The sequence below is a fragment of the Nelumbo nucifera genome, chromosome 8 (genome assembly GCF_055504915.1).
Source record: "Nelumbo nucifera cultivar China Antique chromosome 8, China Antique-T2T, whole genome shotgun sequence".
NCBI lineage: Eukaryota > Viridiplantae > Streptophyta > Magnoliopsida > Proteales > Nelumbonaceae > Nelumbo > Nelumbo nucifera.
The window spans coordinates 19013670-19074617 of NC_142656.1; the positions used below are offsets into that span (position 1 = coordinate 19013670).

Below are 60948 nucleotides of genomic sequence, written 5' to 3' on the forward strand. Positions count from 1 at the left end.
TTTTAGTAAAACATTAATTTGAGATAATTAAAGTAACATTAATTTTAATTTTTCAGATCTCATTATCTTTCCCATATCATAATCAAATCCAAAATAATAAAACCTCCAAAGGGGCCAAGGGGTCATTTAATAACAGCTAAAATCAGCTTCAGCAATTAAGGAGCAAGCCCAAAGCTACTTAAAATCTTATTCATAAAAGACAAAACAATAGTTTTCAGCTCAACCACTTAAACTGTTATCAAACATCCCCTAAAACTTCCCTTGTGGGATGAGTTCATATGATGTATAACGATTTTCCCACCATTGGCAATGGTTGAAAATCGTTTACACATGAAATTAAATGTCGCTCAAATATTTTGAAAAACCCAATCAAACCCTTTTATCGCCCCTTAAAATGCAAGAAAAGAATATCTAATAACCAATAAATATTGCGTCACGTGTTTCTTTATGTATTCGATATATGACTACTATACACCAAGTATATGTTTCTACGGAATTTTTATATATATTTTTTTTATTTTTATTTTATATCTTCTTAATTATGATATAAGAATTGATACATTTGACCTAAAAGATTGAATTATTGACTTATCACCAAGAAAATAATTTCATTTTTGAGTTGATTTTAAATTTTATATTATTTATCACACCTATTTTTTTAATATGATTAATATAAAATATTAGATAAATTCTTAAATGTTTTTTATAAATTTTTTATCAGTAAATGATTTTTACAAAATTTCTATGTTATTACGTAATATAATATTTTTGTTTTTTATCTTTATTTTATTGTTATTTAATGTTGATATTAAGAATTGACACATTTAATTCAAAAAGGTTGAATTATTGACCCTCCACCATGAAAATAAGTTTTATTTTTTGATTGGTTTTACTTCTATTTTAAAAATTTTTTATTTAATTACAATTTTTTTTGGAAAGATCAAGGAAAATTTTATTAAAGAGAAAAAAAAAAAGAAAGAAAGGAATGTACAAAAATAAGGATAACAAAGACAAACTTCAAACAAATCGCCCCTCATCCGGCATTTCTTACATTCCACACCCGAGCCAACAACTAACTAAATTAAGAACTTACTCCTTCCTCCTCTCCCTTTACCCCTCACTAACTTCTTACCCCTCAAATCTGCTTTTTACTGAGGCATCCGCAAAATAATTTATCAGTCTTCGTAGTTTTCTGCTTTCAGGTAATCCTCCAAAAGTGCAAATACAAAGATTTTCCCACTTAGAGATGTTTAGGCTATATTTAGTTTAAAGGACAATGTAGGAAAAGGACAATGTGGGGAAAGGTTTCCCTACCTTTCCCTTGCTTTCCCTACATTTTCACTACATTATCTGCTCTATTTTCCGTAGACTCTGGAGCACAACTTCCTGTTACCCAGACGAAGCTTCCTTCTCCGAAGTCTCAAAGGAACTTTCCTTCTTTTTTTACTACCAATCGATAGTGGAGCTATAGCTTCTGATTCGCCCTCTTCCAATAGAGGCAAGGACATCGACCCTCGCTCTCCCATGAGCTGCTCTTTACCAGTTCCATTGAGAACCAAACCCATAGATCAGATTTTTTTTTACACAACGTTTTTACACCTGCTCTCTTGGCCGCTCTTTTAGTTAATTTTAAGGTTCCTGATGTAGGTGTATTTGACAGGTCTTGGATCACAGCACATGGCATCGGCTAGATGGAATCTTGGCCGTACATATCTAACTGCCTCTAACCACTCCAAGGCAAGTTCAGCTATAAAAGGATAGTTATTTCAAGGTAATGACACTTATCTCTTGCATTCAGAATGCTGAGAGAGCTTTCCTTAGTTATTAAAGATTAAGCTCTAAGCCATCATCTTAAGCTTGATCAAATCCCTCTTTTGGCATTTGGCTAACTTGACCGGTGGAGTCTTTGCCCCTGGGATAACACCCGAGGCCTCTAACATGTATTCTTCTCCTGTTCGCAGGTCGAATCCATAGCATAGGACACCAACAAAATGCCCTTGTTGCCCTCGTCCCCATCTTTGGCAACAGTTCCTTACGTTCCTAGACCGTACATCAAAATTGGAAACAAACTCTTGTTGTAGTCTGTTCGCTTCTCTTGAAACCCCCCATCACCTTCCATTGATATATGACCCGCAGAGACCTCCCTCTGATTAATCTTTCCTCTTGCACTCTCCACCTACAGGCTTGTAGTGAGTTCGGCTTCAGTCAGGGCAGAGCCCATTCGAGCAGCCTTGTATTGAGAATATCTCCATACTTGTATGCTTTATTTCATGAGGAGATATTCTCAATACAAGGTTATGAAAGGCTGTTAGAATGGTGTGGGCATAGATTTGCTCTAATAGAAGCTGATCTCGCTTGTAATTGCTTGAGCCACAAGCAACTCGGGTCTCCCTCTAATTCAAATTTTGAATTTGACAAAAAAGCCTCACCACCCAAAACTTGGCCTGTGTCGGTCCCGCCTCCTCCCTCACCTCTCCCGATGTCAGGAGAAGCAGATCGTCTTCCTCCGCTGCCCGTTGGAGAAGACGACCTTTTGGGAACCTCACCGATTGCAACTTGCGGTTGGCGGGACCTTCTTGGTGTTAAATTTTTTAATAATCAATGTATTATTTATATTATATTTTTATAATTTTGTTATATTATTTATTTTTTAATAAAATATATATATATGATGAAAATAGTTGAAAGGATATTTGTTTTTCTTTATTTAAATTGTTATATTTTATTCTTCTTTTAATAATTTATCCCGGCCTTTCAATAGTACATACTCATGGCCTAGTAGATAAATATGGACAAGGTGTAAGAAAAATTGAGAATAAGAATTGGTAGGGGTGCACCGGGCCCGTGCAGTAGTGCAACGCATGGGCGATGCATGAAGGCCCAGTAGCAAGCTACTGAGATGGGCCTTCCCCCAAGAAAAATTAACTTAATATCATGTGGGCCAATGGCCTACGTATCAGATATTAAACTGATAAGAACAGATACTACACTTGATCTTAGCCAAAAGGCCGAGAAAGGTATGCTTTGTTTAGCCTCTCAATTTGGCTTTTATAGTTCATCTCTCCTTATCACCTTTTATCTTCCTATCCCATGTGGGATTAAATGATGAGTTTGTGTCTATTTTCAAGCCAACATTCTACACTTGATCTTTCTCTTCCCTCCTAATTTCTTCTCTAAGCCAACATTCTCTCTCAGCTACTTGAATGAATGATATGGCCGGTCTAAGCTAGACCTGATCATCCATCAACAAACAGGTCTAAGTTAGACATGATCATCCATTCAAGAGGAAAAAATAACTTCTTTCTCTGATCTTCCCAGGAGGCCAGAGCCTCTTCCCCTTTGTCGCAAGTTACATTCAATTCTTCCCCCTAACAAACCTAGTTAACCGAAGAAAGAGAAGAAACAACAATGGTTTTTATACAATAGCAAGGAAATAATAGGCTGTGGTGAGATACATTTCTATTGATTATTGACTCCTGTCATTCTACCAAATATGCTAGGGAGGGAGTCATTATTAGGTTGAAGGTGTCAGGGGCGCAAGTCAGACCAGGTTAGATTGGGTTGAGGTCAACCATAATCCTATCTGAGTTATTGAACCTCCAACTATAACTCTGCGTTTAGGTTGGTCTGGGACTGATCCAACTTCTCTACTTCCTTTTGTTAAATGTACTTGTTTCCTTGACCCTAAGGATTCACGTTAATTCATGTTAGCACTATTACTTGGAATAGAACGAGTTAAGATCTTCTGCCAATAAAACATGTTCCAACCTTCTACCAACTTGATCTAACACCGCATATCTGTTCACTATGAGACTGCGACCCACCATAAAAGTGGAACTCACCATGTATAAGATATGCAGTGTGAGATTAGCTTGGTAGAGGGTTAGAATGTGTTTTGTTGGCAGGTGATCTTGACTCCAACAAAACATAGTTATCATGTTTTAGGAAAAAAATATCCTTTGAACTTAAAAGATTTGACATGCAATATACTATCAATATATTGGGGGAGCTAGGAATTTTCATTTTTTTTTTTTGTTTGGGGGTAGGGGTGGTAACGAGCTGAGCTTTTCACGAACTGCTCGAGCTCGGCTCGTGAAAAGCTTGGCTCGGCTCGATTTCAGCCGAGCTGAGCTCGAGCCTATTAGAGCTCGGCTCATAAGGCTCGCGAGCCGGCTCGAATATATATATATATATATATATATATAAAATAAAATTATAGAAAATAATATATATAATAAAAATATTATAATTCTTAATTTTTTAAATATAAAATTTAAAAAAAATTATATATGATTTTTATTTCTATAAAATATTTTTTCTAAATATTTTTATAATAAAATATTTTTATAAAATATAAAACAAGCCGAGTTGAGCCAAGCTCGAGCTTATGAACTTTTGACTCGAGCCGAGCTTGAGCTCAAGGTTCTGGCTCGAACCGAGCTTGAGCCTTGTAGAATAGTCTCAAGCCGAGCTCGAGACTGGTACTATTCGACTCGACTCGGCTCGGCTTGAATCCATAATATTTTTATAATAAAATATTTTTATAAAATATAAAACGAGCCAAGCTGAGCCAAGCTCGAGCTTATGAACTTTTGACTCGAACCGAACTTGAGCTCAAGGTTCTGGCTCGAACCGAGCTTGAGCCTTGTAGAATAGTCTCAAGCCGAACTCGAGACTGATACTATTCGACTCGACTCGGCTCGGCTTGAATCCACCCCTATTTTTTTTGGGGGGGGGGGGGAAGGAATTATTTAGGCTCCATTTGGAAGAAGTAGAGCACAAAATCTTATATTTTGTATTATTTTGTATAAATTTATACTGTATATATTTGTATTTATACTCTTTCAAAACTAAACCTTACGTTTTTTGACTTATGGTAATGAGAAAAGTATATTAAGTCAATTACATTAGTAATTCACAGCATAAACAACAAAAATATTATTACAAAATGTCAGAAATGCATAAATGATATGAAGTGTAAAACAGGCCAGACTGGTATGGCCCGGCACAGGGAAAATTCCATTACAACCACCACATAAAAAAATTCGTGTTGGCCCACATGCTAGTTTGGCCTGGCATGGGCCCATGGGCTACAGTCCCAAGCTTGTGCAAGCGGCAAGCGCCCCCCCTCCCCCCTCCCCCCTCCCTGCACTTTCGGGCTGCGCTAGCACGGCTCGCTACAGTGCAGGTGGCAAGATAAAAAGCATGGCACAATTCACATTATACCTATATTGGCATCCCTCAAATGACCAAATCCCACAAGTATTACTTAATCCTCAATGTAATTGACTTAGTTTTCCCATAATCTTTTGTCTTGATAAACACAAAAAAATGAAATAAGGATTAAAGAAAGTAGGGTTCAGAGACAAATAGGGTGGGAGGGTTTGGATTTATTATGACTTTTTTATGAAAGAAATGGACTGGATTTGATCCAACCGGATCCACAATGTGAGTCTATTATAAATGGGTCAGGTCCAATCCAATCTAATGAATATTTTGAACCAATTTGGACCGGTTTAATTCAATGTCTGGACCATTCAATCTGTTCAAATTCATTTTGATTTATATTAGTTTCAACCCAAATCTGGTCCATTGACACATATATTCTTATCTTATATCAATCCAATCTGATAAATATTTTAGTCCGATTGGTCCAATCTAATATGTCTTGTTGGTCCATCCAATCCGTCCAAATTCATTTTGAACTAAATGGGGTCCAATCTAAAATCAGTTTATTGACACCCTTACCTGTAGATACATACATATAAGTATACATACATAAATACTTATAGAAAAAGAATATATAAATATGCATTTATAGATGTATAATTTCATGTACATAAATGAATGGACATATACATAAATACTTATATAAATACATATTTATATAATATTTATACTGAAATTAATTGTTCTTACTTTCCAAAAGTCAAGTTCTTGCAGCCTTAGAATTAGAAGGTAAAGCAATAGACGAATGATCTTTTGTCTTAGTGTGAATTGTTCCACAAGACACCCTGAATTAGAGTATTGGTAATACTATTGCAAGTCAATTGATCAAATTTGATACTTGCAGAAAAGAAAGCTCTTGTTTCATAGAAAATAGTTTAAACAAAAGTTCATTCTCACTGGGTTATAGGCTTGTTATGTATGGCCAACCGACGTCTACTCATCATGGGCCTACAACTAATTATCAACAAAATGAAAGAAATTTGAGAGAATGACCGATCAGCTCAGGGTCAGAGTTTGTAGGTTGGGTGGATGCCAGCTTGGAATTAATGCCAATTTACAGGCAAATATTGATGTGTAGAGTGGGGGTTTTTGACTTTTTGAATGTTTATAACTCTGCAGTGGAAATCAGAAATCTGCATTGGGCCTGTCTGTACTTCTCCGAAAAAATTTTGATGAGAGGTATTCATAGGGAGTGAGCCAGGCCCCTATAGTAGTGCAACGCATGGGCGATGCTTGAAGTCCCAGTAACAAGCTACTAAAGTGGGCCTTCCCCCAAGAAAAATTAATTTAATATCATGTGGGCCAATGGCCCAAGTATCAGATATTAAACTGACAAGAACAGATACTACACTTGATCTTAGCCAAAAGGCCGAAAAAGGTATGCTTTGCTCAGAGTTCTGATTTCATTCTTATAGTTCAACTCTCCCTGCCCCTTCTCTCCTCCTTTCCCATGTGGGGCTAAGATTATGTTTGTTTTGAAAGAAAAGGTAAGGAAAGAAAAAGAAAAGAGACGTCAAAAGAAGTTCTTGCTTTGTATTTGCTCCAGTTTCTTTTGTCCCATGGCTGAAGAATGAATTGTATTATGAGATGAGATGTCTATATTTTAAAAGTTTTGAGTGGTTAGTATGTGGTCAAGCAAGTGCAACTGTTTTCTCTACAGGCATCCTTAGATAGGTGAACTTGTTCAATATTAGAATGGCAGTGTACCTCTTAATATGTGAAATGAATATTTGATCTGAAATAGCAAGTGTTAGAAAATAAGTAACTATTTAGGGATCTCTTAACAGCTTAAGCTATTAGGTTCAATGGTTGCATGGTTCCTTGAGGTGATATCAATAGGGGTGAACATTGTTTGGTTAAACTGAAAAACTAATTAAACCAAAAATTTTGGTTTTTAGGTTTGAAAGTGCAGTTAATCGATTTTATTTATTTATATAATAAAATATTAATATATTAATAGATTTCTGTTTTGATATATAAATGTATACTAGTAAACGTGTATGTGCATTTGCGCATGGCAGTATCTCTAAGACAAAACTATTTATAATTTATGGTCATTTTTATAATTTATTTATTTAAAAATTAATTAAGGTATTAAGTAAACAATTCCTAAACAATTATAATTCATGGTTCCAACACCCTGACAGTTTTTGAACGGTTATAATTAGGTAGTTTCTGAAGTGAGAGTAAAGAACATATATGTCCTCTTTATACCCGTTGACTGGAATTGGCACAATATCGTGAAGTGGCCGGCCTTGCTCAATTTGGGTCAGACCTTGATGCTGCGACTCAGGCATTACCCAATAGAGGTGCAAGGCTTACAGAAGTACCGAAACAACCACTATATGCACCACTTCCAATTGAAAAACAAATTCTAGTCATTTATGCAGCTGTCAAGGGATTCTGTGATCGAAATGCCACTAGACAGAATTTCTCAATATGAGAGAGCCATTCCAAGTAGTATAAAACCAGAATTACTACAATCCCTTTTAGAAAAAGGTGGGTTAACTAACGAAAGAGGCTGACTTTTCTCAATGGCAAAAAGTCCTCGGTGCAGTATTTATTCCTCTTTCTTGAACGTTATGAAAAGGCCTCTGGGCAAGCCATAAACAGAGGTAAGAGCTCCTTCTTTGGTCCCAAGAATCTCTCTCCGAATCGTAATAACATGATCACCACGATTTCTGGCATACCCAGGAAGCAATTCCCTTGCTAATATCTGGGTATTCCTCTTTAAAAAGGAAGACTCAAAAAGGTCTACTTTGCTGAATTGACAGAACAAATTCGTTACAAGGTTGGAAATCTCACCTTCTCTTTTGTCTAGAGGCGGAAAATTGATCCTTATGAAGCATGTTTTGGCATCCATGCCTATTTATGAAGACCATTGAAAACTTATTCATGGATTTTTGGTGGGGTTTGGAAGACGGAAGGAAAAAGTGCCACTGGCTTTCGTTTGATAGAATTCGCCAGTCGTAGTATATATGTGTATGTATGTGTATTAACCGAATAAATCAATTGCTCACCCATATCAAAGCATGATTGACCAAATGGCCTGTCTCTCTCTAGTCTCTTTAGCTAGGTATTGCAACGAGTGCAACCAAGATCTTGATGCTGCATTTCTACCAAGCGAAATGGTAAGTTCTACTAAATTCATATCATCATTTTCTTATGAACATCATTCTTTTCCCCGATGAGAAAAGCTGAGAAGAATATTGAGGTGAAGTCGTTGTATCAAGAGCCCCTTCTCATAGTTGGCTACTAAGATGATCTCTGATTTTCCCATTCTACTCTAATATAACTTGTACATGATTTTCCCAGTGCTGAGCTTCACAGTAAAAAAACTTCAGTCCTTCCTATTCTCATTATCATCATCATCATCATCATCATCCAAGCCTTATCCCAACTAAATGGGAGCAAAAGGCTTCCATATGCTTCATTCTGGCTCTCCAAAATTAGTGTCATTACCATGGTTTTAAAAAACGACTCGGAAACGAAATCATTTTGGCCACCATTTTCCGGGTTGACGGTCCGACTGTTTAATTCGAATGAATGGCCCATTCTAACAAATAAATTAAAAAATAATTAAAAATAAAAAACAGCCAAAAACTGTTGAATGGATAAACAGTTCGACCGCCCGAATCAATGGATCAATGATTTTTCAATGGCCAGTAATCAGGCTTGGGGTAAAACGGAACCGATTGCCTGAACAATTCCCCGGCCGAACGATCCAACCCTCTGGGTCAACGGCAATTGGAAAACCATGGTCATTACTCTTGTAGTTCCCTCTGTTTAGCCAGAAAATAGTCTTTTCTTGATGAATGGTCCAAGAAAGTTTTGTTTTGATATTTTTGCCTCAAACCTGTTCAGTGTTGTCTATCTTTCGTTCAACGAATTAGCAGTACTATGCAAGCACATAATTCAGACCGATACTCTGGATGATAAATTGATAATCCTATTGCGTTTTTTTTTTTCATTTTTTATTCCCTTCTATCAAGAATATTTTCATCAATTTTTCCAATCTCATATCCATGTGCAATTGTTCATTGCGCCAGTCAAATTTGGGTCTACTTACACTATAAAGTTTTCTATCTGTTTCAGCACTACCCCAAATAATAGTTTTCTTGATGTTTTTATCAATACTTTATACAAGTAATCAAATGCAAAATGTCCAAAATTGGATATGTCCATATATTAAATTAAATAATCCATCGTGTGTTTATATCAAATTAAGTTGGGGTGAGCAAAAAAAACCGAAAAAATCGAATCAACTGAAAAAAATGACCGAAACTGAACCCAAAAATCGGTGTGGTTTCGGTTAATCAATATAGAAAACCGGTGGTTAATTGAACCGACCAGTATATATATTTCTATATATTTTATATATATTTATGTATATTATATATTTTTTATTTATTATAAATTAATAAATATGCATTATATATATATATATTTATTTATAATATGTGATATATTATTTATTAATTAAAATATAATATTTTATATATTTTTTGAATTTTTTTTATTATATATTTATATATTTTTATAATACATATTATAAAAATTAAAAACCAATAAATCAATAACCGAACCGATCAACCGATTAATTAATTAATTTCGATTACCAGTTTTCCAAAGCTGATTCAGGCCAATCCCAGACCAACCTGAACCCAGAGTTATAGAATTATAGTTGGAGGTTCAATAACTCAGATAGGGTTAGGGTTGACCTAAATCCAATCTAACCTGGATTGACTTCCACCCTTTCACCTTCAACCTAATAATGCCTCCCTCCCTAGCATATTTGGTAGAATGACAGGAGTCAATAATCAATAGAAATGATATCTCACCACAGCCTCCTTGCTATTGTATAAAAACCATTATTGTTTCTTGACTCTTTCTTCGGTTAACTAGGTTTGTTAGGGGGAAGAATTGAATGTAATTTACGACAAAGGGGAAGAGGCTCTGGCCTCCTTGGGAAGATCAGAGAAAGAAGTTATTTTTTCCTCTTGAATGGATGATCATGTCTAACTTAGACCTGTTTGTTGATGGATGATCAGGTCTAACTTAGACCGCCCATATCATTCATTCAAGTAGCTGAAAGAGAATGTTGGCTTAGAGAAGAAATTAGGAGGGAAGAGAAGTGTAGAATGTTGGCTGGAAAATAGACACAAACTCATCATTTAATCCCACATGGGATAGGAAGATAAAAGGTGGTAAGGAGAGCTGAACCATAAAAGCAAAATTGAGAGGCTAAACAAAGCATACCTTTCTCGGCCTTTTGGCTCAGATCAAGTGTAGTATCTGTTCTTATCAGTTTAATATCTGATACGTGGGCCATCGGCCCACATGATATTAAATTATTTTTTCTTGGGGGAAGGCCCATCTCAGTAGCTTGCTACTGGGGCCTTCATGCATCGCCCATGCGTTGCACTACTGTACGGGCCCGGCGCACCCCTACCAATTCTTATTCGCAAATTTTCTTACTCCTTGTCCATATTTATCTACTGGTCCGTGAGTATCTTCTATTGAGCGGCTCAGTACTAAGTATCTCGAACAGTAAGGTCTGGGCTGGAGTTAGATAACGGGTTTTCGGATTTTTGGATCTGATCTGATTTAAAAAAATTAATAAATTATTAAAAGAAGAATAAAATATAACAATTTAAATAAAGAAAACAATAATTAAAAGAATTTTTCCAATTATTTTCATTATATATACATGTTTTTATTAAAAATAAATAATATAATAAATTTATAAAAGTATAATATAAATAACATATTTATAAATAAATAAATAACAGAGATTTTCTCAGATTGGATAGAGAAGACGATTCGATCTAATTATCCTATTATCCGATTCAAAAATTCAAAATGAGACTATCCAAATCTGAAAATATAAGATTGGGCTTTGAATCGGATCATTTGCACCCCTAGCACAAGTATGTTCTATTATATGGAGGGCTAGAAACCTTGTAAACTTTCAATATATGGTTAATTGAGCTCCCTAATTGGGTTCTTCGTTGTATTAATTATGGGTTGCAAACAATCTGTTATCTCCTATAAATGGCTATACATTTTGGATTCTATTAAAAACAGTTTCAAAATTTTCTTTTCAATAATATTAGTTAATTTTTTAGTACTTCTAGAGAGGAATCTAGGGCATATCGTCTAGTTGCTCAGAAAGCAAATTCATTCTTGATTGAGTCAATATGAATAGATATAATCCCATTAGATTGGTCGATGAATGTTGTCTCTTTTGATGTTTAATGAAATGTTTTATTTGCTAATTAAATAATGTTGTCACTTGTCTCATTCATAAAATTAGGACCCACCATTGCATAGTGCTAAGCTCTATTAGTCTAAGCCTACCAAGAATATGTAAGATGGAGATGGTCAGAATATTCAGTTAGAGACTTTCTTGGTTTTTATCCCACATTGGTAAAGTATAAGAAGGAAGAAGGGAGAAAGAGATGAATATATGGAAATAAAGAAAAAAAATAGAAACATATTTACTTGAACGGGGTCGATGGGTGATCAAAAAGTCCCATGGCCAAGGTTGGCAACCTCCATTGCACTAGGGAGGGGTGCCTGTACCTAACATCTTCCCAAATGGGAGAGTGTACGTCATAATTTGTGATAGTGGGTGGGGGTACGTGTTCGTGCGGCCCCTGCCAATTATGTAATGATCAAGGCTTCTTTCCTAAACCTCAAAATAAGCACTTTTGATGCACAGCTAAATCTTAGTTATTTACTTATCCAGATGTGATGTATTGTTTTAGCACATTCAATTAGAACATAAAATTTAATGAAGATCCTTCACAAACCAAATCATAACTTGCTTACAATTGATTATCATATGCTGATTCCTAAAGTGTGAAATATCAACAACTGAAATCAGAATTGTTAACTGATTATTTATGGTACTAATCACTGTAAGAGGAAAGGAAGGTTCTGATGATATATCCTTCTTACTCAAGTGCAGACTGTGTAGTAGCCCCACTTGATGAAAGGAGTCAGTGATCAACAGAAATGGTTACCTCACCACAGCCTATTATTTCCTTGCTATTGGTAGAAATGCTATGTTGTAGAAACCATTTCTTCTTACTCTTCTTCATTTAACTAGTTTGCTTTGTTAGGGGGGAAGAATTGAATGATTATAACTTGTGACAAAGGGGAAGAGGATCCTGGCCTCCAGGGAAGATCAGATAAAGAACTTATTTTTCCTCTTGAATGAAATTGTCCAATAAATAATTACAAAATAATCTTTCTTACAAACAAAAGTATTAATATAAGGTATACAAACTAAAATTAAAGACAGAAAGAAAAGAAATAGATTATAACATCACATGATCACAGCCATGGCTGAAGTATCATCTGTTTGTTGATGGATGATCAGGTCTAACCAGACCAGCCATATCCTTCATTCATGTAATTGAGGGAGAATATTGTTTTAGAGAAGAAATAAGAAGGAAAAAGAAAGATACAATTATTTGTCATGAATTTTGAAAAAAAAAAATGATGCATACTCATTTCAAAATTTGAAAATAGAGAACAATTAATCATTTAGGCTCAGTTTAAGAAGAGCACAAATACAAATATGTACGTTATAAATATATACAAAATAATATAAAATACAAGGTTTTACATTTTACACATTTGTATTAATACTCCTTCCAAATTGAGCTTTAGTCATGAGAGAGGAAGAGAAAGATGGTAAGGAGAGCTGAATTATAAAATACAAATTGAGAGGCAAAACAAAGCATACCTTGGTCGGCCTTTTGGCTAAGATCAAGTGTAGTATTTGTTTTTATCAGTTCAATATCTGATACGTGGGCCATCAGCCCACATGATATTAAATTAATTTTTCTTGGGAGAAGACCCTTGCAGAAATCGAGTTCTAAATCTGGAAAAAAAAATACACAAAAAAGAGGTCATGTTTTGTATTTGCTCCAGTTTCTTTTGTCCCATGGGTGGAGAAAATGGATTGCATTATGAGATGCCTTTGTTTTAAAAATTTTGATTGTTTATGTGATCAAACAAGTGCAATTTGCAGGCATATCGTTGATTGATCAACTTGATTGTTTAGTATTAGAATGGCACTCCACCACTTGATATATGAAAAGAATGCTTCATCTCATTGTTCTATTGAATCTCTCTCTCTCTCTCAAGGTTCTTTAGCTAAATTCTCATTCCCATTCCTGTATGAACCAAACAGACTATAGGAATGGACTATTCCAATTCCAGCTATGAAGCAAATGGACCCTTATTTTTATTCTCCAATTCCAAGTTATTTCAACTGACAAAGCTTATCTGTTGCATGTGTGTTCAAGATTCATGGTATTTTTTGTTCATCAGTTTGTTGTATTAAATCATCCGATGCAAAGCTTATTACTTGGATAGAGATTGATCAGAACTAGGACTGAAACTAAGATGCATAATAAGGACTATGTGATACATTTGGGGTTGCCACATAAACTGCTACCCGTGATGTTGATCTATTATCTTTACCCTTTCCTTTAGTTCTAAAATAAATCCATTAGAAACAAACAACTTGTGTGACTGTCACTTTCCAGCTCTAAACTACATATCCATGTGGCACTTAACAAAGATTGCATTCTTTTTTTCACAATAGCACTCTTGAATTTATTCCTCTCTCTCTCTCTCTTTCTGTGTGTGTGTAATAGATCTGAGTTCTATACAGATGTGTAACGGAATGAGATGATTATAGATCATTGTCTAAAACCCACGATCAAAATCTTTTGAAAATAATTCTCACTTAGCAGTATCAAGTACCTCACAGAAAAAATATAAGGTGCAATGTTGTCTTCTCTTTCCGGAACACTACAGGAATGAGAATGGCATCTGCAGAAAAAAATATAAGGCTATGATCGTTGAAGACCTGCAAAGCATAAGAGGTAAAGTGTTGCGTTCAGAGTATTCTGTTTAAGATCTTTGAAGTTTTTACAGTTCTCTTAATGAACTGCAGATTTTATGAAATGGTCTTCGTTTATGAACAATTTCATCTAAATTTATTTTAGAAGTTGGTTTGTTGGGGCCATCTCAGGAAAGAGAAAGGCCCTCCAAAAATAGGCATATGTCGCTTTGAGCGGCGAGTACACGGTATTCTTTAGTAAAAGGCGAAAGAATAGTACGCTCTGTGCTCACCGCGCGGCGGAGTGGGTTAATTTAGCAGATGAAAGTATCTGATATAGGAGCCTGGGTGAGTGGTCTTTTCCTCTTCTAACCATGTGGGACGTTATAACCATCTGGGTGGGTGGTATGGTTCACAGTTCACACTTTTGAAGCAATTTTGTGACTTTCTTATTTGTTTGTTACCATATGAAACCAGAGTGGAGACAAATTTAGTCCGACTGGTTGTTTGAGAAATCCCCACCCCCACGCTTCTCTAAGCTATTTTTCTATTTCAATATTTCTTTGATTTAGGCTTTGTCTGGCGTGGTGGTCGTTTCCTTGATGCTGGAAGAGCAATTCGGCAATGGTCGATCGTTGATTTCAATTGCATCTCATTTCTCAGCCTGGTCAAATGGTCAAGTTGTTAGAGTGTCACGGGGATAATCGATGGGGCCCCGTGCGGCGTTCGATGGGATCGAGAAAGCCTACAAATACAAGCAACAGCACACAAAAGGAAACAAGAATGCACACAAATTAGACAAAAGGCAACTTGTATTGCATTAATCAGTGGTAAGCACAAGCACACAATACAGTGTCGAGGGGATCTCGTGCTTAACCTTTACACGCTTATGAGCTCACTCGACTACCTACCTCCCCTCAAAGAGTACGTTAAGCTTTTGGGGGAGTGACAGATTGATACATCAAAATACTGAATATTCATACTACTATTTACATAATTACCATTGGCATACCCCCTTTTACAAAAAGAGTAAAAAGACCCAACCCAAGACACTTAGATGGCGTGCTGATGGCGCTGATGGTGGCTGATCTGTCACAGTCTCTCCCACTCAATTAAATCTTCGTCCTCGAAGATTCTTCCTCAGGTACTCGTCCAGCTTCACTGCGAACGGAATGAGGTCTTTTGCATGCTCACAAGCCCGGGGTGTACTCTTCGAAAGAACCTAAGACAATGGGTATGAAGTTTTACTAAGGCCAGGTCACCTACTTGGAAGTTCTTGGGTCGTCTACCCAAATCGGCCCATTTCTTCATTCTTGTGGAGGCTTTCTCTAGTGAGGCTCGTGTGATGTCAAGGCATTCTTTCCATTCCCTAGTGAAAGTGAAGGCTTGAGGGCTTCTCCCTTGATGGTTGTTGACGATGCTGTGCGGACATCTTGGTAGTTGGCCGGTGATGACTTCAAAAGGACTCTGATTGGTGGAGGAGCTCTTCTGTGTGTTGACGAAGAACTGTGCAATGTCCAGCAATCGAATCCAATTCTTCTGTGTAGCTGATACAAAATGGCGGAGGTACTCTTCAAGGAGGGAGTTCATTCTCTCTGTCTGCCCATCAGACTCTGGATGGCTGCTGCTGGAGAAGTTCAAGTTCGAACCAAAAAGCTTGAATAGCTCTATCCAGAAAGCACTAGTGAATCTGGGATCCTGATCACTAACAATGTTCTGTGGGACTCCCCAATATTTCACCACGTGCTTGAAGAAAAGGTATGTCGTGTCTTCAGCTGAAAGGTGCTTTGGTACTGGGATGAAAGTGGCATACTTGGAAAATCTATCAAAAACAACAATAATGGATGCATAGTCTCCCACCTTAGGAAGACCGCTAATGAAGTCCATGGAAACACTCTCCCAAGGTTGTGAGGGCATTGGAAGAGGTTGTAGGAGTCCAAGAGGCTTGTCACGCTCAGGCTTGTCTTGCTGGCAAATCAGGCATGCCCTTGTGTATTCTCGAACATCTTGCTCCATATGAGGCCAACAGTAGGCATGTTGTAGAAGTGCCAAGGTACGCTGCCACCCAGGGTGTCCTGCCCATAAGCTGTCGTGACATTCACGTAGGAGAGCCTTCCTCAAGTCTTCAACTCTCGATACAAATATCTGCCTTCCCTTTGTCAAAAGAAGGCCTTCTTCAACCCAAAATCGCCTAGTCTTCCCTTCACGAGTAGCTATTAATAAGCTCTGAGCAATGGGGTCATTTTGGAGTCCTTCCTTAATGCGCTCAATGAGGTCCAGTCTGATCTGGCTTTTAGAGGGACCTTCACCTGTGGATAATGCTGCAAGCTCGGCCTTCCTGCTAAGTGCATCAGCAACCCTGTTTCATCGGCCCTAGCTTGTATTCTAAAGTAATGTCAAACTCCGCTAAGAAATCTTGCCATCGAGCTTGCTTAGGGCTCAGCTTCTTTTGTGACTGAAAATAACTAGTAACTATGTTGTCAGTCTTGACCACGAACTTGGAGTCAAGCAGGTAGTGTCGCCATGTGCGAAGGCAGTGGACGATGGCTGTCATCTCCTTCTCTTGCACAGTGTACCTCCTCTCTGTATCATTCAATTTGTGGCTCTCATAGGTGATGGGATGTCCTTCTTGCATCAAGACCCCACCAATGGCAAAGTCAGAAGCATCTGTGTGTAGCTCATACGGCTTGCTTGGGTCAGGCAAGTCAATGACAGGTTCTGCTAAGACAGCTCTCTTCAAATCATCAAAAGCTGTTTGGCAACATTCACTCCAGGTCCACATGCTAGTCTTCTTCAGTAAGTTGGTGAGGGTAGTGGCTCGTGCTGAGAATCCAGAGATGAATCTTCGGTAGTAATTCACAAGGCCAAGGAAAGAGCGAAGCTCGGTGACCCTGGTGGGAGGTGCCCAATCTTGAATGGCCCTGACTTTAGCTGGATCCATGCTGATTGTGCCTGCTCGAATTATGTGGCCAAGGAAGGCCACATCTTCTGTGGCGAAAGAGCATTTCTCCTTCTTAACAAACAAGTCGTTGTCTCGCAAGACCTGAAAAACAGTACGGAGGTGGTCAACATGTTCCTCCAAGGTTCTATTATAAATTACAATATCATCAATATACACAACAACAAATTGGTCCAGGTAGGGATGAAATATTCTATTCATCAATGTACAAAAGGTGGCTGGAGCATTAGTGAGCCCAAAGGGCATGACAAGAAAATCAAAGGACTCATATCGGGTAACACAAACTGTTTTGTGTTCATCCCCTTCAGCTATACGCACTTGATAGTACCCCGACCTCAGGTCTAGCTTGGTGAAGTACTTGGCCCTGCAGAGCTGGTCAAAGAGGTCGGCCACCAAAGGTATGGGATATTTGTTCTTGATGGTGAGCTTGTTGAGAGCTCGGTAGTCAATATAAAGCCGAAGAGATCCATCATGCTTCTTCTGAAACAGGACTGGTGCTCCAAAAGGGGCCTTAGAAGGTTGAATCAACCCAGCATCCAACAACTCATTCAATTGCTTTCATAGCTCGGCCAGTTCGGGAGGAGACATTCTGTATGGCGAGCGTGCTGGAGGTTTGGTTCCAGGCTCCAATTCAATCTTGTGATCAACTTCTCTCCTTGAGGGAAGCTTCTTCGACAATGTAGGAGGCATGACATCCTGGAATTCTTTTAGTGCCATTGTAATTGCTGGCGGGATATGCCCGGTTGGTGGGTCAAGCAGGTCGGAGTCCACCAATGTGGCTAGGTAAGTGGTCTCTCCTTTCTTTACTCCATCCTTGAGTTGCAATGCTGAAAGCATCTTGGGGGTGGACTTGGTCTCTGGAACAACTGGAACCATGTAAGGAGCCTGATCTTCGAATCACTCTGAGTTGAGGAAGGGCATGGGCACTGCCTTTACTTGAGTTAAGAAGTCCATGCCAAGAACAACCTGAAAATCATCCATGGGCACGACTGAGAGGTCTATCATCCCTTCCCAGTCACCAAGTTGCAAGACCACCCCATGAGCTACACCTCGTATGGGTTTGGCATTAGAGTTCACAACCTTCAACCATCCGACTTCCTTGGTAGGTACAAGTTCTACTCGGGATGCCTCCTCCATAGAGATAAAGTTGTGTGTAGCACCTGTATCCACCATGGCTCTTGTGGGCTTACCATTCAAGCGAATGTCTACATACATCAGTCCCTTCGGCTTGAACTTCGGTGCTTCATGCGGGCTCGCCTTCTTCTTCATTGCATTGAGTCTTCGTAGAGCCCCCATTCTTGTCTCCTCTGGTTCCTTCTCCTCTTCGCTGTGCTCATCATCACTAAGCTTTGCAAGCAAGGCATTGAGCTTCCCCCGACTAGGACAATCCTTGGTCCAATGTTCTTCCTCACAGAAGAAGCATGGTGCTGGAGGTGTTCTCTTCACAAACCGACCGCCCCTGTATCCAGAGTCCCCTTCAGGTCTCCTGTAGAACTTAAAAGTGTTGGGTTTACTTGGCCCGGAGTCTCCCTTGGGCCCATAGTAAGGTTTCCTATCACCTTCTATCTTCCCTAGGCCCTGATATGAATTGGGTTTGGGGCCGTCTTTGATTGGTCGCCTGTTGTCTACCTGTTGTTCAACAACGGCCATGGTTGTGGCGAGGTCCTTCACACCTCGTCTCTGGAGTTCAAGCTCGGCTCATTGTTGTAGGCCGTCCATAAAGTTGAAGAGCAAGTCCTTGTCTGACATGTCCGTGATCTCGAGCGATAGTGTGGAGAACTCATTCACGTACTCATGCAATGAGCCCGTGTGCTTTAGGTTCTTGAGCTTCCGACGGGTTTGGTACTCCACGTTCTCTGGATAGAACTGGCGTTTTATCTCGCTCTTGAACACGGACCAGGTATCAATGGAGCATAATCCTCGCTCTGCATTGGCACATCTCCTACGCCACCATAACATAGCAACATCAATAAGATACATAACAACAATACACACCTTGGCCGCCTCCTCAACGAGTTCGGCGGCGGTGAAATATTGTTCCATTTGCCACAGGAAGTTGTCGAGTTCCCGGGCATCGCGGGTCCCTGCATATGAGGTAGGCTTGCGGACTTTGATCTTTGGAGGGGCTGGAGCAGCAGGTGCACTGGCTGTACTGGCCATTAGCCTCTTCAGAAGGGTCACCTCACCCTTCAAGTCGTCGAGTTGGATCTGTAGGCCCTTCACCAGGTCTTCTAGTGGGTTGTCTGGCCTGTTGGAGCTGTCATCGGACTGGTCCTCCAATCTTTCCATAACCACTGCTACGGTCTCAAGGTTGAGTTGAAGCTCGTCCACATGGTCACGAGTTTCACCAACCACTACTTCACAGCGCATGATGCGCTTGTCCATGGTCGCAAGTTTGTCAACTGACTTGCCATGCTTGCTAGGCTTTAAGCTGACGCCTTTGTCTTTGGGAGAGCTACCTATAGGCTCGTCCTCATCATAGACCCGTGAGATCCCTTCCTGGATCTCCTCTCGCATATCACGCTTCTTCATCGGGCTGGTGTTGTTGCGGGGCACAACCAGGACTCGTTGGGCTTGACAGTCGCTAGTGTCAACGAGGCTCTGATACCAACTGTCACGGGGATAATCGATGGGGCCCCGTGCGGCGCTTGATGGGATCGAGAAAGCCTACAAATGCAAGCAACAACACACAAAAGGAAACAAGAATGCACACAAATTAGACAAAAGGCAACTTGTATTGCATTAATCAGTGGTAAGCACAAACACACAATACAGTGTCGAGGGGATCTCGTGCTTAACCTTTACACGCTTATGAGCTCACTCGACTACCTACCTCCCCTCAAAGAGTCCGTTAAGCTTTTGGGGGAGTGACAGATTGATACATCAAAATACTAAATATTCATACTACTATTTACATAATTGCCATTGGCATATCCCCCTTTACAAAAATAGTACAAGGACCCAACCCAAGACACTTAGATGGCATGCTGATGGTGTGCTGATGGTGGCATTTAGATGGCATGCTGATAGCGTGCTGATGGTGGCTGATCCGTCACAAGAGGGCAATGGGCTGAGTTTTATATGCACAAGAACCAAATGAAGAAGGGGAAGGCTGCAAGAGGTGCTGCTTAAGATTTTCAGAACAGAATTTTGTATCCCAAGGTTGAACTGTAGATCAGCTTCAATAGGTTTTTACTTCATCCAATTATTTCTCTTTTTCTCTAAGGCTGCATTTGGCATTACTTATTTTAAGGATTTATCTCTTTTTTTTCCAATTAAAATGTCCCATGAACATTGAATTTTTAACTATAAAAAGAAGATAAATCCTTAAATTAAGGAATGCCAAATGCAGCCTAAACTCACTTTCCATCCATTCTTAAATGAAATTTCTAACACAAAACAGAAAAAAAAAATGAAAAGCTTTCAAACATAAACACCAGAAATCTTCCAAAACCGAACCATAAAGCAATATATTGTTCAGAAACACAGAACTGAACCATAAACCCTCAGGCCATTCTTAACCAAAGGAGACATTCTGGAAATATTGCAACTCATTCTAATTGGTGTATAGATTGCATTTATCTCTTTCACCACACCCTTCAATTTCAATTGTCATCACATCAAATTAACAAATTTTCAATTGTTAATTGAATCAAACAAAATTTGAGGAATTGGAGACTTGGGTAGGGGCCGCGCGAACGCGTACCCCCCACTACCACAAATTATGACGTACATTCTCCCACTTGGGGAGATGTTAGGCGGGCACCCCTCCTAAGTGCAATGGAGGTCGCCAACCTAGGCCATGGGCCTTCTTGATCACCCATTGACCCCGCCCAGGTAAGTATGCTTCCCTCTTCTTCTTTAACCCTATTTAAACACCTCCATCTCTCTTATTCCTTCTCATACTTAGCCGATGTGGGACGAGAAGCAACAACTGGTCAAACTAATTGCTTTATATCTAACCCACTCTAATATTCCAATACTCTAATTCTCCTGTGACAAACCTTTTCTTTGGGTCTTTAAGGTCCAAGTGGCCATATTTGTGGTCCAAGGTCCCTTAATTTACCATGTGTTATATGGTCATAGGCCACATAAGATAAGTGCCACCTATGACATGATTTAGACAAAAACTCGCATGTTCAAAACCAAAAAGTTATAAACATAGCAGAAATGCATATTTTAATGATTTATATATAATATATTACAATCAATCTTAATACGAATCTAATTAGGACAATGTAGATATCATATAATAACTTTACTAATAACATAACAACCGATGTATATCTAATTAACCTGAAGATATATTAGACCCATGAAAATATACAAGATCCATAAATTAAAGAGGTTTTTACTGTTCAGTTCACCTTCAGAAATCCTAACTCCACCATACAATTGGGGGTAGGTGCCAGCTCAGAATTAATGTCAATTCACGGGTGGGTATGGGTTGTTATAGGTGGAGATATTTATATTTTTGAATTGTTATAGGTCTGCAATTTAATTCAGAATTCTGAGGTGGAGTGCAGTTTACTAATCCCTAAACTAAAATATCTGAGACACAAATCAAAAAAGCAACTATTGTATTTCTTTATAAAAAAAAGCAATTATTGTATTTTAATTACTTAATCAATTTTTCTACATCTGTTCTTTTTTTTTTTTGTAAGATGCCAAAATATTAATTCAATGGGTTTGTCTTCTTAATAGTTACTAATGTAATAAATCCAACTTTGTAAATAATAATTTGCATTTCTGCAAATAATGAGTATGTTGTTATTTACCTATTTATTATAAATTAATTTGTGAACTATATATTATTAAAGAAACATCAGATCCATCAGAATTTCTAAGATATGTACATATCATATGCATTTCAAAAATTCTAATTAGTAAAAGAATTATTTTATTCTAATTTATTAATAAATTAAAAATAACCATTTTTTACATTAGTAGTTGATGGATAAAGGGATTTGACAAACCATCCATAAATTCATCTTATAGTTCTTCATACCCATCAAAACCATTTAAAGTAGTTTTTTTTTTTTGTGATTTTTGGTCTTTATTACTATTAAAAGTACAGAAGTGTGGAACTTTAATGGTTGTATTAGCTTTGAATGGAGCATCTAGTTTTCTTTTCGATGATGTTAAAAATTAGTTCAAATTTGAGTAGATTCATTTAGGAAAGAAACCTAAATAACAAGAATTTTCTCTCTACGCCTGCATCCAATAAATCTTATGAAGGGATTTTCAGATTAAGAAACGTTAAAAAGAATAATAAATTTTAAGTAATCAGTAAAAGGCCCCATTACAAGGTGGGTGTGTACTGTATAGCGCTGATTCAAACCAGAAGCATCAACCTACCAACAAATGGGCCATCCCTGTTCATGATATCTAGTGGCCCACCAACTAAAACAATATTGAGAACTAAGAATTGGTAAGGGTGCGCCAGGCCCGTGAAATAGTGCAACGCATGGGCGACGCTTGAAGGCCCCAATAGCAAGCTATTGTGGTGGGCCTTCCCCCAAGAAAAATTAATTTAATATCATGTGGGCCGATGGCCCACGTATCAGATATTAAACTGATAAGAACAGATACTACACTTGATCTTAGCCAAAAGGCCGAGAAAGGTATAATTTGTTAAGCCTCTCAAATTCGATTTTATAGTTTAGCTATCCTTTGCACCTCTTTACTCCTATCCGATGTGGGACTAAAAGGCCAGCTTTCAGAAACTGCAAGAATAATGAGCCCTAGGTTCTGTGCTCTAGCAACAATCTCTCTCTCTCTTCTATTTTGTATCTTCTAGTTCTACTAATAATGCATACTGATCTTATTCTTATGAATATAATTTGTTTGGTTGATGAGAAAATCAGGATTCAGCCAGAGTGATACTGGGAAGATAAAACCTTTGTATCAATAGGTCCTCCCCTTAGGTTGGTTGCTAAGGTGATCCTTGATTTTGTGATTTTCCCCTGCTACTCTATACTACCTGTAGACGTTTTGCCACTATGGTTCTGCCTAACAGAATTAGAAATGAAGCAGCGTAGAATAGAAAACTACTATGCAGAGTGGTTCATCCAAGTAGCAACCAACCAATGGGACAATACTAGAGAATGATAAATTGATCTATTATCTTTACCCTTCCTTTCTTTCAGTTCTAAGATAAATCCATTAGAAACCAATATCTTGTGTGGCTATCACTAGTTACTAGTTCTAATTTCAAATGCCTATGTCTCAGAGTAGTCTGTTTAAGATTTTTCTTTTCCCTTTGTGTGCATTTGAACCAGCCATCTCTTTATGAACTGCCGATATCTTATCAAATGGTTTTTTTTTCCTAAACAATCTCTTCATCTGAATTCTAAACATGACTACCGGTTGATGCCAAGGATGGGCTGAGGGCAATAATGTAATTATGCTTCATTTAGCCGAGGGCTGGTGGGTCTGAGAGTTGATGTGTCCAAAGGCTGCATGGTCTGACCTGAGGATCAAAGAGAACGTCAGAGGCCCCGGGTGTTATCCTAGGGGTGGAGACTCCAACGGTCAAGTTAGTAAGGGCATAACAAGGGGTCGGACGAGGCTTAAGTAGAAATAGCTCAGACAAGGCCACCAGGGAGCTAGAGAGATTAGAGCAATAAATGCCAAGATGAATTACCTCATAGTAACACTCCTTATTTATATTTGAGCTCGCCAAGAGTTAGTTGGAATGCCAAGATGAATTACCTCATAGTAACACCACTTATTTATACTTGAGCTCGCCAAGAGTTAGTTGGCAACGGACGGCTAGGATGTGATTTGGCCCGTGCCACGTGATGCGATCCTGAGCCTGCCATGTCCACCTACATCACTACCCAACCAGATTGGATTTAGGACCATCAATTCCTTCATCTAGAGCAACGCTAATTGGAGAGGTCTTTGGTTTTATGTTCAGACGCATATAGAAGATTGGTTATCCTCTAGCCTAGAGAATGGTGAGTTATTTGAATTTAAACAAAAATTATGGCTGTGTTTGGAATCGGTGTAAATCAAGAATGGTGTAAAATTTTACACCGGTTTGATTTTGTCCGCATTTGGAAGGAGAATGTAATCATGGTCAATGTAAAACTCCGTTCCGGTTCAATTTTGTGTATGCTTTATGTCGATAATTGATGTAAAACCTATCAAATGTAAAGTTTTACATCGATTGTCGATGTAAATACTACATCAATTTTATGATGTAAAACTTTACACTCTTCATCCATCACATTTATCAAAAAGCAATGGTCACTTTCACAGTTCAATGTAAAATGTCATATCATTGGTGTATTTATACATCGATGACGTTCTACACTGATTCCAAACGCAGCCTATGTAACAACGTGCTGGTGCGTGCTCAGATTTGGTGAAGGGTTCAATTGTTCAGGTGGATGTGGTTCCTTTCAAGCAGTGGTACCTCTAGCACTGTGCTCACGACGAGAAATAAGGAGAGGAAGGTGAAGCTACTATTGAGGAGCCAAACAAAAGAAGCCATTTTCTGAGGAACTTGAGGAGCATCAACAAGTTGGCAAAGCTTGATCCTCACCTGGAAGTGCAGTTCAGCAATGGCCATTCGTTGATTGCAATTGCATCTCAGCCTGGTCAAATGGTCAAAGCTGAAGGAGATCAATGAACTGGAGTTTTATATGCACAAGATCTGGAGGAAGAAGGAGAAAGCTGCTGCTTAAGATTTTCAGATCAGAATTTTGTATCCCAAGATTGAACTATTGATCAGATTAAGTGGGGTTTTAGTTCATCCGACCATTTCCCTTTTCCTCTAAACTCACTACCTATCTTTGCTCGAAAGAAATTTTGAACACAAAATAGAAAACAGAGAGCTTTCAAACATAAACACCCGAAATCTGAACCATAAAACAATGAAAGAATCCAAAATTTTAATTATATATTTTACGGCTAGGATAATGGAAGGCCATCTCAATCAAATGAGACAGTCTGAAATACCCCAGTTAATTAGTCATGGCACATTTAACCAATGAGTGCAGATTGCAAAGATCTTCGACCTCCATCACATTGCCATGTACTTATTATCCATTCCATTGTGAGAGAAATAGGTCATGTAATAAAAAAAAACAATTATTTGGAATAGAACAAAAGCATTCATACCAACGAAATAAATCTGCAAACCAAGTAGTTAGAAAACAATCAAATTAGTATATCATCAAATGTTACTTGAATTAAAACAAAATTTGAAGAATGAAGAACTAGGTAGGGGCCGCACGAACGCATACCCCGGCAGGGTACCCTCCCTTAGTGCAATGGAGATCATCAAGACGCCAACCTAGGCAAATCAACTACTGTGGTGGTGGTTGTTGTTGAGTTACTTAACTACTTGGTTGAGAGAGTAAGATGAGAGTAATGGAGAAGAGGCGGCGCAGTTTTAGGGGTGCAGAAGAAACCCATCAAACAGAACAAGGGAAGAATTCCGAAGAAGGTGGTAGACTGTCTCAACTCTGTTGATCACCTCTTCTCCACCGTCCAGTTCTCCTGCACTACAGATAAGACATAACCAGCTCTTCTAATTCAAAGCCTCTTATTGTAGTCTGAAATGGGTGACTAGAGCAGCTTCAACAACCAAAGTGAACAAGAAAAACAATCAAACAAAAAAAAATGGTGGGGGAACTGGAAAGAATCACCTATTGAAGGTTCCCGTGCTCAACCTGGTAGTTTTGAGTCCGGAGATAGTTTGAGATGTTGAAGCACATGGTACACAACAACTATGGTCCTTCTTCCTTGCTCGAGGATGATGTCCAGAATATCAAATGTTCTACCACATTATCTTAGGTTTTTAACTAGAATGAGATAATACAGTAATGGGCATGGCAAATTTGAACAGCAAATAGTACAATTGAGGAGCCAAAGTAAATCAACTATTTCCTGAACTTGGGAAGCATCAAGGTCACAAGGTTGATCCCTACCTTGAAGAGCAGTTCAGTAATGGCCATTCAGAGTTCAAGGAGCTGGAGTTTTATGTGAACAAATATCTAAAGGAAGATGGGCATGTCTGCAGGAGGTACTGCTTGAGATTTTCATAGCAGTAATTTCTATTTTTGTTACGACCCATTTGTCCCATGTTAGTATGGGATGCTGATGTGAGGTATCCCACATCGGTAGTATGGGATGCTGTTGTGGGGTATATATATGTTTGGGTTCCCTCCCTCTAACAGCTAGCTTTTAGGGGTAAGTTCTCCTAGGGCACATAATAAATGGTATCAGAGCCTATACTATGAGGTTGTGTGGTTTTGTGGGCGTTTATTCAATAAACGCTGCCACATAGGCACCACCTCAGCAGTTCACCTTAGATGTTTTTTCACTGTTATGCTGATGTGGAGCCTAGTGGTGCCTACTTACCATAAACGGTTGTAATTATTACCTTTCTCGGTTTTGCAAGTAAATAAAGTACAACCAATGAATGAAAAAACGTAAACAGAATCAAACACGTACTATGCCTCCCAGTTGCAATCGTGCGGCGCAGGTGGTGACATCGATACTGTAGTGTTCAGTCGGGACTAGGTAGACTAGTGTAAACCCATCTACATGGGTTGGGTTGGGTTGGGTTGGGTGTGGGTTGAGTACCAACTCACTCATATTGACCCCCTAACCCATTTGCCACCCATGTCTATGGGTCAAAGTGGGTCACAACCCACTCTGACCCTGACCCACCTATTTGACCCTCTAATTTAAAATAGTTTTATTTTTATTCTCTATTTTAATTGCATAAAAACATAGAATAAACGAATATAAAAAGTTTCAATTTTTCGAATAAAAAATAAAAACACAGAAAATGGTAAATAATATAAATTTCATGTAAAACACCTGAAATTGCAAAAAAAAATACAGGAAATTATTAAAAAAATCAGAAAATATAAAAATTTGCAAAAAATTACAGAAAAATGCAAATACACACATATATATTCCAACTAAAAGGATATGAAAAAAGATAAAATTTTCAAATATAAAATACATAAAAACATAGAAAAATGATAAACATCAGAAATTGCAAAAAACAAATACAAGTAAATTGGAAAAGACAAAGTACTCAGAAAAATATAAAATTTGGATAAAAACAGAAACCGAAAAATAAATAAAATGATAGAATATTCAAAAATCTATATATTATAGAAAAAAAAAGTAAAAGAAATGCAAAAAACAAGAAAATGATAAATTTTTCAAAAAAAATATTTTGTAAAACAATGACAATATCAGGCTAAAACACAGTGTATTACTCCAAAAAGCTGGGCTCCATGATTCGAATCTTTAATCTGGAGATCTGAGTGAGGATGAGAGAGTGGCAGTGTGTTTGCTAATTCAAATCGGAGATTTGAGTGGAAAGAGAGGGTGGTGGTGGTGTGGCGACCAATTTCAACATATGAGATAGAGATAGGGGTGGTGCCTGGTGCGACGTCTACCTTCCATAGATCTGAGAGGTTGGTGTAACAACCATCTTCAAGATCTGAGAGAGAGCGATGGTGTGACGTCCACCTTTCATAGATCTGAGAAATCGGTGTAGCAATCGGCTTCAATCAAAGATCTAGGCAAATAGATATGAGAAATCGATGTGGCAATTGGCTTTAATCGAAGATCTGGACGAGAGAAGTAGAGAAGGGTGACCGGTGACATGAGAGAGAGAGTGCGGTGGTTGGCTTCACACATAGATCTAGGCGAGAGAGAGGCAGGGGCCAAGGAGGGGTGACCAGCGACATGAGAGAGGAAGAGGGGGGTGACCAACGGCGGCGACATGAAAGAGAGAGGGAGGGGGAGGGTTTTAAGAGAATAAATCCAACCCAAAGAGAGGGTCAATGGGTAACCCTTTACCCAATCAACCCTAACCCTTTTTTCTTGACCCTTATGGGTCATTTGACCCATCTTGACCCACTATTCAAATGGGTGGGTTATCAAGTGGGTCGGTTGGGTGGATCAAGTGGGTTAGGGTCAAAATTGCCGGCCCAAGTGCATGGATTTCAAGCCCAGGGTGAGGGTTGAAATGTGTCCAACGCTAGGTTTAAGGCTCCTTAGGCCTTGTTTTTCTCAAAAATGGTGATACATCAGTGTGCCATGTGTGAAATCTATTTTCTAAAGAAACGCTCATAGTTTAGAGGGTGTGTGGTTCCATGGGCATTTATTTAGTAAACGTTGCCACATAGGTGCCACTTAAGCAGTTCCCCTCTCATGTTCTTCCATACGCATCAATAATGGCAAAAGTGGACTTCGGTTTTTGTGCACACCTACCGTTTGGGGAAGTTATTTTTTAAAGCTTCCACAAACAGTTAGGCATTTTTTCACTGTTACACTGATATGGTGCCTAGTGGCACCTAATTGTCATAAACAGTTGTAATTATTACCATTTTCAGTTTTGCAAGCAAATAAAGTACAAACATTAAATGAAAAAACCTAAACGAAACCAATTACATACTTAGTTTGGGCATTTTCCCGAAAAAAACGATTTTCTGGATCATGTCTTAGAATATTTTATGACAAAATGGCATATCAATGCAGCATGCTTGAAAAACAACACTGGTCATGGTTTTTAAATCCGACTCTAAGACCAAACCGGTCGGGGGTTCAGTTATTGGGTCGAATGGTTTGACCGTTCAAACCAAACAATTGGCCCGCTCTAACAAAAAAACAAAAAAAAAATATCGATTAAAACTGTTCGAATTGTTAACCGCCCGGATCAACGATTTGCTGACTAAAATCGACGGCTCTTATGGAAAATCTGGTTTTGAGGAAAACCAGAACCAGTCACCAGTTTTCCGGTCCGGTCCGATTTTGAAAACCATGACACTGGTTCTTAACATTACCTTAAAGAAGGTCCTAAGCCCAGTTGCCCATCCAAAGTGATCAATGCTACTCTTTGCAATCAATATGCATATTTCAGGTAAGCTGAAAGCACCCGAAATTTAATACTTCCTATGAGAATGCCTTCACCTCCAAACGTTTTTATGTCATAATAACAGAAAATCACATAGCCAATTCAAGGTTAAATACTAGATATAACATGAAATGAACCTATTAAAATGACGAGAGTAATTAAAAAGGCCAACAGAAGCGAAAATACCAAGATATTTTGATTTTTCCATCTAATTCTGAGGGGTTAGAACTGTGGAGCAATTTCTCTACTTCCATCACAAATGGGATTGGCTTTCTCTACCTTTTCAATACGAGTCTTCTCTTTCTTTCAACTAATTGGATAGATGACATGGCCCAAGTAGTGCACTAGAGATTTCTCTGATGCTATACTCTCTTCTTAAGATTGGGTTTCAGAGAATTACAATGGAAGATTTTTTTTTTTTATCTTTCCTTAAAGCTTCTTCTTTTTAGTGCAAGTTATGTGTCACTTAAATTCTAATAATACTTTCCAAAGTCAAAAATTTTAAATGGAGAACACAGCTTGTGAATAGGTTGCTAAGAAGTCTCTGTTGTTTAGTTGGTTTCCACTAATATTTTTCAGGGACAATTATAACTAATATTGTCGGATCCAAGCAGAACATAAAATGAAAAAGCTGAATCAACAGTTTAGGCTGTATTTGGCATTCCTTATTTTAAAATGCCAATTTTTAACAGTAAAAAGAGGAGATGTCCTAATCCTTAAAATAAGGAATGAATTTTTAACTATGAAAAGGAGATGACCTAGTCCTTACAATAAAGAATGCTAAATGCAACCTTATTGAGTCGTAGTACCATTCGCTCAAATGCAGTCAGACGTAATACCATTCGTTAAATATGGTATATATTTGTATTTATATTTTTAGAGTATAAATGTAAATATGTACAGTATAAATTCATACAAGATTAATATAAAATACAAAGTTATAAAGTTTTACGGTCTACATATTCTTTCCAAACTGAGCCTAAGGTTGTATTTGATTGCAATGCGAATTTATTTGTACTGATGCAAATGATTTTGATATAAATTATGATTTATTTTTATTTAAAAATTATCCTATTTTGTTTGATTGCAGTAGAAATGAAGTAAAATAAGACCTGAAGCAGAATAAAGTAAACCTCGTACTAATGCAAATAAAATTGCACCACAACCAAGCATAGCTTAAAGAAATAAAAAGTTTATTAATCAGCTTTGTTTGGACCTTCTTAGAAAAGAGAAAAGCCCACCAAAAATAGGCGTATGTCGCTTTGAGCGACGAGCACACAGTATTCTTTAGTAAAAAGTGAAAGAATAGTTTGCTCTGTGCTGCGTGGCTGTGTGAATTGAGAATTAAGCCAAAAGCATATGATATAGGGACATTGCTGAGTGTTCTCTCTTACCCGATATGGGATATGATGGTGTGTGGACCTGTTCATGGGTCGGGCCAGGTCAGGATTTCACTCTTCGTTAACATAATTTTCAGGCCCGAGCCTGAGCCCGGCCCGACCAACAGGCCCACAACCTAGGCCCAAGCCCGATCCTCATAAAAAACCCAAAGACAGACCTAATAAAATGTCTAAGTTTGTCGGTGCCTAAGTTCTCCTTTGAGAGTGAGAATTGAGACTTTGAGAGTGAAAACTAAAACTTTATTCGAACATAACTAAAACTTACAGACCAAAAACCGAAGATAACGAGAGAGACAGAGAGAGAGAGAGAACCTGGTCACCGCTAGAGAGAGAGAGAGGAATCATTGGTGAGTTAGTGAGTTCATGAGTTAGTGAGAGAGAGAGAGAGAAGATTCCTCTCTGGCGGTGCCGGTGCTTGAGTTAGTGAGTTCACCTCTGAGAATGAGAACTAAAACTCCATTCGAACAAAACTAAAAAAATACCAAAAACTGAAGATAATGAGAGAGAGAGAGAGAAAGAAAGAGAGAGAGAGAACCTGGTCACCGTCGAAGAGAGAGAGAGGAATCGTTGGTGGCGTCAGTGCTTGAGTTAGTGAGTTTGCCTCTGAGAGTGGGAACTGAGGCTCTGAGAGTGAGAATGAGAATTTAAATTGATGGGAAAACTGGGAAAGGGTTAGTTGGATTAGGGATTTTTGGGTTTAGAAAATTAGAAATTATAAAAGTCGAGTCGAGTCAGGCTTTTATGACAAATCCCAAGCCCGGCCCAAAAAATAATTGAGTCGGGATTTTAGGCCCAAGGTCAAGCCCATGGGCTAAAAATCATGTTCAAGCCTGTCTAGGGGTCGGGTCGGGCCGTCGAGCTACCCGGCCTATGAACAAGCGATTTGGTAGCTCCCTACTGGAGGACAGCTCGGACATCGGACTATATATGCCGCTTGGTCAAGCTACGAGTTACAAAGAAAGAGAGAAAATCCTAGTACTTAGGCTACTTTTACTCGATATGGGCACTCTGATGCTTAAGTCAACGAGTTGGAGTTTTTGAGAGCCAGAAAGCAAGGGAGAGAGAGAGAGAGAGAGAGCTTGAATGCTAAATCGAGCGTACCTCATGAGGTTGGAGGTAAGGCCCTTATATAGGCGAGTTGTCGTGAGCCTCACGAAACGCGTCCGAGATCTCTAGCCCGTCCAGTTTGGAGGTGGTTCCATGCCTAGAGGTGGACTCCATGTAGGCAAGTAATGTTTATCCAATCCCGTCCAAAACGGGTGGGGTGATAACCAGCTCTTCCAGCGTGGTGTTGTGATCCTAGGGAATTCATAGGTGATTGACCACTTAAGGGGGAGGTCACTCGGCACGTCAGGAAGGTCGCTAACTAGGGCCAGGGCAGTTCGGTGGAAGTAGGTCACCTCTTACACCAACCTGAGGTCCTGCCTAGTTGTTCATAGTTCGACCTACCGGGGTGGTGCCGAGGTTGTTGATACAGTTGTGAAGTGTTCGAAGTGATCTGCTTACATAGTACCGAGGTATCACCCAACTGTTCTACGATGCCATGTTTCATGATGTCATTAAAGGACCAAATTACCCCTCATCAAGATAGAACTCTCATAACCATCTACGAGGTGGGGTGTCTGTTCTCACGCTCTGATTTCTAAACTACTACAAACAACACAACCTCCTTGTATGCAACATGCATAGGAAACATCCAGTTGTTGTTGGAGGCTTGGAGCCAATCCAAACTAGCAGGTTATTGTAGACATATACACCTTGACTACACTACTTCAACATTTAAGATGCTTTGATTCCAACGAAATCACCCTAGCGTTTCCCTAATAAAAGGAATCCATGTGAGGTTAAATGACACTAGGCAACATAGTAACATTCTACTCAGAAGCCATAATCCGGTGAAACTGGTCATACCAACTTAGGCAGCATTTGGCACCGTGTTCATCTCGTGAACAGGATGAACACCCGTTCGGCTAGCTATGGAAGAGACTAGTCCCGTCCACACCCCAATTTCTCATCCATGGCAAAAACTCATGGTTAGGGCCCGTCCACACTCTATTTTTTATCCCCTACTTCACACTCTCCTTGAAAGGCTAAAACCCTATTGTCTATTTCACATTTTAATATTTTTATCAATAAAATATTAATTATTTTACTTAATTTTTTAAATTTTAATGTTTTTATTAATAAAATAATATTTTTAAATATTTAAAATATAATTTTTAAAATTTTAATTATTTTATTATTGTTTTTATAAAAAATTAATATCTATTGGTTAATATTAATTCATTGATGCATTTTTCAATATATTTATCATATAAAATGCAAAAATAAGATATTTATGATTAACTATGTAGATCAAGGTTTTCGAACCACTGTTGACTCGGACGGTCGGACCGTTCAGCTCGAGAACCATCTAGGCAAGCGGTTCCATTTGACCCCGAACCCGGTTTTTGGCCAAAACCGCTAAAAAAGTCAACAACCCGTTGACCCGAGCGGTCGAACTGTCGACTTGTTCAATGATTTTTTACCATTTTTTATTTTTAATTTGTTTGTCAAAATGAGTCGTCTGTTCGAACCAGACAGTCAGACCGTCAACCCAAAAACCAGTGGCCAGAATAGTTCCGTTTTCAAGTCATTTTTTAAAACGTTGGTGTAGATCATTAATAAATGTATATGAGATACATGGAATCAAAAAGTGTGGTGTAGAATGATCCACACTACGCCTATAGAATACCACTGTGGGTGTGGACTGGTCTAATCCACACAGTTTGTCCATAGTTAAGAACAGTTGTGGACTATGGTGTAGTGTGAATTGATTCTTGCCACCAATTTCTCATCCACACTACAAAACACCCTCTAATCAATGGAACTTTTTGACAAAGAAAAGAAATTTCTTTAAAAAGAAAACTCTACACAAGCAATAGTACTACATCGTGTCAATAAGTATGGATCATGAGGTTTTAATAGAAACTTGCCTAAATTAAAAGGTTTTGATATAGAAATTACAGAAAGAAACCATGCCACTTGAAAGATGGCTGAATATTCAACCTCCCTTCATTAAATGACCTTTTAGACGAATCCCCAATTTCAAATTTCACAGTTTTGAGCTTAATGACATATGAATTAGGACTCACATTCTGTACTCAACATGACCACCTCTGCTGGGATCATCAATGTTCAATTGCTACATATTTGTGAGGAATCCTAGAATTCTAATAATCAGCAGTTGTACATGTGCAATATAATATAAATATGGTTTTCATGGGTCTACCTTATAAACACAAAAATTAATGCAAAGTTTCCATAGTAATTTATTATTGGTAAATTAAATGAAAAAAAAAACACTAAGATTAAGGTTGTGAAGTTTTCGCAGGGAAACCTGCCTTTCCCTTTCCCTTTTGTACAGATTTTCCCACTTTTTCTTTCAAATCAAACACACCCTTAGGTTAAAAATTTTTTAAAATATCTACATTTTGCAAAGTCACAATTATGGTTTTTAAAACTGGACCGGACACTTGGACCGAAAAAACTGAGAATAACCAGTTCTATTTCACCTTAAATCGGTTTCATTTCACCTTAAATCGCTTTTGGTCAAAAACCGTTGATTTTTTACTTTTTATTTTTTATTTTTTAATGTTTATTTTTATATTTTTTATTTTTAAGTTAAAACAGACCAGTCCATTCGAACCAAATGGTCAGACCATTTTACTCAAGAACCGATCCCCATAACAGTTCCCTGTCCGTTCAGGTTTCAAAAACCTTGGTCGCAACAACAGTTGATGCCGGCTGTTTGGTGGATAAAGAGTGAAGAAACGGCAAAGGAATCTTATTAGGATGGGGTTAGGTTAGATTTAAGAGTGAAGAAACCTAAATGGCGATTTTCCTTATGCTTACATGGCTGGAGCACAAAAAAGAGATCCTACGTGCTCTTCTTGCTACCCTTTATTCATGTGGTGTAGCTCTGACATGGAAAAATAAAAGTTGTGGCAAAACCAAGACAGCCCTCTTACTTTGTTAAAAACTATCATACCGTCGTGAAATGAGGCCCACATAGGTTTGATGATACAGCCCAGACCCATAGCTAATCATGAAAGAAAGCGAAGGAAAGAGGTTTCGAATTCGTTGCTACTCATTGGGCCGTGCAAATCCATGTTAACTACTGGCATACAAATTCAAGACTAAATCCACACTGGAAAGACGAATATGTTACAAAAAAAATGCGACAAATGATTGTAGAAAACTTGAGAAGACGACTTGATGGGGGGTGCGCCAGGCCCGTGAAGTAGTGCAACGCAAGGGCGACGCTTGAAGGTCCCAATAGAAAGCTACTGTAACGGGCCTTCCGCCAAGGAAAATTAATTTAATATCGTCTGGGCCGATGACCCACGTATCAGATATTAAACTGATAAGAACAGATACTACACTTGATCTTAGCCAAAAGGCCGAGAAAGGTATGGCGGGCATGGTCACCCAAGTTCCCTTTTATAGTTCACTCTCCTTATTGCCTTTCTCTTCCCATCCGATGTGGGACAAAAAGTTTCACTAAAAATGCTAAATCAATAAAAGCCTATTACTATTTTAGTATTGTAATTAGCATTATATCAATCAATTGCACGTATGAACAATGCATGAGAGACAAATCTCTTTCCCATCATTTGCATGTATAACGCGTGTCACTCTATTTCTCCACTCCTCTCCTCCGTTCTCACCTCGCGTTCTCTCTCTCCTGATTTCAGGCAAGTTCTCTGAAATCAGACAAGTTCTATATGTGTCAGTCTATTTCTCCACTTCTCTCCTCAGTCCTCACCCCGCGTTCTCTCTCTCTCCTGATTTCAGAACTGAAGTCAATTCGCCGCTCATACCAGATGACAAAGAGGGTTTGCGGCATGAGAAGGCCACTCTATTTCTCCCTCTCTCTCCTCTTCTTCTTCACTGGTCTCTTCCGGTAGGGGTTTGCGGCATGAGAAGGCCTTCAATGGAAGATATGTGATCCATTGAACGACCGATCTGCTCTTCAAGCCCATCGCTTCCTCGCTCTGTTTGTCTTTCGCGCTGATATTTCTTTTCTCTTTTCTTGATTTTTCTTCATATACAGTTATTTCTTCTGTTCATTTTTTAATCTCATCTTCCATGCGTTGTTCCTGTCGTCTAGGGTTTCTTGTTTCTGTCGTCGCTTCTCATCGTCATCGTCGTCATCATCTTCTCCATCGTCATCCTCTTCCTCTTCCCGGTTCCTTAACTTTAATCCCTCGGACTCCGACCTGCTTAAGCTTCTTGGGTTTCCAGCAGCAGCAGCAGCAGTGCCCTCGGGTCTCTCGAACTCTCTTGGGTAATGCTCCCTCTCTCCTTCTCTCGAAGATTCGAACAGTGAGTGAAGTCTTTTCCTCTCTCCTCTGTCTGTCTGGAAAAAAACTTCAATAACCTCTCACAGAGCAAGACAAAATCAAAATGGATCTCTTAAACTCGAACCTTCAAATCCCCTCAAGCTTCTCTTGACCTTCTTAGCGCACCCCTCGCAATGCATGTAGACTCTAAGAACGACTTCTTCTGGTGTTGGAGGGGGCTCCTTCTCCTTGGCTTCTTCTGAACCCTTGGAATCCTTGGATTCCTCTGTTTTCTTCTCCTCCTTCTCCCCACTTGGCTTATCGGGCTTGGCTTCTTCCTTCTTCTCGTTTCTTCTGATCTTCTACTTTCTTCTCCTCCGGTTTCTTCTCTTCCTGAAACAAGACACGATAGCGTCAGTCCGTCACCAGTCAAGTCCAAAATCGATAAAAGAGAATGAAAAAAAAACACAGAACAGATAGATAGTTGGACAAGAAGAAGAGGGTGGAAGTTATGGTTGCATACCTCCCCATTTTGATTTTATTTTCTCTTCTTCCTTGTGGTTCGAGTTGCAGATACAACAATAAAGAGAGCTCGAGTGCGGTAGGCGTAGGATAAGCTATTAAAGACGAATATGGCAGAACCTACTCAGACTAAAAACTCATTGTTTTTTTTCTTTCTCCATATCATGACTACCATTAGATGGGAATCATCTTCCTGGTCTGCATCATCATCATAACGTGACGTGGGTTTTCAAGGAGTGACACGTGCGAAGGAGGGCTATTGGCCATAGTACAGTTAAGAGACAAATGGTACTGAAGTATTCGACGTTTTTTTTCGACTTTTCTGGTATATATATATATACGTTTTTTCATAGTAAAAATTTTGCAAATGTAAACATCGAATCATAGCCCTGAAATTTCAGTTGTAGAAAAGAAAAAACCGCAATCCAAGAGTAAAAATCGTAGCATTACCCCAAATAAATGAAATTAATATTAAACTATCCTTAAAACATGTAGAAAACATAGAACTGATGTTCTTCTCTCACAATGATAATTCATCTCTATATTGGGATTCTGGATTGTTCATATTTGTAGGCTTCACGGCATTGCAATTAAACATTTTCTCAGAAAGTCATTAGGAGCAAGTTCTGACTCCAGTTGAAAGAGTGCAAATGCAGAATCATGGTCGCATTCCTGATTTGATACGGTGCAAAAAATCTCCGTATTGGCTTTTTCGCCCGTTCTTCTATACTGAAGTCATGTAACAAAAAATTGTTTTTTATTCTAATAACATATAGTTTAACAAATGTGTTTTGCGCGGCAGAAGATCCTGATTTATTGCAAAACAAAAAATTGTTGATTGTTTTGCAATAAATCAAAAAATTGCACTCACATTTGTCAACTCCCGAAAAAACATTGTTTTATTTGTTTATATGATACATGTGCCTTTGTATATTTACATCTCAAATAAGATAGGGCTCAATAATTGAACTTTGATAGATTTTGTAATTTGTACTATTGTATTTGTGGTTTTCATGGCATGTTTGGGAGTCTAAAGATACTGTTTTATATTCAATTTCTTTTTTTTTATTCAAATTTTGAATCTCATAAATATATTTCAAGACTTATAAGACACAGTGAGCTAATAATCTCAAGTTAAACCATTGTTGCCAAGGAGAGAATTTAGAGGTGTTTCTATCGAACCAGTTAGGATGTAACACAATTGTAAATTAACATACTCATTGAGCATTTGAGCACAAATTATCAAAAAAATAAAAACTCATTAAGTATTTGAGCACATCTTGGGTAAAGCAATAGTGATAAGAGTTGTGTTTTCTTAACTTAATTTTCAGAATATTTTAATGATTAAGTGTTCGATTCAAATATGAGAATGAGATTCTACTTAAATTTCTATAATCTAAACAGAGAATTCTACTATGTTTTTATTTTTTTTCCCCAAATTAGAATAATAGTCTTGACTCTTGATACCCACCTTTGGGATTCAAGGGTGAACAATTTTGATGGAAGAAAAAGACAAGCTTCAACAGTTAGTTAATAAAGGTACATACTCGTATAAGAACCTCTACCAACATTAGACTCCTCAAGGCATTCATTATTCATTTATTAGGACCAATGTGGTATCTCCCCATAAATTTTTTATTATATTCCAGTATTTCTTGTATCTCTTGATTGCGTAGGAAAATCTTACACTTTATTATCAAGCCCTAATCTTCTTTGCATAGGTTTTTGCTAAGAAAATTGGAAAGGATACCAACCTATTGATTCTACCCAATGAAATGGTTAACAAGTACAATTTTAGATGAGTAATGACATATGTAAGGTTTATGTACATATAAAATGGATAAGGTTCTACAATGAATGCATTTTTTTTCTAGGACCTATCAAAATTTTGAATTATTCATATATACAGTTGCTTATTGTTGTACTACAATGACTTGATTGTTTAGGAGGAATAGCTAGATAGTTATAGATACCAGGGTTTGATAACATCTTGCTCTTGTGGAGGTTGAACCTGTGCTACTTCACATAGGGAATGCATATAAGAGATATTAGAATTTGTATTTGGTGTAAATTTGTACTTTACATATGGATGTATTTTCTTACAATGTTAATTACATTTACAATTATAGATATTCAAATAGTGCTATCTATCTATATGATGGGTTTTCAAGGGTTTTTATGGAACAAATCAAGAACTTTGAATTGAATTTAATTCCATTTGAGTACAAAGTATTTTGTTACTTTATTAAAGAAACCAAATAGTTCAGTCTGTTTTTTATTCCATTTCGCCCTTGCGAAGAAGGGGCTTCCCCGCTAGTTTTGTATATTATTTGCAGGACTCTCTCTCTCTCTCTCTCTCTCTCTCTCTCTCTCTCTCTGTAGCCCCCCTATAAACTACATCCTGCTAGAAGATTTGGCATGTCAAGATTCATCCCACCTGTTCGATGGGGCTAAGAATTCTGGGGTGGGTTGAACGGTCATTCTCCCAATAAATTCCGGTCCTCCCCACTAATATAAATCCATTAGGCTGTGGTGCAATGCAAATTTATTTGCACTAGTACAAATGTAAAAAATGCAAATTCTTTTTAATTTTGTTTTGGATTTTATTTTACTCTGCTTCATGACTTGATTTATTTTATTTGTACTGCTATCAAATAAAATAAGCTAAAATTTGAAACAAAAGTAGGACAGAATTTACACTCAAATCATTTGCACATCAGTGTAAATTTATTTGCATTGCAACAAAACACAGCATTATGCTCAGTTTTGTATATGTACTCTTACCAAACTGAGCCCTAGAAACAAATAACTTGTGTGAGAATCATTACCAGCTCTAAACTACACGTTTCCTATCACATTTTGAAATCAAATAACTATTGCCATGAACTAGGGTTGGTGACATATTGAAATCATGAGAAATTACTTAAGGTTCACTATATAAGAATCTTTATGTCCTATCATATTTTGAAATCAAATAACTATTGCCATGAACTAGGGTTGGTGAGATATTGAAATCATGAGAGATAACTTAAGGTTCACTATTTAAGAATCTTTATGGCACTTATAGCAAAGATAGCATTCCAGAATTTATCATCAGTACATAATCATTTGAACACAAGAAATTATACTTCTTCCTCTTTCTAAAAAGCAGTATATCTGAATGAACTATTACATATCATTGTCAGAAAACCCCACAATGAATCTGTTGGATTTTAGTTTTATTAGATATTAAATTCAATGGGTGTTCGATTAATTAATTACACAAAAAGGCACACTTTCACATGCATCTTAAAAATAGTTTTAAAGTTCCCAACCAAAGCTCTTTGTTTTAACTAGTTGTCTATTCTTTTAAGACTTATCCCACATTGGAAAAGTATAGACTTGCTACCGCGCAATGTAAGCTATGCCATTTAAGAAATTGCAAATTCACAAGAAACGATTCAGAACCCACATCTGATTTGAACCGCACATAATGGTGCATTTGAGTCTTAGAGGCCAAACCATGATTAATGACATTAATCAAACATTAATAGACATTAAATGTTAAAGTTGGAGATTCTTCAACTGGTTTTTCATTTAAGTAACTAATTTGTTAATAATTCAACAGCAAACTCAATAAACTAAGTGGGGGCAAAATAACATTTTAACCATCTTTAAATACACCTACCCCACTTACCATCAAAATCTTTTCAAAATGTTTCTCATTCATCGCCACTAAGAAGTGCCACACAAAAAGAAGAAACTACTATCATTGAGAATGGCAACTACAAAATAGATACTCATGATTCAATGAGACTGAGTGTAATGAGCTATAAATCCTGATATAAAGGTACATCAATTATCTTAATTCAGGCCCCATTTGATTCGTGGAAATTGGGTTTGGAATCGAAATCAAAATGGGCTATTACGATTCGAATTGTTTGGTTGGATCAAGTTTCAAAATATCGTTATGTATCAGTTGATATATTTTGTATCAGGAACTTCTCAATACGCCCCCACAAAGGGTGTATCGGGTTTTGACTGGTGTAGGGGGTGGATGGACTTGCGTATCGATACTTTGAACCTTGATTGGATGTTATCGGAATCCCATCCACATTTCTAATGGAATGGCATTTCCCCCATTTGAAGAAATGGGCATTCCCTCCCCCTCTTTTGAAAATGAAACCCCATTCCTGCTTATTCAATTTTCTATTCTTATCTCAACCAAACAAATTATGGAAATAGACTATTCCAATTCCAATTCCAATTCCAAAAGAATTTCGATTTAGATTCTGATTTCGACTACAAATAACCAAACGGTCCCTTGTCTCTTTATAAACAAAATAGGTTAATTTTTACAATACTGCTATGGTTTTGACTTTTGAGGATTTATTGTTCAACCGTTCAATAGACTTTTCCATTCCAGTCTTATCAGTATCTCATGTTAAGATGCATGTCAAAGTTGTGTATTTTTGAAAGATTCACATTAAATCCATTCCAGTCTTATCAGTATTTTATGTTAAGATGCATGTCAAAGTTGTGTTTTTTTAAAGATTCACATTAAATTAAAAGTTCCGGTTCCTTCCTATACAAATAAATGTTGATCCACGAAGCAATTTTTTTCTTTGTTTCCTGAGTACAGACGATTTGATTGAATCTGTAATGCAATACACATTTGATTCAGCCTCTCCCCATTGTTCCTTTCCTATAACTATGTTATTCCTCTCTCCTTTATCCCCATTTATACATGCCTCTCTCCCTTGTTCTTTTCCTATACTTAACCAATGTGGGATAAAAACCAACAATTTCTACATTCCTCTTCACTTAAAATGCGTTTCAGAGCTTCTATTGTCTACAATCCATGCTGTATCTTCTGCTAGCAGTATAAACAAGCCTTCAAGATATTTCTGTCCATTGACCATTTTACTTGAATCTGCATGGAGTTATCCTTTAGGAATGCTACTGATTATTTGATGTTCAGCATACCTTGAACTTGTACATTCAAGTGTTGTTAAAACTAATGCATTCTTTGGTTTGAAGGAAAAGGTAGGGAAAGGAAGGGAAAAGTAAGGAAACCTATACAAGATTTATAAAAGTTTCCTATCTTTCCGTTCCTTTCCCTACTTTTCCCTTCAAACCAAACACAGCCTAACTTCTTTGTTGAGTCTTCACTGTCAGTAGAACTTTTCCCTACTTGGCCTGGATATTTTTTATTTAATTTATTTTCTTTTGAATTGAGTTGACTTAGCTCAACTGCACTGTTGTCAATAGTACTCTTGTAATCTGAGTTTCTCCAATGGAAAATGTAGCCTTTATTGAAGTAGAATTCCTTGCTTCAGATGTGTCTGAGTCATCTGATCTGGCCTGGCCACATCAAAATGAATGGGATCTATTTCAAAACATTCGTGCAAATCACCTTGCATTAATTGTGGAAGTTCTTGAAACACTCAAACTCTTTGTTGCAATACAAGATTTCTTTCTGATGGTTGCTTCCAGAATCTGAACCATTTTTGCTTTATATAGAGGCTTATTGGCCATCAGAAAATGCCCATAATTCATCCAACTGTGGGGCTTCCATTTCAGAAATGGAATGGTACGTCGAGCCAAAATTTTGTTCTTTTTTTATCTTTTTTAATATTTCCACTTTCCACCATGTATTATTATGATTTTGTTTAGGTATTTGATTTAAATGTATTATTACAAGTGTTTACAAATTGATATTGATCTACATTTACCATAATTCTTTTGTTTTTTTCTTATTTCAGTTGATGATCATACAGGTGTAAACATGTAAAATTGGTAATCTAAAGTCATAATCCACACTCCCTTCTCATTAGGTCTATTAAGTGTGAATAAAAGGTAGGAAAATACAAGGTTGTTGATTTTAATAAATTCTTAGTTACTAAAGAACACTAGTTAAAAAAATGAAACTTTTGAAATTTAAATTTACATAGTTGGATGAATTATCAAATCCCATTTGAGATAATCAACCACTTCTCAATTTTAATTTGTCCCGTGTCTTCTTTTGGCCCATGCTTAGCACTTGCACACTGGTATGTTATTAGCAGGACTCTCTCTCTCTCCCCCCTCAATTTTGAACCTTCTACTAAATACATACCTGATGAAGGGAAATTTGGCCCGACCTTGCGATCGCCCGACACGTGGCAAAGGCAAGTAGCTCGGGACAGTAGAGCACCCAAAGCGAACATCGGAAGCAAGTCCAAACTCACTACCGAGCCCGAACTCCAGACCGCTGTACTTAGTCCGAGCTCCTTGTTAAGAGCGAGCTCCGTGTCAAAAGTCCGAGCTCCCTAAAACCCGAGCTCCCTAAGTCCGAGCTCGGTACTAGGAGCCCGAGCTCCCTAAGTCCGAGCTCGGTACTAGGAGCCCGAGCTCCCTAAGTCCGAGCTCCCTAAATCCGAGCTCCCTACTAGGAGCCCGAGCTCCCTACTGAACCCGAGCTCCCTGCAAGGAGCACGAACTATACTGGGCCCCAAGCCTCACAAAGCTAACCCGAGCTGACCCGTGACAGCTCGGAACACTCCAAACCGAACTCAAGGCACCTCGCTCGCCACTCCAACACTTCACTTCCAAAGCACTAGGCCAGCCAAACGTACCCGACACCAAGGACGTCTTTATCCAAGGGCGACGTACCTGACTGATTTGGGATCTGACGCCTGACAGCCGCTTTTCAAACGGCTTCCTGCCACTGCCACCTGCAACCGTCGTCACTAGCCGCAGAGACGGCTCCGACAAAAGGAACAGTGGCGGTTCTGTCCGACCAGAGGAAATGACACCCGAACTGGCAGAAGTTCAGAAGTAATCATGCCCGACCTGACGGAGGTCTGGAAGTGAGTGCGCGAGGTGGTTATAAAAGGCTTCTACCCCCCTAGGGACGAGGTATGCTAACTTCCGCGCTATCTGGTTATTCTTGCCTTTGAAGGATTCTAACTTGAGCTTCGGAGTCCTTACGCCGGGTTTTCCCCGGAGCTTCTCTTCTCCTCCCGTTTCAGGTCCCTGTTACTCATTTCGGAGGCAAGATCATCAACAGCTAAGACCGGCCAGATCGTGCATCATCAATACCCACCTTTCATCTTGGGATATAATTCATTCACTTGATGAGAAAAGAAACCTTGGATTCAGCCAGAGCTGAAAGGGGTATTCAATATTGGGAAGTGAAGAAATTCCAATCCTCTTAGTTCTGATTTTCCCCAGCTGCCAGTCTGCTACTCTAATACACGTACACCTTATCCCAGTGCTGAGTTTCACATGTGAAGAAATTTCGGTCATTCCCACTATCTTTTCACTTAATACTCTTATTTTTATTCTCCAGTCCAAGTTACTTAACTGATAAAGCTTATTTATTGCATTAGTGTTCTAGATTTATGGTGTGTTTTGTTCATCAGTAACAACCTTCATACTTGGATAATGTTTTATCAAAGAGCGATCAATTGATCTATTATCTATACCCTTTTCCTTCAGTACTAATATAAATCCATTAGGCTCACTTTGGAAATAATGATACATTGCAAATACAAGGTTTTGCATTCTATATGTATGTACTTGTACTCTTCCCAAACTGAGCCCTAGAAACAAATGACTTAGTGAAAATCACTACCAGCTCTAAACTACAGGTCTCCTAAACTCCTATCATATTTTGAAATCTCAGTAACTATTAGTCTGTTACCATGAACTAGGGCCAGGCCAAAGGGACACGGATTGAAATCATGAGAAATGACTCGGAGGTTCACTGTATAACAATCTTTATTGGCACTTAGCAAAGATGCATTTTTACCCGCCGATAGCATTCTTGAGTTTATCAGCACTACGTGATCATTGAACACCACGAATTTTACTTCTTCCTCTTTCTAGACAAAGCAACAGATTTGAATTCTATACTGAAGTAAAAACAGAATGAATTAGTTTGATATCATTGTCTAAAATCCCATACTAAGTCATTTGAAAATGTTTCTCATTCAGCACCACTAAGAAGTACCATACAGAAGAAACAAAATACCATCGTTAAGAATAGCAACTACAAAAAAAGATACTGCGTGACTCAATGAGACTATGATCATGATGAGAGCCTAATTAAAAGGTACTCTGCTAGTTTACAACAATTGTCTTATTTATAAGCAAAATAGGCTAAACAGACTTTGACAATACCTCTGTGGTTTTGAGGATTTGAGGTTTAAAAGAGACTATTTCCGGTAAGTCTAAAATGTGTGTATTTGTGCTCATTTCAATCTGTAATGGTCTTCATTTTTGAACAATTTCTTCATCTAAATTCTAAACCTATCTAACCAACAAGTTTACGTTTAGAACTATCAATTCCCTTGTCTAGAGATTACAAACAAAGCTTTAAACATTAGAGTTGGGTAGGGGCCGCGCGAACGCGTACCCCCATTACCACAAATTATGACGTACACTCTCCCACTTGGGGAGATGTTAGGTGGGCAGGCACCCCTCCAAAGTGCAATGGAGGTCACCAACCTAGGCCTTGGGCTTTCTTGATCACCCATTGACCCCGTCCAGGTAAGTATGTTTCTCTCATCTTCTTTGTCCCTATTTATACACCTCCATCTCCTTTGCTTCTTTCTCACGCCAATGTGGGACAAAAACCAAGGAATCAATACTCCACTCCCATATCTACTAACTTGTGGTCTAAGTTCTCCTAATTTGCCAGATGTTATATGGCCTAGGGCCACATTGGATGAGTAACACCTAAAAGAGGACCCAGATTTAAAAAAATAAAAAAAAAAAAAAACTAGATGAATTTTCAATTTTTTAACTGTTTTTTTATTAGTTATATTTATACCTTTGGACTACTTGCTAGATAACTATGCAAGCCCAGGTGCATATATTTCAAACCAGGGGTGAGAAGATTGGATTCAGTCCTCACATATCTTCTCTGTGGCCTGTAAATATGAAATATGAAAGTACTGATTGGGTTCTCAGAGCCAGAGGATTCTTTACAAAGGATGAACAATTTTTTCTTTCGTCTTTCCTGGAGTTTTTTTTTTTTTTTTTTCCTTTCATTGCTAGTTATAAATCTCGTAATAATACTCCCAAAGTAGAAAATTTTAAGAGGAAAACAGATCTTGTCAATAGGTTTGTATAGGAATAATTAGCTTTCTCCTCTATTTTTAGGCCGAAACCTCGTCATGATCTGGAGATAATGTGGCAGAAAAAGTGTAACCCTTTATAGTATCCTATCAGAGCTGCCAAATGTGAAACTAGCTATTCATGCCAAATCTGTTCAGTTAATTTAGATTCATCTGATGAATCAGTTCCCAATTTAACCCCTTAAGGGTATTTGGTAGTGTGTTCTTTCTGAGGTGTGGGGTTATTTCAAGCAATTGATCTCACTATGATGTGGTTGAAATCAGGGATCAAAATTTCACATCATATCGGGCCCATATGTATACATCAGCACTTTCGCAGGTCCTTTTTGGGTTTTGACCAATTTCAAGAGGTAGGCAGGCCTAAAGCCTATTCCTGATTATTTTTTTTGTAAAAAAAAAACTAAAAATAAAAAAAGAATACATGTGGCTAAAATTAGGGGTGTCAATGGTATTTAAAATTTTGATTTCAAATTTGAGATTTTATATAATTGAATTGAATTTGGATAATTCGAATATCTTAATCAGCAGAATTCAGATATCCTATTCATACCAATTAGTTAATGAGATTAGAATTCGGATATGATTTTATTCGACTCAATAAATATCCAAATTCAACCGATTATTTAATTCTTATATATAATATATAAAATATAAAATATTTTATATAATTAAATTATATAAATAATTTATATATTTTATATGCTTTATATAAATAAAATATTTATTTTATATTCAAATTGAATATTTGAATATTTAATCAAATTCAAATTCGAATATTAATTTTCAATATCCGTCAGATATAGAATCGAATTCAGATATCAAATTTTCTAATCAGATTTGAATTCGAATATTTACCTGATTCGATACGAATTTGCTTCGTTTACATCATGGTAAACTGAACCGAATGGTTGGACCGAAAAATCGAGAACCTGTCAAGTGATCGGTTATGTTTTACCCCAGAACCGTTATTTCACCAAAAAACATTGTCACGTTGATTAGTTGAACCGTCCAACGGTTTTGACCTTTTTTAAATTTTTTTATTTTTTGTCCAAACAGGTCGTCCGTTCAGTTTGAATGGTCAGATCATTCGACCCAGGAACCAGACCCCTGTCCGGTTCAGCATTAAAAACCTTGGTTTACACCCCTGGTCAAAACACTCAATACACATAGGACTACAAACGGATCGAATTGAATTCAATGAAAGGTATATCCAATCTAATTTGACAAGAAATCCGAAAATCCAATAAGAATTCATCGGATTTTCAAGATTATGATTCAAATTCGAATATCTTATTGGATATCCGATTTGATTTGAATTGTAATAAAAAAAACTTAATAATATAATATAAATAATATATTATTTATATAATGTCATAATATATTATAATAATTAATAACAACCAAATCAAATTGAATCATGGCAAATCGAATTTGAATCAAGGTATATTCGAATTTAAATTATTAATTAAATGGATCAACTTTTTCGATTCAATTCAATTTATTAGGATCAAGATGTATCCAAATCTGACTTATTAGATCAAATTAAGGCTCGAATTGAATCTGATCTAATTTATAATAAATGCAACTTTGGTTGAAACCACATCACACCCCATAATTCATTCATTGCAATCTTTGTGCCATGTGGTGTGTTTTCAAATAGGAAACCAAAAATGAGTGTTATGTAACAAAAGCAAGTGAAACCAAAAAACCACACCAAAACAAATAAAATTGTTGGTAACATCATCGATGCACATTATTGTGGTCAAATCAATGAGATTTTGCCATGAATGAATTATTGATATCACACCAGAGATGGTTTGAGATAAAACCAATTGACCCACAGAATAACTGTTTGTGATGACAGGTTGAATGGTAAAGCTTGATCCATACAAAAATAGAAGATAACCACAAAAGGAAAGAGTTTCATGAAAGCCCATTAAGGACACTAGATCAACATCTGTATATTTCAGCATCACCATTGTTTGTATTCTAGCAGTTTAATTATTATCAAGCATTAAGGTATTGATACAATACGAGGTGTATTGTATCTGTATTCATAATTATGGATACAGGATATGTTACAATTAGATACGTATTTCATGAGTTGTGTGTATCGGTACAGTATCGGGCCGTATAACATTGTATCGGTAGATACAGTTCGATACACACTGATATGAAGGTATATCTGTCTTGTTTGATAAAATTGTATATTGAGTACTTTTAGATTGTTTTTCATAATACAAGTTAAAAATAGTATTATGAAAACTAAAATAAATGATTTAATAAAAACTAAAAATTATGAAAATAATATATTTCATCTACCATAGATTATTTATATATTTTATTTTACACATAATTATATGTTAAAATTAAGGGAAAACAGAATTATAATTATAAAAATTGAAATGAATAATTTAAGATTTAATTTTCCCAAATTCATTTGTTTTATTTTACAATTATGTGTTAAAATGAAAACATATTTATTATTATACCAGTATTGTTTATCGTAATATTTCTCTTTATATAATTTATTTTAAGTATGCAGGTCCCAATAATGGCAAAGAGAGTGGAACCGACATAAATGACCACATTAAATAAAAAAAGTAAGACAAATAATTAAATAAATGGTTTTAATTTGCTTTGTTGGGCCATCTCAAAAAAGAGAATAGCCCTCAAAAAATAGGCGTATGCCGCTTGGAGCGACGAGCACACGGTATTCTTTAGTAAAAGGCGAAAGAATAGTTCGCTCTGTGCTCATCGCGCGGCTGCGTGAGATTTAAACTAACCCAGAAGCATGTGATATAGGGGCGTTGGTGAGTGGTATTCTCCTCTCTTAACCGATATGGGATATTGGGATGGAACTCTCTGATAACCATCTACGAGGTGGGGTGTCTGCTCTCACGCTCTGTTTTCTGAATATTCATATTAAACGATCCAGCTGCTGAAGCCAATCCTTTGAGACATATATACACTACGCTGCTTACTTTAACATTTCAGCTGATTTAAGTGATTATAATAAAAACACCGTAACTTTTCCCAAATAAAAGGAATCCAATTGAAGTTAAATGACCCGCAACTGAATTGATCAACGTAGTAACATTTTACTCAGAAGGTATAATACAGGGGAAGTGGGCCACACTTGAAAGGAGTATAATCACTAATGTAGTCATCTCTAATTGGCTCAAAAAAAAATTGAAAAGCTAAGAAATTTTCTGACAAAGAAAAGAAATTTCCTAGAAGGAAAACCTACACAAGCTTTGGTTCAAGTGAACCTTCTGCTTCTTGTATTAGTAATTTGATTTTGACATAGAATTTAGAAAGAAACCATATTTAACCATGTAATGACCATTTAAGACCAATCCCCAACTTCAAATCTCACAGTTTTGAGTTAATGACAGATGAGTTGGGGCTCACATTCTCTACTCATCATGACCACCTCTGCTGAGGCCATCAACTTCAATTGCTACAAATTTGTGAGGAATCCTAGGATTTTAATAAGCAGCAGTTCTACATCTGCATTGTAATATAGATATGGTTTAATTTTATGGGTCTCATCATGTCTAGCGCACAGCAGGTGTAGCAGAGTTGAGCCAACTGAACCTTGCAAACACAAAAATTAATGCGAAGTTTTTATAGATAACTTATCACTTGTTAAATTAAATGAAAAACAGAATCCCCTAAAGTAAGATTAAGGTGGCGAAGTGTTGGCAGGAATATAAACTGGGATTAAAATATTTACATCTTTTGCAGAGTCACAACAACAAAGAATTTTTGCTGTTTGGCAGATAAAGAGTGAAGAAACGGTCATCAGTTGCCTAATACAAGAAATTTAGAGCAGAAGAATTGGTAGGGTGCGCCGGGCCCGTGCAGTAGTGCAACACGCATGGGGAGGTGAAGAAATTTCAATCCTCCCTTAGTTCTGATTTTCCACAGCTGCTAGTCTGCTAGTGCTACTCTATTACAACATGTAGACCTTATGCCAGAGCTGAGTCTCACATGTAAAGAAATTTCAGTCCTCCCCACTATCTTTTCACTTAATTAGTAAACCCTTGCTTTTATTCTCTACTAGTTCCAAATTACTTAACTAATAAAAGCTTGTTTATTGCATTTGTGCTCTAGATTTATGGTATGTTCTGTTCTTCAGTTTGTTGTATTAAATTATCCTATACAATGCTTCATACTTGGATAAAGATTTATTAGATCACTAGGGGGGGATAAAGTACAGAATTTGATCTGTATACTGAAAACAGAACTTATAAAAGATGATTGTTATAAAGCGTAAAGAAACAAAACATATCTTTCTATCTAAGTCTTCAAATTGATTCTGCTTGATAGAAATAGAAATGAACCAGAATAGAATGCAAAACCAACCAACCAATTGGACAACACTAGAGAGTGATAAGTTGATATAATTATATTTATCCTTTCCCTACAGTTCTAATATGGATTAGAACTGAATGCAAGAATCAATACTAATATGCATTCAGCACCAACTAAGAAGTACTTTATAGGAAGGATTATATACATTGTTGAATTCTCTTTTTGGAACACTTCATAAATGAGAACAGAAACTGCAGAAAAGATACTGGGTATCATCCATGATGACCTGCAAATCATGATAAAAGGTACTCTTCTGCTCTGAAATGACCAATTTAAAAGGTGATGTCTTAATTTAATCTCTTCATTAACAAAACAGGTTAAACAGACTTTGACAACATTGCTGTGGTTTTGAGGATTTGAGGTGCGAAAAGACTTTTTCAGAAGCTCTTAAAATCATATTTACGAATGACGTTTTGTTGGAGCAATCTCATCAATGAGAAAGGCTCTCCAAAAATAGGTGTATGACACTTTGAGCAGACAAGCACACTAGTATTCTTTAGTAAAAGGCAAAAGAATAGTCTGCTTTGTGCTCACCACAATGCTGAGTGAATTAGAATTATAGCCAAAAGCATCTGACATAGAATCGAATAGTCAGTGGAGTCCTCTCACCCAACAGATGTGGGACTCCTAGATACCACGAGTAGCCTACTCCCATCCAAGATCCTAAACTTCAGTTCAAATTAGGATCCAATATAAACTGATTGTCCAAGTTCGAATTTGATCCCATTAAGAGTGACCTGAATTCGATTCGGTTTAGGGTAGGACAACCTATTGCAGGTCAATTGATCAGACTTATCCTTGCAAAAAAGAAAGCAAGCTCTTGTTTCATGGAAAACAACTTAAACAAAAGTTTATCCACTATGAGCTACAGGCTTGACGAGGAAATGAATTAGTTTAGATGACTTAAGTTGTGGAATTTGTGGTTTTGACAAGGAATCCATTGACCATCTCTGTATTCATTGCAAGTTTTCTTGGAGAATATGGTCTCATTTCCTTTATGCTGTTGGTGTTTGTTGGGTAATGCCGTGACCAGTAAAGGATCTGTTACAAAGCTGGCACCTTCTGGGCTTATCAAAAAGAAGGCAAATACATTTAGAGATCTCTTCCAGCAGAAGTAATCAGCACTATATGGTCAAAAAGAAATAATAGAACTTTTAGAAAAGAGAAGAAGAATCCTGAGGTGTTGATCGAATGTAATGTGGCAAGATTAGCATCTTGGCTATCTGTTCTACCTGATTTCTGTAATCAGAACAAGTTTCTGATGCTTAATTCAGTTAGTCTGTGGGATCTCTGACCATTTCTATTGGGGGTGAACTGGTTTATGGTTTTCTTCCCTCCTTGTATGGAGTACGGCTTCAGTCAGTGTAATGTCCGTTTGAACAGCCTTTACAACCTTGCATTGGAAATATCTCTGGAATTACGTGCTTTATTTCATGGGGAGATATTCCCAATGTAAAGTTGCAAGAGACTGTTGGAAAGGTGTGAGCACGGGCTTGCATTGACCGAAGCCAAACTCCTTTGTAAGACTATTATATTGATAAACAAAGTTTACCTTAACTTTTTCAAAAAAAAAAAAAAAAGAAAGAAACTATGAGTTACAGGCTTGGCCTTTTTAATATGAACCTATAATTGTAGTCTCAAATTTGGCCACCAGGCTGTGTTTGGTTGCAATGCAAATAGATTTGCACTGATGCAAAACTATGGCAATGCAAATGATTTGAGTATAAATTCTGACCTGTTTTTGTTTCAAATTTTAGCTTATTTTGTTTGATTGCATTACAAAAGAAGTAAATTAAGAAATCAAGCAGAATAAAATAAAACTCAAAACAAAATTAAACAAGAATTTGCATTTTTTTTTTCATTTGCACTCCCATGCATTTATACTAGTACAAATAAAATTGCACAGCAACCAAACACAACCTCAATAGAAATTCAAGGTACAAAAATCCAACTATCCAAGGTTCATAATCTCTTCTAGGCCTGCCCTACAAATCAACTATCAACTATGATTACTCTTTCAGTGGAAAAACCAACTAACAGACCTATCCATTTCCATACCGCTCACCGTTTCTCAGCCTCCACAAAATAGCAAGTACTATGGTGGGGGATCCAGAAAAATCAAGTTAACATCATGTAGACTGAATGCTCATGTACATAATGGTGTCAATGGACTAGTTTTGGGTTGGATTCATTCAAATCAATTTAGACAAATTGAACAGACCTATAAGACATACTGAATTGAATCAGTCCAGACTTAATGGTCCAAAGTATTTATTGGATTGGATTGGACCTGGTCCATTGTAATGCTTTTATAATGGATTGGGTCAGATTGAACTAATATCTGGTCCATCAATAGAAGATAAGTATACAAGTGACAATGGACCAGGATTGGGTTAGAACCAATCTAAACTAAAACCAATTTAAACAGATTGGATGGTCCTGACATTGAATTAGACCAGTCCAAAATAGTCGAAAGTATTCATTGGATGGGATTGGATTGGACTTGATCCATCTATAGTGGACTCATATTGGATTGGATCATATTTGACCAAATCCAGCTCAATTGACACCTCTACATGTACATATCATATCATAGCGTGGGACAAGAAGATAAGTGAGAACATATCATAGAAAATTCCTCTCCTCTTGCAGTGATTAGGAACTTAAACTATCAGTTATAATTTTAGTGGCTGACATTTCACACTTTCTAAGAAATCAGCATGTTATGATTAATTTGGAGCTTTTATGCAGCTATTTGGCATTATTGCCATTTCCTAAAGCAATGGTGTCACATCAGCACCACGTAAGAAAAAATGGTGCTCCAGGAAACAGCCATCTGTTTGGAACCGTTTTTCTATAGAAAACAGTGCTTCAAGTCATGCCTTAAAAATCAGAAAGGCATGGCTTAGAGCAATGCCAAATTTGACATTTTCTGGAGTTGCAGTTCGTTGCTGCCAATAGGGCAATGATGTGGCACTGGATAATGGGTAGAAGTACAGAAAACGTTTACTGGAGCATTGATACCTAGTAGAAAAAGTTGTTGCTCCAAGAAACATCTTTACCTGACAGCAACGATTCCCAATAAAAAAAAGACCATTTTTTCACCCGCACATGCTGCAATTGCAGCATAGATGCTATATGACTACAAGCTTTAGTTTTTTATGGATGCATTAACTTTTAGGTTCCGATTCATTCCTGAATCCTGACCAAATACATGTGGAAAAGCCAGATTTTTCAGTTGACACTAATCCCCAAAAGCAAGTTTTCTTCCCTGTTTCCCTGATAGCAGACAGATGGTTCTGTAAATGCAATACAATAAATTTGAACTGTAAAGAAATAGCCCAGATTCAGATTTGCATAAAAAATGCTGATCCTGATGCTAAAAATATAATACTTGAACCTAAAAGATTGACAGTGGCCACGCGAACGCGTATCCCCCTCTGCCACAAATAATGACGTACACTCTCCCACTTGCGGAGATGTTAGGCAAACACCCGTCCCTAATGCAGTGGAGGTCGCAAGTCTAGTCCATGGGCCTTTATGATCACCCATTGACCCGTTCAGGTAAGTATATTTTCCTTTTCTTCTATTATCTTAGTGTGATACTTGGAAGAGAGAGAATCAGGTGAAAGTAATGGAGATGAAAACAGTTTTAAGGGGTGCAGAATAAACCCATCAAACAGAACAAGCAGGGGAGATTTCTGAAGAAGCTGGTAGACTATCTCAACTCCATTGATTCTTCCTTCTCCACCGTCCAATTCTCCTCCACATATAACCAAATCCTCTAATTCAAGGCCTCTCTATAGTCTGAAAAGGGTGATTAGAGCAGTTTCAACAAGTTAGCACCAATAACCAAGGTTGTTAAAACCGGATTGGATAGGGAACCATTCCCGGATTGAATGGTTTGACCATTTGATCCAAACGGATGGTCCGCTCTGACAAAAATTAAAAAACAGTCAATAACTGTTCTCAGGTTGAACAATTCGATGATTCAACCGCCTGAGTCAATTATTCACTGACCAAATCAATGGATTTTGACCAAAAAACAGTTTTAGGGTAAAACGGTCCGATTTTAAAAACATTGACAAAAACAATCAAACAACAGAAGAGAATGGTGGGGAAAAACAATCTATTGAAGGTTGTCATCCTGAAGCGGGTAATTTTGGGTCCAGAAATTTCTGAACACTTTGAGATGGTGAAGCACATGGAACACAAGAAATGTCATCCGTCCTTGCTTGGGGTTGGGGATGATGTCCAAATTATCAAATGTCCTACCACCAGACTCCATACGGTTAATAACCTAGTAGCAGTGAAACAGCACATAATAATTTTGGTGAGTCCTCCAGAATTTTCCATCACTTATGCATTAAGACCATAACAGTTTATTAAAAATATTCATGTATAAATCCAAAATCTAGTTAGTTTGGTGGGATACTGAAATATGGTGTTCTTGGTTCTTATTTCAGCCAAAGAGATGCCTAAGATGAAGATGCAGAAGTGTTGTAATGTATCTTCTCATGTTATTTCTTGTTTGTGAAGCGTGGGTTGAATAACCTTTGGCATCATTTATGAAATAGTGTCTATTTGGTTTGTGGGAGTAGAGGTCCGGAACCAGAATCAGAATGGACCCATCTGTTTGGTTGGGGGGATCAGAATCTAATTCCTATTCTTGGTGGGTGGAATGGCATTCCCCATTTGAGGGAATGGTCATTCTCTCCCCCTCTCCCTGGGATGAGGACATTCTGATTCCAATTCTGACTGAACCAAATGCACCCTTATTTTCTTTTTTACCAAGTCTTAAACAATTATCACCAAAATGTTGGCATCTGAGGTTTTTAACGAGAATGGGATAACGCAGTTCTTATTTTTTTAAAGGTTGAATGGGATAATGCAGCTAACCTCTATTGGGACAAGTTTCTCACGTAATGACATAAAAGAAATTTCATTTCTATTTAACTTTTTAATGACAAATTTTACAACGAGCTGGTGGGTGAGAGACCTTGTGATTTGTGAAGGATGCAAATGTTCAGGTTGATGCGGTTCCTTTCAACCAATGGTGCCTCGAGTTTCAACCATGTTCTGAGGAACTTGAGAAGCATCAACAAGGTCAGAAGCTTGATCCTCAGCTTGAAGAGCAGTTTTCAGTAATAGCCATTCATTGGCTGGAATTGCATCTCGTGCTTCTCAGCCTGGTCAAATGTGGTCAAGTTGATGGAGGTCAGGGAACTGGAGTTTTAAATGGGTTTTAGTTCATTCATGATTGTAGATCAATTTAAATGGGTCTTAGTTCATTCATCTACTTCTCTTTTTCTCTAAATTCACTGCCCATCTATCCTTGAATGAATTTTTTAACCAAAAACAGAAAAAAGAAAGAAATCTTAAACTAAAAAAACACCATAAAACAATAACCCAGGATTTTTTTCTTTTTTTTGGTCTTGTTGATTGATAACAGACAAGTTTTTTTGTTGACAAGGAAGCAATACATACCGATGGATATGAGGTCCAGATAAATTTTGACTCTAAAGACAGAGCCAAACTTGGCAAACGCGTGAAGGAGTCTCCCTTGATCTACAATAGTTGTATTCTTATCTCCAGGTTCTGGCTCAGCTCAACGAATTTTACTATTCAGACAAGGCCAACTAGTTCTCTCTCAACTCCGCCACAAGACGTCCCGACCAGGAGTAATAACGGTGGCAACAACCACCGGATAACAGCTTCAGAATCAAAGTTGATTGTGCCAATTCATCTCAACACACTCAGACATCGGCAAGATAATCTGTAGCAAGTGCGGCGAGCACATGGCAGGCATAGCTAGCACAATCCCCAAATGCACCCCACAAAAATTAGAAGCTTCTAAGCCTTCAAGGAAGAGCTCCCCCAGATTTCAAGCTATTTAATCTAAGGAGACACTCCGAAAATATGCCAGCTCTAATCCAATTGATCATGGCAATTTGATCAACGAATACAGACTACAGAGTTCAGGTTGCAAGGATATTATCAGCTACTAATCAAGAATAACTAATCGTGGATTGGTTACCTGCAATGGAGACCCATCGATCCGTCCAGGCAAGTATGTTTTACAATGCTTCTTGATGGTTTAGACCAACATAGGCTGCATTTGGCACTTCTTATTTTAAGAACTTATCTTGTTACAAATAGGACATTTTAACTGTAAAATAAGATAATTCAAATGCAGGCTAAATACTCCATCCTCCTGTGACAAACCTTTTCATTGCACCTCTGTCTTATTTCAGCTGGACGGGGTTATGTGTGACAACCACCTGGAAGAGGTGACGTCTGTTTGTTTTGAGTAAAAAAAAAAAACAAAAAAATACAAAACACTTCTTGAAACAAATCATCTAATTTCATCAAATATATGTTTGGAATCGTTGGAGTTTATTGATTAAATGTAAGGTTATGTATCAGTCGTTCCGGACCTCTCTGCTGAACCAATTTTGAAAAAAATTAAGAAAAAAGTAAGAAATGTACCGATTCACCCGATATGCCCCTACTTATCAGACATCAATATTTTGAACCTTGATTAAAAGTACTTGATTCGTTTGATTCGTTTGAAAAAAGAAGAAACGCAATAATAAACTCATCAAATATGTGTTTGGAATAGTAGGAGTTTATTGACTAAACGTTTTGTATTTGATTTATTTGAAAAACCAAAAAAAAAAACAATAATAAACTCATTGTGTGATGAGAAAAGCTAAAATGAAGCTTGAAAAACCAAAAAAAAAAACAATGATAAACTAACTGTATAATGAAAAAAATTAAAATGAAGTTTCCCCTAACCATAAAAACATACATAAACCGAAATCTACTTTTACAAGTCTACACATAATGGAGGAATGCTATTGTACTAACAGCAGCGTTTGTTGAATAAATGCATACCACTTCATAGCCTGCATTATTATTATTCATTATTATTATTGTATTCAAGATCCTTGGCTGCATTAGTATTAGCATTAGCTACATAGAAGAACCTTCGGGAATGTATCTTTTGGGATTTTCCAAATGTTGTCCCTACCCATCCAGACATACAAACACGACTTCCGTGACCCATTGCCACACGTTCAAAGCACTTTGGTGTTGTCTACATTTGCAATCAAAACGCTTCTGATTCAAGAATGTGAACTAGATAACAGGGGATTTGGCAAAATCGAAGGAAATAATGGAGACTCTGTTTTCAACCAAAAGCTTGGCCAGATTCAAAAACTCACTCATCTGTTGCAACCACCAGTTTTTTCACTTTTTTTTTCCACACAAAGTAGGAATACCAATATCTGCGCAATTGGATCTTCTTCTCGAACCCAGTACCATATTTTTTCTCTCCCATGGATGCCTCCATGGTTCGCACCATGAATACAGATCACCACATAGCCACCGATGAGATTTCTGATAAAATATCAGGAATTCAGCAATCAGCATGCTTTCCAAATCATCGTCCCCATGGAAGCTAGATACAAGGACCCCTGCACTAAATAATTGATTCAAGAATCAATGGACTCGAACTCAACTCCTTCGAGCTACGATGACCCCTACACGCAACCCCCCAGTTCCTCTCACGCAAACCTGTTGCAGAATCTGATGTTTTCGCATCTCATTATCACTTAGAATTTAAGAGATGCATATCTACTGGATGAGGAAAATTATTCAAAATGGCTGTATTCAATTTTCACCATCTTCAAAGCTATAAAAAAGTAAAGAGCACAAAGTTACAAGAAAAGCATAAAAAAGAGAAATATAAACCCTATCCCTGACATAGCAAACTAGACTAACCAACATCCCAACAAACTAAACTATATCAGTCATCAGTTGGATGAGGAAAATTATTCAAAATGGCTGTATTCAATTTTCACCATCTTCAAAGCTATAAAAAAGTGCAGAGCACAAAGAAGTTGCAAGAAAAGCATAAAAAAGAGAAATATAAACCCTATCCCTGACATAGAAAACTAGACTAACCAACATCCCAACAAACTAGACTACATCGGTCATCGGTAAATTTGGGCTATACGAGATATACATGAACATGAAACCCTATAGTTAACTGGAATGAAAGAGTGAGAAGGGTCACAAAAGGAGAAAAAAATAACTAAAGGTTAGAATTTGTGCCAGAGACATATAATCATATGTCACCCTGAGAGTGGAAGAGATACTGCGCTACTGCAGTGCTTCACTTTAATCGCTTCCTTAGCTCCCGTACAAATCGGGCTTCCTGTTGAAAAAATAAAGGAAGCCCGACAAGCGGAGCTATCGACAGTGACGAAAGTTTCGGACTATCAGATCCATCAACAGGCCACTAATTCCAACGAGTAAACAGTGTAGAAGGCCGACAAACTTGATCTCGAACAACAATCACGACAAGTGGAGACGCAGAAGTCTTCGCAGATCATTTGTCGCCAAATCGTTGTTCATAGGTGCGCCCTTCTTGGTGAAGAAGGCAGGGAAAGGTAGGGAACTCGGAGGAGGCGAAGAGGCAAAAACCGAGCCTGCAAACACATCCCCATCTGCTGCCTTCGCGTCTGTGAGATGGATCTGCTTCGGAACCATTTCAGGCTCCGGACCCAAACGATTTGTCGAACATAAAACCGAATCAACATCGTTTTCCTTTTTTACTTCCTCCACAGCATCATCGACCTTCGGTGGCTTCAACTCCTCCCCACGCTTCAAGATAGTTACTTGGCCCATGACAAGAGTTTTAGCCGGAGGCTTCACAACATTCGTTCCGCATCGACCGTTACCGTTCTCCTTCTCGAGAGACCCCGACGGATTGCGCATTCTGCGGCGGTTCCGCGAAGAGTTAGGACTAATGTTAGTGCCAGAGTTAGGGTTAGGGTTTCGGCGAGGTCTGATCACAGGCGACGTTAGTGTTTCAAAGGGGATCCGATCTCTGAGACAATCTTCAGAGCGGAGAACAGCAGTTCCCATGGCTACCAACAGGCTGAAAAAGAGAATAAACAACGAATCTCTGGTTTCAATTATTTTCAGGAGACAGGAGTATACAAACCCTGAAGCGACCGACGATCGGGTTTTATGGAGAGTAAAGGCGGTCGTCGCGCAAACCCTCTAAGATATCTCTCTTGGCCGTGGCCCGTGAGGAACACGGGTTGGGAATGATAAAACAATGGTCGCTGACCCGCTTTATAGTCTAGATATAGAAGTACAATATAGGTTTTCTTCTTGTTGGATTGGAATTTCTAATCTAGAGCCTATATCTTCTTGTCCAGAGCCATCAACCGACATAGAAGATTCTAAAACAGCGGTTCTTGAGAATGAAGCAACAAACCTAATTTGAATCATTATATAAGCCGAAATTTCTTAGGCGATAAAATATGATATGGAAAGAGTTAAATAAAAATAAAATAATATTAAAAAGTTAGAAAAACCACCTAGAAAACTGTTTTTCGTGAATCGTGAATACCGTTTATATGACGTGGAACCAAAATCGCCAGTGGCTGAATTATCCACGGCAAGTGATATAGCACCTTACTCTTCGGTCAAATTACAGCTTTGCCTCCACACTTGTCGTGATCTTCGTAAAGACGGGAATGCCCTTTTAGGATAGCAATAGATAGTGATAGTGACAATAATATAAGAGGGCATTTTAGACATTTGAGGTAAAAATGAGAATGTAAATTTGGTCGAAAGAGAAGGACAGTTCAGGGAAAGGGAAATCATGGAATCTCGTGAAGAGAAAACAACTGGCATTTGACCGCTTGACACGCTTCTAGAGCGGGCTGGTGTGACGTAGACGTCGACGTGACACGTCTTCCAATCAGTCGGTTTGTCTTGGGCGTTTCAGGAACTCTTGATCTTTTCAACTGGGTATTAAAGATCGCTTTCGACGTGGCTCCAGCCCAGGAGGCCCGCGGCCATTGGGCGGGACAGAATCAGAGCGGCCAGCGGTTCAGCGCCAAGAATCAGGTCAGAATTGGAGGGCAAGGACCGAGCCGCAAGTCTTATTCATGATCGCCCTCCTTTTTCTCCCAGTGGATATGTTATACGGAAGAACCTCTTTCTTTCTCTTTCACGTCAGTGTACAAATTCCATCCCCAAGGAAAAAACAGGACCGACCCCTGTTGGCCTGTCCCTTTGGACCGATGACACGGTGATGTGTTCATGATTCTGGTCCCAATTTATCTTTAACCCAATATTTTACCAAAACAAATTTTTGTTTCGGTCAACAATCTTTCAACACAGATGGTTGAACCAACGTTTTAAAAATCAACCCGGAACAGGAACCATTCTAATTACCAGTTTCGGGTTGATGGTTTGACCATCCTATTCGAATTGATGGTCTATTCCAACTTAAAAATTAAGATAAAAAATAGTCAAAACCGTTGAATGGATCAACAGTCCGACTACCCCAGTGAACAAGTACTAGTCAAATCAATAGTTTTTGGCCAAGGACTCGATTAAACAGAACTAGTTGTTTGGATGGTTCTTAGGCCGAACGGTACGACTAGACTCTAGATCTATTTCCTCCCCATGACAATTTTGCCCACACCTACCCACAAAACACTACCCCCGTGCATTGGGAACATCTCCCCATGTTCTTTTATCAAATTTATGTGGCGTCTATGAAAATATTATTTTAGTGATACTCATACTCCAGGTGGGTAAGTAATTTTCCCACTTGGGGGGGGAAGTTGTTAACACTTAGATAGTATAAAATTGCCCCTTTTAATAATGGTTTTTATAATTAAAACGGTAATTTTCTTATTTACCTAAGAAATAAAAGAACAAGGATAAATGCACTTATCCGGGTAAATATTTCCCAGGAAACACTTACCTGGGTAAGAAACATCCCGAAAAGTAAATAGGGCCTTGGGATGGCAATTTCTACCCTACCCCGATGGGTACCGGCTCCTACCTTCCTTGATGGGGTGGGCTTTTTTGCTTGAACGACAAGTTTTTGGATTCTACAACCTGTACGGGTACGGGTAGGGCATAGTATTAGGCAAAACTTGACCTGCCCCAACCCACATATTGTTGGAAAGCATATAAACTTTATTTACTAGGTCTTGTATTTAATAACATTTTGAATTTTACATGAAGGATGATTGGTAGTTTATGTGTCTTTTATATGCCTTAATCAAATAATTGGAAATTTTGATGTGTATTTGTGTTACTTTATTTATTTATTACTTATACATGACAATAAATAACAAGAAATTAGATGTGGGTTCTAAACCCAACCTGCCCTTGCCCTTGAATGTGGGGAGGGTGTTGCACTTTTATATGTGGGGAGGGTTTGGATTCTCA

The 60948-nt window shown here is 37.8% G+C and overlaps 1 long non-coding RNA gene, 13 other non-coding genes and 1 pseudogene across 14 annotated transcripts; 3 read left to right on the forward strand and 12 right to left on the reverse strand.

Moving 5' to 3' along the window:
- Nucleotides 1–2826: 2826 nt before the first annotated feature.
- On the reverse strand, nucleotides 2827–3021 carry LOC148789690 (U2 spliceosomal RNA). Its single transcript, XR_016079993.1, has one exon. It is a non-coding gene; the product is annotated as a U2 spliceosomal RNA (small nuclear RNA).
- Nucleotides 3022–6416: 3395 nt separating this feature from the next.
- Nucleotides 6417–6611, reverse strand: LOC148789691 (U2 spliceosomal RNA). Its single transcript, XR_016080004.1, has one exon. It is a non-coding gene; the product is annotated as a U2 spliceosomal RNA (small nuclear RNA).
- A 3873-nt stretch (nucleotides 6612–10484) lies between these two features.
- On the forward strand, nucleotides 10485–10680 carry LOC148789692 (U2 spliceosomal RNA). The gene has a single exon (XR_016079998.1). It is a non-coding gene; the product is annotated as a U2 spliceosomal RNA (small nuclear RNA).
- A 1045-nt stretch (nucleotides 10681–11725) lies between these two features.
- On the forward strand, nucleotides 11726–11892 carry LOC148789693 (U1 spliceosomal RNA). Its single transcript, XR_016079918.1, has one exon. It is a non-coding gene; the product is annotated as a U1 spliceosomal RNA (small nuclear RNA).
- A 1089-nt stretch (nucleotides 11893–12981) lies between these two features.
- On the forward strand, nucleotides 12982–13104 carry LOC148789694 (U2 spliceosomal RNA; annotated as a pseudogene).
- Nucleotides 13105–14275: 1171 nt separating this feature from the next.
- Nucleotides 14276–14394, reverse strand: LOC148789695 (U5 spliceosomal RNA). Its single transcript, XR_016079989.1, has one exon. It is a non-coding gene; the product is annotated as a U5 spliceosomal RNA (small nuclear RNA).
- Nucleotides 14395–20734: 6340 nt separating this feature from the next.
- LOC148789696 (U1 spliceosomal RNA) lies at nucleotides 20735–20896 on the reverse strand. The gene has a single exon (XR_016079978.1). It is a non-coding gene; the product is annotated as a U1 spliceosomal RNA (small nuclear RNA).
- A 1587-nt stretch (nucleotides 20897–22483) lies between these two features.
- On the reverse strand, nucleotides 22484–22679 carry LOC148789697 (U2 spliceosomal RNA). Its single transcript, XR_016079994.1, has one exon. It is a non-coding gene; the product is annotated as a U2 spliceosomal RNA (small nuclear RNA).
- Nucleotides 22680–30162: 7483 nt separating this feature from the next.
- On the reverse strand, nucleotides 30163–30283 carry LOC148789698 (U5 spliceosomal RNA). The gene has a single exon (XR_016079991.1). It is a non-coding gene; the product is annotated as a U5 spliceosomal RNA (small nuclear RNA).
- A 4323-nt stretch (nucleotides 30284–34606) lies between these two features.
- On the reverse strand, nucleotides 34607–34802 carry LOC148789699 (U2 spliceosomal RNA). Its single transcript, XR_016080003.1, has one exon. It is a non-coding gene; the product is annotated as a U2 spliceosomal RNA (small nuclear RNA).
- A 90-nt stretch (nucleotides 34803–34892) lies between these two features.
- Nucleotides 34893–36308, reverse strand: LOC104589070 (uncharacterized). Its single transcript, XR_016079247.1, has 2 exons — nucleotides 36195–36308; nucleotides 34893–36064 (listed from the first exon to the last, which is right to left on the reverse strand). It is a non-coding gene; the product is annotated as an uncharacterized LOC104589070 (long non-coding RNA).
- Nucleotides 36309–44550: 8242 nt separating this feature from the next.
- LOC148789700 (U1 spliceosomal RNA) lies at nucleotides 44551–44715 on the reverse strand. Its single transcript, XR_016079992.1, has one exon. It is a non-coding gene; the product is annotated as a U1 spliceosomal RNA (small nuclear RNA).
- Nucleotides 44716–47943: 3228 nt separating this feature from the next.
- LOC148789701 (U5 spliceosomal RNA) lies at nucleotides 47944–48064 on the reverse strand. Its single transcript, XR_016079988.1, has one exon. It is a non-coding gene; the product is annotated as a U5 spliceosomal RNA (small nuclear RNA).
- A 2036-nt stretch (nucleotides 48065–50100) lies between these two features.
- Nucleotides 50101–50221, reverse strand: LOC148789702 (U5 spliceosomal RNA). The gene has a single exon (XR_016079990.1). It is a non-coding gene; the product is annotated as a U5 spliceosomal RNA (small nuclear RNA).
- A 2867-nt stretch (nucleotides 50222–53088) lies between these two features.
- LOC148789703 (U1 spliceosomal RNA) lies at nucleotides 53089–53249 on the reverse strand. The gene has a single exon (XR_016079929.1). It is a non-coding gene; the product is annotated as a U1 spliceosomal RNA (small nuclear RNA).
- Nucleotides 53250–60948: the final 7699 nt, after the last annotated feature.